General features: G+C 41.7%; 1 long non-coding RNA gene across 1 annotated transcript; it reads right to left on the bottom strand.

The window, feature by feature from the left end:
- Positions 1–37,982: 37,982 nt before the first annotated feature.
- On the bottom strand, positions 37,983–49,432 carry LOC136309460 (uncharacterized). The gene is made up of 3 exons (XR_010726270.1): positions 49,290–49,432; positions 39,415–39,830; positions 37,983–38,224 (listed from the first exon to the last, which is right to left on the bottom strand). It is a non-coding gene; the product is annotated as an uncharacterized lncRNA (long non-coding RNA).
- Positions 49,433–72,089: the final 22,657 nt, after the last annotated feature.

Below are 72,089 nucleotides of genomic sequence, written 5' to 3'. Positions count from 1 at the left end.
ATGGGGTGCACATGAGGGTGCTTTATAGCCCCTACAACACTACACCCACATCAGTGACTGTTAATCTTCAGTACCTATATTTAGGAAGAGCTATATAAATCCTGTAGGCTTTTACAGTCTAACCAAATTAGCACAATTAGAACATGTGCTGAGCAAATGAAATACTCACTTAGATGTTATCCAAGGGTAAATACTTGTGAATGCATCAAGGTAGAAGGAAATGAAGAGCTTGGTGTGTGAATGGCATCTGTGAAGTTTCAGTCTTCTGCCTTCTATCTAAGTATTATTTCAAGACACCACCTTTTAAAGACTCTACCGCACCCTGCTCTGTATGTGCTTTCTGGTAACAACTCTTTTCTCTTTTTAACTATTATACCAAATCATTTTTTCCTTGAAAATAAGTAAGGTATAGATGACTTATTAAAATTATTATTGAAACCCAAAATATATACAATATACATAGAATAATAAAATTTAGACTTTTTGTTTATCTTTATAAACTGAAACATTTACCATGACATGTTAAGTGTTTTAACCAAATTCTGACCACAACTACTTTTGCTTCTTGAGTTCAAAGTTCTAGTGAAACAGCATCTTAAAACTGATCTCCTCTTCTATAGTTAATCTAAGTTTTAATAGCTAATCAGCCTCTTTTAATGACTAGAAAGCATTCTCTCTAGAGTCAGATGTAGACTTATGATTTCTGTGTATTTTGAATAATACCATTTCCAAAATAGTAATACACAGTTAATTTGTTTCCATGTAACTCAAAAAATAAATCACACATATAGAGTAAAATTAGAAATCTTTCCATTTATTCTACTCTGTTCCTATATCTGGCACAAGTTATTAAATATTTCAGATTATATTTCTCATGATATCATAGCTTGTATTAAAGGATACACAAAGTGCATTGTGAGAATACTATCAGTCTAACTGTCCATGAGTTCATTTATTTACTAGTCAACAAGTAAGAGAAATTGATACCTTCAGGTAAAATTGCCCCTAATCTACATCCTATATGAAGCCTGTTCTGGTCATGCTAGCTTACAGAGACCTCTCTTTGGAGTACTTGAACTGCCTGACCTGTGGTGGCGCAGTGGATAAAGCATCGACCTGGAAATGCTGAGGTCACTGGTTCGAAACCCTGGGCTTGCCTGGTCAAGGCACATATGGGAGTTGATGCTTCCAGCTCCTCCCCACATTCTCTGTCTGTCTCTCTCACCTCTCTCTCTCCCTCTTTCCCTTTCTCTCTCCTCTCTAAAATGAATAAATAAAATTAAAACAACAACAACAAAAAAAAAGAAATGCAAATTCTGGAGTACCTGAACTGTCTCTGGGCACTGAGCACGCCTGCCTGTGCCTTCTCTTGTATTTGTAGGAAATTTTCATGTGATTGTGCTGTGATCCACCTAGATCTATGACAAGGAAGCTTGTAAATTTTATGCTGTTGCCTCCTTGAAAGACCTGAAATAGAAATATATTTGCAAGTGTAGACTAGCAGGGTCTCCCTACTGTCCCCGAGATTTAGACACTATCCCTGTGAGCCTGTTCTCCGCAGTCAAGGACCATGAACTGCAGTGGCCTCTCCCCAGTATTTGCAGATTCTCAGGACCTCCAATTTCAGCCAGGGAGGTCTTGCTCCAATTACCTGCTTACACTGAATTTCATTTCTTCATACATTACCTTGTCCCTGTTGTTTTCCTTCTTTTCTCATTTTACTATGAAACTAAACAGGGGCCCCCAATCCTTTCCCCCAATCACATTTCCTACATTTTGTCACTTCTGTGCCTTCTCTAAATGCCCTCTACCCAACACATAATCAAAAGTTGCCATATTGGTGACAGAATAATGATGAACTAGATTATTTTACAGCTTGGCTGATTAGATAATTTCAGCAAAATACAAAAGTTCCCATTTCAAAAAACTCCCCTGACCATTTATGCTAACAAAGACTCCAACTTCTTCTATATTTTTCTGTCCTTTTTCTACCCTTCCCCCAACATCACAACACTCTAGCAGCTTTCCCACAACACATTCCACTTTGCCACGTTCAGCACTGTCCTGCCCTAACCTAGACCCAGTTCCTGGACTACTCATCCAAAAACACATCAACGTGCTCAGCTAAGCAATGGTGAGTTATGCTTTTTCCTCCTTCCCAACCAAGAATAAAGACTAGGGCAAAGGATGATCACCTCCATGATATAAATTATTCTACCCCTCATTCAGTAAAACAAGTTATTTTAGCCAAAGTGGGCAATGGGCGGGTAGTGGGTGTTCCTTTTGGAATGCTATGTTCAGACCAAGACCATATATTTATGAGAATTCTTATTTCATTAGAGTAACACTTCCTGATCTTTGAGTAGCACTTCCTCCACACATAAGTACAAAAAGTGTGTGTGTGTGTGTGTGTGTGTATGCAGGGGTGCGCAAAAGTAGGTTTGTTGTTATAATACAAATAAACAATATAATAATTAATAAATAACTAAATTAATAAATAACAAGAATCAACTCTGTGTTCTGTGTACTCACAACTGCACACCTACTTGTGCTCACCCTGTATTCACTTAGGAAAGCGGAACTGGAGAAGGGAGGAGGCGAAGGCTGTGCTGGTCACGAGAGGTTAGGGGTTATGATAATGGCATTCAGTGACGAGTTTCCTGGCAACCAGGAAACCAGCAGCCAGGAGAAACCGGTAAACTCCATCCACAGAACAGAGGAAATCTACTCATCCCTCAAGAGCACACATTTTCTGGCCTTTCATCACAAAAATAACTTGCAATCAGCTGTGGTTATACTTTTGACAATAGTTTTATGGCAAATTTAGAGCAGTTTTTATACAGCCTGTGCTCTGTTGACCTCTCATAAAAGCCAACAGCATGGCATTAGAGCACGTCTGGATGAAAGCAATTAGGATGTGGCCAAAGTAATTGGTTTAAAAAGCCTCTGGCGACAGAAGAAGGTGAAAATGGATTCAGAATTCAGTTCCACTGAGATGTTGCTCTCTCTTAATTGCTGTTGGGTCCTGGGACCTCATCATCTTCAACAGGACATTTGCTCGACCCTGACGTGTATCCAACTCAAATCTTACAGAATTTAAATCTTTGGGAACTAAAGTGGTTCAGCTCAAGAAGTTTGCTTGCAGAATGTGACAAGTTCTTGATTAGATAGCTGAACTTGTAAAACCCAGTATACACACACAGTTATACACTGCTGTATGTTGTGACCCTGATGTCCTCTTGGGTTCCTGAGCAACACATGCAGACTGGAGGACACTGCAACACATACCCCAGGAGCACCTCAGCGGTGGGATCAAGCCTCGCAGCCCTGTCTGTGTGGCCTGCCAATGGAGGCGTCTTGTTTCTACATAGCTGCAGGCTGAGCTCAGGCCAGCACTGTGGGTGAGCTCGCTGTGCTGTAGGAGCCTCACAGGCCGGGGAACCCCTGGCGGGCGCGGGCTGCCTCCACGCTTACACAGCTGCGAGGCTCCTCGTGTTCCTGTGCTGGCCCATCACATATGTGGCTTCAGAATGTTCAAACCTCAGGCCTCAAATAATCTTTTGTTCCTCTTTCCTGCTTTGTGTGTTTGACTCAGTAGCTTTATTTATTTTCATAAAATATTTCCTTTTGGTTTGTGTTTCTTGGCATGCCCCAGCTCTGGTTTTTCTAAATGCAGTCTCGCACCCCCTTGCCATTTACAGTGCCACACCCTCAGGAGGACGGCAAGCTGTTTAGATGACTTGCACTTCCTGAGGCTCAGAAGGGGCAGGACCATGGTGCCCCCTCCTCTTCACTTGGAGGGGGATGGCTCTTGGGGGCCACTGCTATGTAAGGTCTGGGCAGCTTTCTCTTGCAGTCCAAGTGACGTGCTCAAGCTAAAGAAATTCCATATTCTCATCTACCAACAAAGCTCTCTAACCATCGATATCAGCAGTACTGGTTTTCTGAAATCACAAGTTTCTTGATCTCATCTCTGGGGTTCTGCAACTAGGAAAGCCTTTTTAAAGGAAGCCAGACAGAAGACCAGATTTTCCACAACAACCCTAAGACAGCCTCAGGCTTTTTTTCTACATAGATCTACCAACTTTTTTTTTTCCCTGCGGAAAGACACAAAACCATTTCCCTTGAATTTTCAGCATTCTGAAGCGGCTGGTCCTGCGTGTTACTGTGTGCACATGGCTGGGGCCCTTCCCTCAGCTGGGCTCCAGGCTGGAAGCTCTTGGCTCCCTGAGCATCCTCTTCAAAGGGGAAAATACCAGTGCCTCCTGAACCAACAATGAGACATGTTTGACTAGTGCTGATGAAATGTCTTTTATAAACACTCCCTACCTTACCCACCGCCCCTTTCCAGGACTGATTCACCACTGAAATATTTGTGTCACCCAAGTTCAAGTACATGAAACCAAACCCTTTGGTTCTCAAGTGCCATGGAAAGCCGCATGAACTCCACTAGCTAGGGAGGTAATTGAATAAGCCCAAGCTACTGGTCTCCAGCTGGCTTGCCAGAACTACACATGAGAGCCGGGACTGGACCTTTCTGGGTCAGATCACTAGTGCATGCTGGGAATCCAGGCTGCACAGAGACTTCCCCTCGGCCCCCTGAGTTCCTGGCCTTGCCTAGTCCGATGCATACTTCCAGCCCGAGACCAGATAGGACTCTTCACTGCTTAATGTGTTCTCCCAGCAGTAAAGTATGAAATCCCATTGATTCAGGATCCTCTCTCCGAGCTGGGGACCCTAGCTCAAGTTTACTTTTACATTCTTATGTGGAGACAGGTGTTTTTTGTTGTTTGTTTGTTTTTACATATATTTTCAGATGAAAAGACTGTAGACTAATTAGCTCCTTGTGAAAAGAAGAAAGAAAATAATATTGAAAACCCTAGAGGCAGCCAATATGCCTATATATTGCAGAGAGTATTTTCAGCAGCAGTAGTGCTGGTATAAACAGATTCTCCCCTGCCCATGAGCGAACACTGAACCCAAACTTCTCCGTGAGCAAATTCTCCTGGGGGTGATGCTATCCCAGAAGTCATGATTGATACTCCAGAGATAGAAGCAGGAGAAGTTATGGTACCTTCCCACAGAAACTTACATTTTATTTTTCCCTGAATTCTATGTTAGACATAATCATTACCTTCTCAGGACAGTCTGCAAAAATTCAGTTTACCTATGACATAGCTATATTGCTTTTATTCTCACAGTATTGAATGCAACTGAAAGTGTATGTATTGGGTTATTATTCTACTGTGGGTATTAGACAATATATAAACTATTGAATGGAAATAAGTAGAGTAACATTTTCCAAGCTAGTGTTTCCCTGAACATTGTTCTCAGAATTTTAATTAGGGTTATAGGAAACAAAACCTTGTTATGGATTAAAATTAATTTTAATGACAGCTGATGACAAGAAGTTTGAATGGTGTCTTTACATTAGAACAGCGGTTCTCAACCTGTGGGTTGAGACCTCAGCGGGGGTTGAACGACCAAAACAAATGGGTCGTCTAAAGCCATTGGAAATACATATTTTATTTAATACATTTGATTATACTGCATACCCCTCACCCAAAGTCAAATTGTCTTTCATCACCTTCTACCTGGTTTTCTTTGTGCCCTTCCCCTACCCCCACCCCCTCTCTCTCCTTCCTCGCCCCCTCCCCCCCCACCTCCACCCCTGTTACCATCACATTCTTGTCCATGTCTCCGAGTCTCATTTTTATGTCCCATCTATGTTTGGATTCATATAGTTCTTAGTTTTTTCTGATTTACTTATTTCACTCCATATAATGTTATCAAGGTCCATCCATGTTATTGTAAATGATCCGATGTCATCATTTCTTATGGCTGAGTAATATTCCATAGTATATATGTACCAAAGTTTTTTAATCCACTAGTCCTCTGATGGACACTTGGGCTGTTTCCAAATCTTCACTATTGTGAACAATGCTGCCATAAACATGGGGGTGCATTTCTCCTTTTGGAGCAGGTCTATGGTGTTCTTGGGGTGTATTCCTAAAAGTGGGATGGCTGGGTCAAAAGGCGTTTTGATTTTCAATATTTTGAGGAATCTCCATACTGTTTTCCACAGAGGCTGCACCAGTCTGCATTCCCACCAGCAGTGCAGGAGGGTTCCCTTTTCTCTACATCCTTGCCAGCACTTATTCTGTGTTGTTTTGTTGATGAGCGCCATTCTGACTGGTGTGAGGTGATATCTCATTGTGGTTTTAATTTACATTTCTCTAATGATTAATGCTGTTAAGCATTTTTTTCATATGCCTATTGGCCATCTGTATGTCCTCTTTGGAGAAGTGTCTATTCATTTCTTTAGCCCATTTTTTATTGGATTGTTTGTCTTCCTGTTGTTGAGATTTACAAGTTCTTTATAAATTTTGGTTATTAACCCCTTATCAGATGTATTGTCAAGTATGTTCTCCCATTGTATAGTTTGTCTTTTTATTCTGTTTCTTATTGTCTTTAGCTGTGCAGAAGCTTTTTATTTTGATATAGTCTCATTTGTTTATCCTGTCTTTTATTTCACTTCCCCATGGAGATAAATCAGCAAATATATTGCTGCAAGAGAAGTCGGAGAGCTTACTGCCCATGTTTTCCTCTAAGATACTTACGGTTTCACGGTTTACATTTAAATCTTTTATCCATTTTGAGTTTATTTTTCTGAATGGTGTAAGTTGGTGGTCTAGTTTCATTTTTGTGCAGGTAGCTGTCCAATTTTCACAACACCATTTATTAAAGAGGCTGTCTTTACTCCATTGTATTTCCTTATCTCCTTTGTCAAATATCAGTTGCCCATAGAGCTGTGGGTTTATTTCTGGGTTCTCTGTTCTGTTCCATTGATCTATAATGCCTGTTCTTATGCCAGTACCAGGCTGTTTTGAGTGCAATGGCCTTGTAGTATAATTTGATATCAGAAAGTGTGATACCTCCACTTTATTCTTCTTTTTTAAGATTGCTGAGGCTATTCATGTTCTTTTTTGGTTCCATATAAATTTTTGGAATATGTGATCTATATCTTTGAAATATGTCAATGGTATTTTAATTGGTATTGCATTGAATTTATAGATTGCTTTGGGTAGTATAGACATTTTAATGATGTTTATTCTTCCTAACCATGAGCACAGTATGTGCTTCCACTTGTTTGTATCTTCCTTTATTCCTTTTATGAATGTTTTTATAATTTTCTGAGTAAAAGTCTTTAGTCTTCTTGGTTAAATTTACTCCTAGGTACTTTATTGTTTTTGGTTGTAATAGTGAAGGGGATTGTTTCCTTAATTTCTCTTTCTGACTGTTTATTGTTGGCGTATAAAAATACCTCTGATTTCTGAGTATTAATTTTATATCCTGCCACTTTGCTGAATTCATTTATCAGGTCCAGTAGTTTTTTGACTGAGACTTTAGGATTTTCTATATACAATATCATATCATCTGCAAATAATGATAGTTTTACTTCTTCTTTTCCAACTTGAATGCCTTTTATTTCTTCTTCTTGTCTGATTGCTGTGGCTAGGTCTTCCAGGACTATGTTGAATAAGAGTGGTGAAATGGGGCACACCTGCCTTGTTCCTGATCTTAAGGGATTGCTTTTAATTTTTGCCCATTGAGTATGATGTTGGTTGTGGGTTTGTCATAGATGGCTTTTTATCATGTTGAGATATGTTCCCTGTATTCTCACTTTGCTGAGAGTTTTGATCATGAATGGGTGCTGGATTTTATCAAATGCTTTTTCTGCATCTATTGAAATTATCATGTGGTTTTTCTCCTTCCTTTTGTTTATGTGATAAATCACATTGATTGATTTGTAAATATTGTACCAGCCTTGCCTTCCCAGAACAAATCCCACTTGATCATGGTGTATGGGTTTTTCCATATATTGTTGGATCCGGTTTGCTAGTATTTTCTTTTTCCTGAAGTTGGAAACGGGGAAGCAATCAGACAGACTCTCAGATGTGCCCGACCGGGATCAACCCGGCATGCCCACCAGGAGGCGATGCTCTGCCTATCTTAGGGCATTGCTCTGCCGCAATCCCAGCCATTCTAGCACCTGAGGCAGAGGCCACAGAGCCATCCTCAGTGCCTGGGCCAACTTTGCTCCAATGGAGCCTTGGCTGCGGGAGGGGAAGAGAGAGACAGAGAGGAAGGAGAGGGGGAGGGGTGGAGAAGCATATGGGTGCTTCTCCTGTGTGCCTTGGTCAGGAATGGAACCCGGGACTCCCGCACACCAGGCCAATGCTCTACCACTGAGCCAACTGGCCAGGGCAGTTTGCTAGTATTTTGTTGAGGATTTTAGCATCTCTATTCATCAGGGATATTGGCCTATAATTTTCTTTCTTTGTGTTTTCTTTGCCTGGTTTTGTAATCAGAATTATGCTCGCCTCATAAAAGGAGTTTGGAAATCTTCCTTCTTCTTGAATTTTTTGAAATAGCTTGAGAAGGATAGGAATTAGTTCTTCTATGAATATTTGGTAGAATTCACTGTGAAGCCATCAGGCACTGGACTTTTCTTTGTTGGGAGTTTTTTGATAACTGTTTCAATCTCATTTGGTGTAATCAGTCTGTTTAGATTTTCTCATTCTTCTAGATTGATTTTTGGAAGATTGTATGTTTCAAGGAATTTGTCCATTTCATCTAGGTTGTCTAGTTTTTTGCCGTACAGTTCTTCATAGTATTTTCTTACAATATTTTATATTTCTGTTGTGTCAGTTGTTATTTCTCCACTCTCATTTCTAATTTTATTTATTTGAGTCTTCTCTTTTTTTTTTCTTGGTGAGTCTAGTTAAAGGTTCATCGATATTGTTTACCTTTTCAAAGAACCAGCTCCTAGTTTCATTGATCTTCTGTATTGTTTCTTTAGCCTGTATGTCATTTATTTCTGCTCTGATCTTTATTATTCCCTTTCTTCTACTTAGGCTTTACTTGATGTTATTTTTCTAGTTCTTTTCGATGCAGGGTTAAGTTCTTTATTTGAGCTTTTTCTAGTTTCTTAAAGTGTGACTGTAGTGTTATGAATTCCCTCTCAGTACTGCTTTTGCTGTGTCCCATAAATTTTGAGTTGTTGTATGCTTATTGTCATTCATTTCTAGGAATTTTTTAATTTCTTCTTTGATCTCATTCTTAATTCATTCATTATTTAACAACCTGCTATTTAGTTTCCATGTGTTTGAGAATTTTTGAGCTTTTCTGTTGTGGTTCATTTCTAGTTTCATGCCATTGTGATCAGAGAATGTGCTTGATATGATTTCAATCTTCTTAAATTTGTTGAGACCACTTTTGTGCCCTAACATGTGGTCTATTCTAGAGAATGTACCATGAGCACTTGAAAAGAATGTATATTCTTCTGCTTTAGGGTGAAAGATTCTGAAGATATCTGTTAAATCGAGTTGATCTAGTGTGTCCTTTAAGTCTGCTGTTTCTTTGTTAATTTTATTTCTTGAGGATCTATCTAGTGATGTTAGTGAGGTATTAAAATCCCCTACTATTACAGTATTGCTATTGATCTCACCCTTTATATCCGTCAAAGTCTGCTTTATATATTTGGGTGCTCCTATATTAGGTGCATAGATATTTATAATAGTTATATCTTCCTGTTGGATTACTCCCTTTATCATTATGTAGTGGCCTTCTTTATCCCTTACTATTTCTTTGTTTTAAAGTCCATTTTGTCCTATATAAGTATTGCTACGCCAGCTTTTTTTTTCATTTCCATTTGCATGAAATGTTTTTTTCCATCCTTTTACCTTCAATCTATGTCATCTTTTGTTTTAAGGTGTGTCTCTTGTAGACAACATATGTACGGATCCTGTTTTTTTTTATCCATGCAGCTAACCTATGTGTTTTGATTGAATCATTTAATCCATTTACATTTAAGGTTATTATTGATATGTAGTTGTTTATTGCTATTTTGTTCTTTAAAGCTGTATTCCTTTTTTGCTATATTCTTTTCCCACTTTGATCTGTTTACAACAGGCCCCTTAACATTTCCTGCAGCATTGGTTTGGTTGTAATGAATTCTTTGAGTTTTTTTTCTTTGGGAAGCTTTTTATTTCTCCTTCAATTTTAAATGATAGCCTTGCTGGATAAAGTAGTCTTGGTTGTAGGTTTTTGTTCTGCAATTCTTTGAATATTTTTTGCCATTCCCTTCTGGCCTCAAGTGTTTCTGTTGAGAAGTCAGATGTCATCCTTATGGGGGCTCCTTTGTAGGTGATAGCTTTTTTCTCTCTCTTGCAGCTTTTAATATTTTCTCTTTATCACTTAGCTTTAGTATTTTAATTATGATGTGTTTTGGTGTAGGTTTCTTTGGGTTTCTCTTTGGTGGAGTTCTCTGTGCATCTTGAACTTGTGAGAGTTTCTCCTGCATTAATATTTATGGAAGTTTTCAGCTATGATTTGATTGAACAAAGTCTCTATCCCTTGTTCTTTCTCTTCTTCTTCAGGAACCCCTCTGATGCGGATGTTATTTCTCTTCATGTTGTCACAGAGCTCTCTTAGAGTTTCCTCAGACTTTTTGAGTCTCTTGTCTTTCTTCTTCTCTGCTTTCTTGCCTTCATTCAAGTTGTCCTCCAACTCACTGATTTGATCCTCAGCTCTATTCATTCTGTTTTTAATTTCTTCCATTGTATTCTTCATTTGTGATATTATATTTGTCATCTCTGACTGATTCTTTTTTAATATTTCAATATCCTTCTTTATACTTGCTATTTCTTTATTTAGGTGTTTGTAATGACCATCCATTGTTGTTCTAAGATCCCTAAGCATCCTTACAATCATTATTTTAAACTCCACATCTGAAAGTTTGATTATTTCCATATCACTCAGTTCATCTCCTGAAGATTTCTCCTGTGGTTTCATTTGGATTGCACTTCTCTGTCTTCTTATTATGTCTGTGTTTGGGTGTTTTGTTTGTAGAGCTAGTTGAGTCTAGGCTTGGTGTTGTCTGCCTCCAGTTTTCAATTGTGTTATTTGTAGCTGTTCCCAACTACTTCTTGAAAATTATATGCTGTGTGTGACTCTGTGTCACTAGGAAGTCACTCTCACTGCTGCCAGTAGGTATAGCAATCCAATAGATGGGTTTGGGAGGCCAGCACAGTGAACAGTCTCTACTGCTCCTGAGCCAATGCAACCATTTCTGGAATTATTAACATCTGAAATACTGAGCTGCAGTTTGGTAAATTTTGGGGTTAAGCAGTACTTCCTGTGGTATAATTAAGATAATTCAGCCAGTACAATTTAGATTTGAAGTTGCTAGAAGATTCATAGAAGCATCCTGTGTTATTTCAATAATATTCTTCATGACCATTAAGTACTGTTTTAAAAAGAGTAAAGAATATCTGAAGAGCATTCAATTTTATATGGAATGTCTAAAAAAAGCAAGCAAATAAACAAACAATTGGGTATTACAGAACGCTGCTTTATTGGGCTTAATGTTGTTTGGGTGTGGCCGTTGTCACAACATGCTCTTTGGATTAGAAATACTTGTGTGGCCAACTGGGGAGGCTGGTCCCCTGATCACTCAATATAAGTTTATATGTATAAGAAAATCTGGTCTGAATTATAAAGGGCTAACTTACAATTTCACTTAAAAAAAAAAAAAAACAACGACTTATTTATAAGATGCCACTGCCTGTAATGGAAACCTAACTGTCCTATATCATGGACGGGTAAGCCGGTGTTTTCTCATGCAAACTTTGCGTTCCTTGCCTATGTTGGTCTGAATTAGTGAGGTGAGCCAATCCCTGGAGCTCTGATGTGAATACAGTGTGAAGAGAAAACCTTCCTTCTCAAGCATTTCAGTCCCTTTTGCAGTTCTTGTCACACCTCCTCATGTTACTGCTAAATTAGACAAGCTGCTGGCAGGAGTTCTCTACTCAGAGCAAGGCAACTTGTCCCTTGTTGAGTTAAGGGGCAGCCTCCAGGTTCCTTTTAATCTGATTGTTTTAATTCAATTTAATCTGCCTGGTAAATATTTTTCTTCAGCTGAAGAAATGTGTAAATCAACTAAGTAGTTCGTAATCTCTGTGTAGTTACCAAAGCTCATGCTGACCAATGCCATGGGACGCTGTATGAGTTTGCTTTTGCAGGGCAAGCACCATAGTTACCCAGAAGGAGAAGCTATTCGTGTGTGAGTGGCGACTGAAACCAAACCTCATCCAGTAGCAACAACCATTCTTCTGAGCATTTTCTTTGTGCTGGTAGTTATTTATTGTCATCAGCATACTTGACCAGGTAAGCATTGTTAACCCCTTTTACAGATGAGTTAAATGATGTACAGAAAGGTTCAGTGAGGTGCTCAAGGCCTCCCACCTAATGGTTGGTGAAGCCAGCATTCAGACCCCAAGTATGTTTGCTGCTAATTCTTTTGCTTTTGCTGTTACTCTACCAACATTCTGTCTCTATAAAACTTACCCACGCAGTTTTAACCTTCTCAGTTCTGTTGCTGAAAAACGTAGATTCAATTCATTGAATTTGGTTACAATTTTTTTTTTAAATACCAAGCATCTCAAAATCAAGATCCAATTGGATCTTTCAAATTTCCTCTACAATTCCCATGGAGACACAAGAAAGAATGAAAACTCACTCCTCCACCAACATTTAGGACTAACATCTACACATTATCTGGAACCTGGAGTCAGTCACTTCTACAACTCTAGCACCATGAGTATTTATGGAAAACAACAACAATAAACATCTTCTGAGGCCTGCTCTCATGATGTCGCTAAGAACAGTGAGAAACTGCTCCCACTAAGCAAGAAGAAAGATGATCCCTTCTTCCACTAACTGCCAAGCAATTCAGAATTTTCAGACCTTTAGCAGGACTCCGGGCCCTCTGTGTCCCAGAGGTTAGTGTCTGAGGTAACCAGGACACCGTGGTGGGCTGTGGCATGGAAGAGTATGGATAAGGTGGTGGAGGAAGGCACGGTGAGGGAATAGGAGGGTAAGGAAAAGTGCATTGAACATTTGACATGGGGAAGGGTATCAACGATGACAGTTACAATAATAATTGCAATCTATTGAATGTATACATAAAATGATTATTTTCTCAAAATATGCTTGAAATTGGTATGACTCAGAGCTTATAAAACTTAGCAAAAGTTTGTGTGTGTGTGTGTGTGTATTGCTCTCAAAAATTAGGGGATATTTTATAGCTTCATATTCATTTTGAAATATCCCCTAATTTTTGTGAGCTGTAAATATGTATTATTATGATTATTATTATCAATGGTTAAGAGGATTGATTTGAGGCAAGAAATGATTGGATTAAATCTCATTCTGATCATTGCCAGGCAAACTTGACAAGTCATTTACCTTTCATGAATGTCAGTTTACTGAGCTATACATTGAAGATGATAATGCCTGTTTTGGAGGGATGTTGTAAAAATTAAATGAGGTAATACAAGGAGTACTCATAGCCTAGCACATAGCTAGCATTTAAAATTGGTAGTAATTATACTAATAGTTGAGGCCCTGTCCCTGTGTTACTATAGTACTAGACCACAAAACAATTCTTCAGAGTCAGCCAAAGAAAGAGACATGGAGATGCTGCTTAGCTACCAGCAGGAGGGGCTAGGTTTAGGTTGGCCTCTGATTCACCAAGTTCGTATTCTTGCAGTTATAACTCCATGTTTCTTCTTGAACCCTGTTAGACTGACAGATATATGTTTAAGAATATTTTTTAAAAATCTTAAAAGTAATCATTAACATAATCAAAAACAGATATGTACCCATTAAAGTGCAGGAAGAGATAAAAGCAAAGACCTCAAACTTGAAAAACACAGAACTATATAATATAAATGACAAATGAGACAAATTAATTTTGAAAATAAAGACAAATCGTTTTAGCATTTTTATTAAAGAACTCGACCATCTCTGGGGAACAAAAATAACCTTAATAAAACAAATATGTACTCTTTTATAAGGGACACACTTGAAACAAAATAAAATAGAAAAGATCAGAATGGTAAGATTGGGCAAAGATTGATCTGGTAGATACAAACATAATGACACAGAGAGGGTTAGAGGTTGGTGCTGTGTCTACTTGGTTACTCCAGAATGGTTTCTCAGAATCCTCTTCTCTCTGTTTCCAGGTTAGAGTAGGACAAAAAAGGAATTCACTTGATATTTGCGAGGCAGACCTGAGCCATCACTCTCTGGAGGGTATTGTGGTTAATGGGAGAGCAGAGAGATGTAGAGGCCTTAGAGGGTTCCAGCTGGTTCTCACCCCCCATCCACTGGGTTTGCCCGACTGCCAACCCTGCTGACCAATGGCCCCTCCAGGCTCAGCACCAGAAGCTGGGCTATAGAGTAACAGAATGAGTCCCAGTGAAGCAGAGGACTTAATTTTCCAGAAACTTTTTCACTGCTCCCCTTCGTGGTCCCACCCTGGCAGCTCCGTGTTCCTGGATTTCCCAGCAAACTGCAGCTTCCTGCCCAAGCCCGTAACCCTGGGAGTTGGTCAGTGGCTTTTCTCTGCTCCTCTATTCCTCTTTCCAGACGTTCCCTTCCCCAGGCTCTTTCGAACTTATATAAAGATTTATTCCTATCATGCATTCTTGATTCTGTGATACTCAGAGAAGTTCTATTTCCTTGTTGAATTCTGAAAAATATGAATATAGATAGGAATAATCAATTTTAGGCAAAGTGTAATTTCAGTGAAGCTGTTGACTGGACAGACGTGTTCTGTGCCTGGGTCTTAATTTGTAAAGGTGACTGTGTGATGACACAGAAGTCAGTGCCACTGAAAAAATGTTTCACATTACTCATAGTTCTCTCTAGAGATGAGAGGCTTGGCTTGCCACGCAGGGCCATGGGAGAGATGGACATCAGGTCATAGGAGCAAATGATAGATTTAGGCCCAAACCTTAATTATGGGATAGAGCAGGCAAACAGTTCAGGACTAACTGGTTTTAAATAGTTTGAGCAGGTTCTGAATGGCAGGAGTAACTTCTAGTTGCCTGGCATCCCACTCTGGAATGAATAAAGCAGAAAAACACTGCTTCCTGGGATGAATGGGCCAAACAGAAGATACAGTTATCTGCATCCATCCTGGATTGGTTAGTTTGCATATCAAAGGCATATCCCTGAAGATGCAGTATATATGTGTGTGTATATTGAAATATTATACATTCGACAACATAGATGAGCCTGGAGGATATTATACTAAGTGAAATTAGCAAGCCAGGGACTTCGGGTGAAGAAGTAGGGAGACGTGGGTAAAAGGGTACAAACTTTCTGCTCTAAGACAAATTAAGTGCTGAGAATCTAATGTAAAACATGGTGACTATAATTGATAACACTATTGCATAATTAAAATTTGCTAAGAGAGTAGGACTCACATGTTCTCACCAAGGAGAAAAAATGAAACATGGTAAGGTGATGAATGTGTTAATTAGACGGTGGGAATTCTTTTACAATGTAGCTATATGTCAGATCATCAGAATGCATACTTTAAATATGTTGCAGTTGTATATGTTAATTATAACTCAATAAAGCTAAAATTAGAAATAATATAAAAAAGTCATTCTGGACTGAATTTCACTGTCACCAAGAATTGGTTATCCTTTGAAAGGGATTGCCTCTTCTGGTCGGAAAGATTTTTAAAGATGTTAAAACATTATAATATACAGAAAAAAACAAATGTACAACTAATACAATATTATTCTTAAAGAAATTAAAGCCCAAATCACAATATAGGTAGTAACAGATATTACTCTTTATTCATTTAATATTATATTAGCTATATTAAGGAAAATCAATCAGAGATATATGGAAAAAAAGGGTGCCCAATGGATACTTAAATGATCATAAACTAGATCAAAAATGAAATCTCAATAAATTCTATAGCATACCAATGTAGTTTTATAGGTGTGATTTTCAGCCTGTACAATAAAATGTAATTATTTTTTCTACAGTTATTTGATTGGAAAAATTCAATTAAAACAAAAATAAAACACTTCTTAGATAATAATTTATTCTAAAATAATATTGGAAAATAAAACATCTTAGAATATCACATACCAAAATCTATACTCAGAGACAAATATAGAGGTTTAATTTTCATTATTAGTAAAAAGAATTAAATGTAAATTGAAGAATTTTAATATGTAATAATAAAACAAATCTAAGTGAATTAGAAAATATTTTTTAATTACCCAAAAGAATAAGCAGGCAAAAATACTAAGAAACCATAGAATATTAGAGTAATATCAAGGAAAGCTTTCTCATTATGTATTAAATAATATACATTTCTAGAAATTGACTTGCTGTGTTAAAGATTATGCCATTTTAAATTACAGTAGTTATTAAAATTGTTCATCAATAATTTTTAGAAATTTATTTCTTCATGTATTTGCCAAATAGATATTTTGAAATTTCTCTAGTTTTGGCTAGATTGTATCTTGTAACTTTTAATTTTTATTTCATTAGTTATAGTTGCTTCATTTTAGTTCTTCATTGATTGCTTCTTGTATGTGCCTTTGACCAGGCAAGCCCAGGGTTTCAAACTGGTGACCTAGTAGCATAGCGAGAGGGGGGACAATGGCCTCGGGTGCCACTCGCAGAGAGGCGCCAAATGGTCTCCAAGACAAACAAGGAAAGTGTAGTGGGAGGGGGGCGGGGGCACAAATAAAGTGTTGTGTCCCGGGCGCCGGTTATGTTCACTACGCCACTGTGGTGACCTCAGCATTCTAGGTTCACACTTGATCCACTGCGCCTCCACAAGCCAGGCCATTTCATTAATTATAAATAAAATTGATTATCTTTCATAACTTTGTAATTTGAATTACTTTTCCTATAAACTTTCTATTCATAATTCTTGTTCAGTATTCTATTGTATTTTTTACTTTGTCAATTACTAGAGTTCTCTATATTTTATTAGTCTTTGTGTGTTTCAAATAATTTTTTTCACTTGCCATTTTTCTTAGATGTTCTCACAAGTTTTCAAATTTATATGCATAAGATTGTCTTTTGAAATTTGTTTTGAATAGTAGAAACAAAAAATACTTTTTATATGAATTTTAGAGTCAACTTCCATTTTTCACAAAAACCTTGTTGAAAGTATTAAAGAAATTATATTAACTCAATAGATTAATTTGCAAAAAATTGATATATACTTTACTATACTGTACTATAATACCATGGTTGGGTGTGAATATTGGGGAAGGACATGTATTTTAGTGTTCAGGACAGTTTCTGGTCTCTAGTACCGCTCCAATATTTGTTGACTACGGAAATTGATCAGTGGATAAACATTTATAAATGTCTACTATGAGGCAAGACTTTCATTAAATTTTACTTAAAGTGTCAGTTTATATCTCCATTTTCCCCAACTGGTCTGTCGACTCTCAACTGATGCAGTCTTCCTGATCTACAAGCATCTCTTACCTGGTCTACTGCTATAGCATCCTTAGTGCTTTTTCTGCATCCTGGTCCACTGACCTCCAGTGCATCTCTATACAGCAGTTAGAGTGAGCTAACTTCTGTAGCAGAAATCCCATCATTTCATCACTATACTTAAAATCTTTTTTAAAAATAAAATCTGTATTCTTTAAATTAATTTACAAGGGGGCAACCATTTATCTAAGTTTGCTTAGGACAGTTCTATTTATGTCTATTGTCCCAGCACAAATACCACTCCTGTTGCTGAGGAATCTATGGCCTTGGAGAAGCTGTCCAGTCTTTGAAGTCATCCTGAACAGTGGCTTAAAGACAGCAAGGGCTTGGCCATTTCACATGGGTTTGTTACTAATGTGACTGAGTTATTGAGTTATTGTTGATTAATTGCATGTCCTAGAACTCTTTCTGCATATCTTGGTCATTTTTCAACCTTACATCTACAAGAACCTTTGTATCTAAGTAACTGAATGATGGCATCCTCCTGATTCTTTGAGATGAGCCCAGAATAGTCTTTGTTGACACACAAGATGGGAATCACTTATTGCATTGAGCCATTCAGTCTAGCCCTGACAGTGTTCCTAAAATTTCCACTATGTGGCATTCTAAAAATTTATGTTATTTCTGAAAATACTCCTAATCATATTGATCATTGAAACACTCATGGCCATCACTCATAGAACATTGGTATAAATGAAAAATACATTTTACACATTGTTTTATTTAATACCCACATTAAAAGTGTGAGTGTGTATTTACAGACTGAGAAACTGAGACACTAACTTTTCCCAAGTACACATCATAAAGGATACATTGTTTTCTACATTCAAGGCTAATACTGGGGAGCATGACCATTTAGGCTTACTATGGCTTCATTTCTAGTAGATAGGGTAACAATTATCAGGTAGGCAATGGTTAGTTTGGGTTGAATTTATAGAGTACAAGGCATCAATTTGTTTTTGTAAATATTATTTTGGAGCCTTGGGCACTTGGGATATTAAGATATAAGTGATAAAGCTCCTGACTTCATAATATCTATAGTTTTGTCAAACAGATAACTTTCATAGACAAACATCGCAATATTTTAAGAAAAGTAGCTTCATGGTGTTTAGCATACAGATGTCTTTAAAATATGTACTATTTTGCTTTGGCTCAGATGGTTAGAGGCATTGACCTGATATGCCAAGGTGGTGTATTCGATCCCCCATTGGGGCGCATACAAGAATCAACCAATGAATGCATAAATAAGTGGGACAACAAATTGATCTCTCCCCCCCTTTCAAATCAATCAATAAATAAATTTAGAAAATATGTACTATTTGAACAAATGAAATAAGGCATGCATGGGAAAAAGAAAAAGAAATACACAGATTAAGTAGGTATAGAGAACAGGACTTTCTTCCTGGGAAGCTGGCAACAGCATTACAGAAGGTGTTGCATTAAAATTAGCTACCAGAGGGCATGCAGGTTGGGAAGGGAACTCTGGGAAGGTAGAATAGCTTGGCGATTCTGTGGAGCTGTCCTAAAAGCAAAAGCCATAGCATGTTCAGGAAGTGGATAGTGCAGTGATCTGAAAATGGTCTTCAGAATTTCACGGGCAGGGTTTTATTTGTGTGAGGGAAATAACAGCCTCGATAGCGCTGCTGTTCACGACCCAAGTTGATTCATTTTGCAGAAAAATGCAGCCTTAATATCTCAGACCAACTCCTGAGTGCTTGTGGGTTGGGAGTTGGAAGGGACCAGAGCTGAGATGGATGGATGTAGTCTGATGCTATAAGCCCTATTCTTTGGAGACTTCCACAAGATGTCAGGCATCAAAGCTACTTGTCTTTGAGTGAGAACAGCCTTCCCTCTAGGGAGCATTCTATTTGCCCGCTATGTTCCAGCAAACAATATAAAACCCAGACCATGGGGGCCACTTTTCCCTGAACACATAGGTCAGAGTCTGGTAACTACCGTGTTCTCAGAGATTAATACCAATACTTCACGGCCTGTGCTGGCCCCGGGAGCTGCAGCATTCTTTGAGGGAAAGAGAAGGGGCCACGGGGCTGCTGCAGCCCCACATCTACTAGGTGCAGTGCTGTGGAGGAGGGCTTATTTCTGTGGAGGAATCTTATGAAAAGACAAACAGAACAAACAAACAAAAACAACAGACATTAATGCACTTTTCTCCTCTGAAAGATGGAGATTGATTTTGAGAACACAAAAAATATGACAATATAACTCTCTATAACAGTGATGGTGAGACAAACCATTGAAGTGTGAGTGTGTGTGTGCACGCAAGTGCATGGTATCTGGCTACTGTACTTCGACAATAATTCCTCTTGACATTGTACAAGGTCAGCAAGTCACCTCCAGACCACCCTGCTCGAGGGCTTGCTCTCCACACAGGGCTGTATGGACTCTCTCAGCTGAGAAATGTCACCCAGCACCTTTCATATTTATGGTGACTCATAAACAGGAAACCAGTCCTGTCCATGACATTGTAACGTTTTCATATCTCAAATCCTTTTATAAAAATGAAAAAAAAAATACACCAAACCAAACAAAAGAACTTAGCTGCCTTATGCTCTCTGGGCCAAAATAAATACTGCCAAATTAGTAAGGCATACCGAACAAATTAAGCGCTAAATGCAAATTTATCGACTGCAATCCTATGGCAGAGTCGCTGAGGAGCTCCCAGTGGTGGAGGGCGGCCCTGTGAGTAGGTGTTTGTGTTGGCGAGTCTCTGCAGAGAGGCATGGGAACAGTCATGTAAAAAGAGAGCATTTCTGTTACACCCAAGATGAACAGTTTGTTTTAGAAAGTTCAAGTAAACAGTGTCTAACATATATTCACTGAATTCAAAATCTCAGTTGCTACCAAGAGGGAGGTGAAAAAAAAAGCTGGCAAAATTTCTTTAAAAAAAAATATCTCCTTTGGCAATGTTCAAGGCAGCCTCGTAAATCACTGGAGGGGATGGAGACATCTTCCTCATCTCCAAGTGTGAATAAGCCCCAGCGAGCTTCAGCAGGGCCAACAGGCATAGAGTATCCCTTAAGGATACTCAAAACCTTCCAAAATAAGGAGAAGATTTATCTCAATATATTATAATGTCCCACATGGAACATAGATGATGTAGCTTTTTAAGTTTGGGGCATCATTTATGATGTCTAAGTTTTAAAAGTTGCATGGATATTGCTTTCATGCAGTGATTAATTTAGGAGGGGTTGGGGCAGAGACCAGGTATGTGCGTAACTATGAGCTTTTTCCTCCTTACCATGGACTCAGTGACTTCCTTCCCATTTCGGTCAGGTGTCCTCATCCCCTCTACCGTGAAAGATCTGAAGACGCAGGCCTCCGGTCACATTGGGTGTCACTTCTCCTTTAGAAAAGGGTCCCCGTACGCTTTTTGGGGCTTCCCCCAATGCTCATCTCTTCTTTGACACTAGACAGTTGAAGAAACTAGGAGAAAGAAAAGCCATTTATCATAATCTACAAATTGGGAATAGAACGAGAACTCCATAGTGTGCCAAGCCTGGATGGATGTTTAGAAAGCTTTATTTTATAGAGGAAAAATTAGAGGCCCAGAGAGAGGTTGTAACCTGCCCAAAGTTACACAGTGAGTCAGTGCCAGAGAAATTATTGGGAGATCAGATTTTCTTTATCTGCTGACTCCCAGCCAAAGTTCTTTCTACATACCACTCTTCCTCCCACACAGCTATTATGTAGAGGTCTCTCCTATTGATAGTCCTCTCTTTCCATACCCAGCAATGTAGAATAACACAGTTAAGTACCTCCCTCTGCAAGCCACTCGCTTGCTCCAGAAAATCCAGTGTCTTTCCATGGCAGAGGAGATCAAGTTTAAACCCCTCAAGAAATTTGGGTTTTGACACTGTAGCAAATTTTGGCCTTGTGCCAGGCAAGATGGTGAGCAAGTCCAAAGCAGAGATAGGCCCGACTCTGACCCTGAAGACGGGGAGGCATGTACTATTAAGTGGTGGAAATAAAAATTGCTTTTGAATTATCTTTCCCTAAAGCAAATTTCCTAAGAAATAAGCCAGTATTACATTTTTTAAAAGTATCTAGATCAGGGGTCCCCAAACTACGGCCCGCGGGCCGCATGCAGCCCCCTGAGGCCATTTATCCGGCCCCCGCCACACTTCCGGAAGGGGCACCTCTTTCATTGGTGGTCAGTGAGAGGAGCATAGTTCCCATTGAAATACGGGTCAGTTTGTTGATTTAAATTTACTTGTTCTTTATTTTAAATATTGTATTTGTTCCCGTTTTGTTTTTTTACTTTAAAATAAGATATGTGCATTGTGCACAGGGATTTGTTCATAGTATTTTTATAGTCCGGCCCTCCAGCGGTCTGAGGCACAGTGAACTGGCCCCCTGTGTAAAAAGTTTGGGGCCCCCTGTGTAAAAAGTTTGGGGACTATTTCTAGATAGTCAAAGAAATGAGCATCACTTGATTTAATTTATTTGCATATCACAATTTCAATTAGTTACAAATCAACTAGCCATTTTGCCAATAATCATCTGGCAACACCTTGGGTTTGGAGGCTCACACTATATCGCCAACAACCTCATAAATGCACCTTAATTTACCTGGGACATTCCGGATTCATTTTACATTCCTTTCTAGGTCAAAAGTTTAGGTCAATGAGCATTCACACTCAATTTCAGAAACTTATCCTTAGAATACAAGAAAAAATTGATTTTTTTAAAAAAATACTTTTTTGAACTCATTTTAATCAGAAATGATATAAAAATAAGTATAATCATTTCAGAACATGAATAATATGTAAATTCCTTGATGAGAGTAACCAAAGTTTACTGTTATTACAGTTTGGTCCTCAGTGATCTCTCCCGTGGCTAATATTCAAACAGACCCTCCTATGGCCTTGCTTCTTTGTGCAGGAAAAGCCTCACTTAGCTGCTCTCCACCTGAGCAGGACGTTTCCATGCGCTGGTCTGTGCCAGGAGCACCATGTTCTATCATCAGGCAACTGGGGGTCCCTGTCATGTAGTAGGATATGTCATAATGTGTTGATTATTGCATAGTTTCAAACAGTGGATACCTTATAATATGTAGATGGTTTTGGCAATTAACAGTAATTTCACACTTTTCACATTGGATGATCTTTCTATTCTTGGCCAATTTTATCTACCTCAGAGGGTGATTATTGTTCAGATTAATCAAACTGTGAATGGGAAAGTACTACAAGTAACTACAGAAACAACACGGATATTATTATGGATGCTCATGGCGATGCTCTGGGCAGCTTAAAACCTGTGCTGAGTTTGAAAGCCTCCTGTTATGATAGCATATATAAGACACAGGGGAGTTTGTGTTTCAGGATAGGTTTATCTAAAGCAGTAAGTTGGGACCAGCATGTCTGGAGATAGAATGGGCTGGGCATTGAGTAACTATGTTGTCCCCAAGGATGACCACCATACATACACTAGTCATCCCTATGGAGTGACCTCTCTTTAGTTTTACACAATTAGGAACAAGGTGCTTAGGCTCAAGGCAAAGCTTCGAGTCTCTGAAGGACCTGTTGGAAAGCAAACACCTGTGGAAAAGAGCCAGGTCCCCACACCCACCACGTTCTCTGCCAGCGGGTCCCCATTCAGAGATCCTCCCCACTGCACACAGAGCCACACTCAGCATGTAAAATATGCAAATTAGTCTAGCGCTCAGATATGTAAGGACTTCAGTATCTATTACTGATGTTGTCTTAACATCATTATCATCATCAATTATCATTATTTATTTAATGCTTATAACATCCTTGTCAGTTCCTTAATGAGGAAAGCCCAAAAGTCATTCTCACACTTATAACTAGTAATTATATTACAGTTTGTCTTAGAAGACAAAGTCTAAGTTGACTGTACATAAAAGAAAAAATCAGTTATATTTTGGATAATTCACTCAGCATGTGGAAAATACTCCTTTTTGCATAAATGTTAGAGTTGCAGAGAGGGGGCAGCCGGCATCTCAGCACTGCGATCAGACACTGCTGCTGAACCAGGCCCTGTCCGCATGGGGGCGCTCCACCCGGCAAACCTATACCCCTCGTCTTTCATGCTTTACACACAGTGACCTCTCTGAGAACATAAATCTCATCTCCTCTTTTATTTTTCTACCATTTTGACAGTGTCTGACAGAGTTCTGCACAGAGTGGGCATTTAGGATAACTTCTGCAGTGGATGGACGAGTCTGAGAGCTGGCTTTGGGTCGGACCAGTGGTCTTTTCACTGAGCCAGGCGTGAAGACTGATAATTCTGTGGGCTTGTCCACAGTCACACATTTCTCTCAAACCCGCTGTCCCTCCCACAGAAACACACTTGACACAGGTGAGCATGCGCATGTATACCTCCTAGGACCCTCAAGTGCTGACCTTCACTTCCTCTGCACTCCCCCAAATCCAGGCCAACAGCCAATCACACACCAGCACAGATGCATGTGACCCACTACGAACAGGCCAGCTCCTGTGCACACACGTGCTGTGTGCACTTGCACACCGGACCTACATGTGCTCCAGGCGTGTATGAAGCTGAAAGGAAGGGCCGGGAAGCACTCTCAACACATCACATGAAAAAATAATTCCCTCTGTCCTTTGAAGACTGCAGGTCTATTTTAATGTTTTAAAGGACCTCCAATACTGCTTCTTCCCCGACTTTGCTTGGGGCTGGTTCCTGAACAATACATACATTGTCAGGATCAGTGTAGGTGTACACTGAATTTTCTAAGTGCCTATAGGAGCAGTGTCTCAAACCCCCAACACAATATCACTATTGTCTCCAATACTCAAACTTGTTGCTTTATCTTTGAGGAAGTTTATTCCGAGATAGAGATCTTCATAACACTGACCCAAAAAGGAAGCATTGGCCAGGCTGGGTCGCCTTTATTGCTGCTGTATACGAGACTCATTTAGAAGCTGGGTGAGTGAGTTTTCTCCTCAGCAAACAGAGTTGCTTGCTCTGGTCCGGCTACCTGCCTTTCTAGAAAACTCAGGCCTCAGGAATCACCCCATTACTGGTGGAATCCACAGAGCTGTAAAGGCCAAGAGGAATGGGGAGAGTTTAAACTTTAACTTCTTCAGACATCATGGGACCATCACAAAAATGAATCAGAAACACCCACGGAGAGTATTTTTCACAGTCACTGGCAGATGACAGAAGATAAGAAATGTTGGTAAAGGTGGAAAGTTCTGTACTGATAACATCTTAAGCCTGTGTGGATGGAGACACTGTTTCTCAGGAGCTCGCTGGAGGGTTCAACTCACAGATTTCCTCTGACCTACAAAAACAGAGAGACACACTTATCTAAAAATCACTGTTAAAAGACATGGTCTCCCCTCTCCTCTTGGTTCTGGAATGCAGGGCCCCAACCCAATGCCTCTGTTTTTTATTGTTTTTTTTCTTAACAGAAGAAGACCCAGGACCAGGAAAAGAGAGGGCTCCCTCTCAGTGACCTTTAATGCAGAGACCAAATAAATCTTGTACTAAAATCTCAGACTCTCATTTTAGGGCTGTTATCTCCATTTTATAGATAGGGAAACTGAGGCCAAGAAGAGTTAAGGAATCTATCCAGAGTCATATGACCTGCAGGCAGCAGACAGAGAAACGAAATCCAGTTTCTTTGCTTTCCAGTCTTTGGTTATGTCCACTGTCATCCTTGCCTCAGATCACTCTGAAAGTTCAGAACAAGGTTGCTGAAGAAATCTTTGCTCTGACTCTAATGGAAATTGTCGTCCTTCCTCATCTCCCGCCCTTTGTCCTCCCTGCTTCCGTCTCTGAAGCAGGGCAGTGGGTTGGTGACATCACCCTAAGTAGAGGGCCCCCAGACCTGGGCAATGAAATCATGGCCACACAGAACCCCGTTGTCTTTGTGTTTGGTTATCACAAAGATAGTGTGGACAGATTGCTCAAGTCAAGACCCTTGGGTCCCCCTGCACTTGGCTGCTTCGTAGGAGAGTCTCTCCCAGACACAGAGGTTTGGGACAATCATTGTAACGGGTGCCCAGGCACAGTGGGTGGGGTGAGAGGCCTTCAGGCTCCAAGTTTCCTGTGCTGTGGTCTAAAACCTGTTCGGTCAAGTAGACTTGTCCTGGAATTCTGGGCTGTGCTTAGGGAGCCCACGGCCAGCTGTTTATTATTTTAAGAACTCTAAGTTGCTGCCCTTAGACGTGGGGGTGGAGGGGACCAGCCTACTGTGCAAGGCGGCTGCCACGGTCTTCTGGGAATGACAGTGTTGCACTCCACGAGGCCCCTCGGGCAGAGCTACTACATTCCAGAGCTCTACCCCTCCAGATGAACGGAAACTGTTTCAGGCCATCAGTTACAGGGACAAGGAGTTGTGGCTCCAGCCATTGCGTTTCTCCTCGTCTTGAAACCTTTAAGTGGAGAAGACCCCCGCTAAGCACTTGAGATCACAATACCCAAGGCTTTACCTGAGTAATGCATCAGCAAACTCACTCTAGGCTTTGCAAAACACACTCTGGTCTTCCTAGCCTTCCAAATCATGTCCCTGCCGGGTGCTCCTCACAGTAAGAATGCCTGTGTCCCCACTGGAACATTTGTTATTGCCCAATCCAGCTCAAGGCCCCTTCCAGCCATGTCCCAAAAAGCCAGGGCTGAGTACTTTCAATAAAACAGAGCAATGTCCTGGGGCTGTAAATGCCTCCCAAAGACAATGGGACAGAACTTCATTGTTTCAGGGAAGAAGGAGCCTCACAGAGTGGTCACATTGTGGTTTCAGGGCCTGGTGATTAATCCACAGAGAGGATGTGCGGGAGAGGGGAGCTGGCATTGTTCCTGGGGACCAGGATTCTTTCAAGTTGCATGTGTCTGACTGAGCATGTGCACCAGAGACACAGCGTTTCCATTGTGAAGCCTTCTTTGGGGATCTCATTTTCCCAGTTGTGAGTTGGCATGTAGGTAATTGCCTTTTCTCTCTGCACAGAAATACTATTTTCTGAAATGTAAGTGTTTCACGCTTTGAAATATACATTGTGCTGCATCCAGCTAGTCTTCTGAAGGGACACTCCTTCTGTGCTTTATGAAACTTCTCTATTAGAAACGGGAGCCGAACAGCTGGTGCGTGGGGAAGTTGACGCATGCCGACACTGGTCAGTATGTACGTATTTGGTATAAATAATTATTTTTAGAATCCATTCCTCAAAAGCTTGGTGCTGAGTAAGATCTTTGAAGGCACTGCGGGGATATGTACCAAGGCCACCATGGTTCCTGACATCCATGACCACCATGGGGGCAACAGTGCAGGCGACCCTGTGTGTGAGGGGCTGTCGGGGCGGGGTGGCGGACGGTGCCGAGGGACAGTCATGAACTTTGCGCTCGCCAGGGCTGGGCCTTAGAGGGCCTCTCTGAGCCTGCTCCCTCCTCGGTTAAGTTTGCTCTGAGGAATCATTGTCAGATGTATAGAGGATGCTCTTCTCATCCAGCTTGTTGGCATCACTTGTCAAATACAAGTTCAGGTCTGGGTGACATGGTGACTTTGGTCTGCTCCGAAAGTTTTCCAGTCTTGGTCTCGATGATTGTGCCTCTTAGGTCACTTCAGAAGCCAGTAATGTGGGACTCCGGCAGGGACCACGATCAGAATACTAAACGGGCGGAGTCTCAGAGAGTTCACAGTTCTGCACCGCACAGCAGGTCTTTAATCCGGAACCCTCTCTGTCCACTGAAATGTATGCTGAGGTCCAGGGGACCAGGTCAGAGAGTGCTGCCATCAGGTCTTTGTTGAGAAGCAAGCTTTCCGCCATGGGAGTGTGGGATAAGCTGTCACCTGTTTTCATAACCTGCCACCATGCAGGACAGGCCTTAAAGCTCAGAAGACAAAGCAGAAAAAGTTATGTCCCTTTGTTTTGTGCTCAAGGCCTTTTAATGCCATCAAATGTCTCCTTGTTCTCGTGTTGGGCAACAGCATGTGCGGCTCTGAATGGGGCCTTTTATACTTGGAAATTTCATGTTTCCAGTTGCCCCTGACTCTCTTCCATGCCAAACAACAAACTCACAGGCTTTCAAGTTGCATGTCTGAGGGAAGCACAGCCCCGCCCACACTCTCACCCATGTGCCGGCCCCGTGTCAGCCCAGACTCCGGAACAGCAGTGGGACCAGCTTCTGGAGAAAGGGACTGGAGTCAGGGGCCCAGCACTGTCCCACCCTTCAGTCCTCCTGATGCTCAGGACAGTGCTTCCTGAAGCTCCATGTGCAAAGAGGGCCTGGGCTCATCTTGCAGGGCATCCACCCTACTCCCCTCTGCATCCTGGTTCTAGAAAGGCCTTTATGAGAGAGGCCATCTTACCTAGTGTAGACTCCAGCAGCCCAAGCCACATCCTGCCCAGAGTGCTCGGCCTGCCAGCCACTCTTCCCCTGATGTGTACGTGAACAGGTTTCTGAACGAATACACGTGGATTCTTTGACACCTACAGAGCCATGTGAATTAGACATGCATCCAAATGCAGGGATTGGCCCTGGCCGGCTGGCTCAGTGGAAGAGCATCGGCCTGGCATGTGGAAGTCCCAGGTTTGATTCCAGGGCACACAGTAGAAGCGCCCATCTGCTTCTCCACCCCTCCCCCTCTCCTTTCTCTCTATCTCTCTCTTCCCCTCCTGCAGCCAAGGCTCCATGGGAGCAAAGTTGGCCTGGGCACTGAGGATGGCTCCATGGCCTCCACCTCAGGCGCTAGAATAGCTCTGGTTGCAGCAGAGCAAAGCCCTAGATGGGCAGAGCATCACCCCCTAGTGGGCATGCTGGGAGGATCCTGGTCAGGCGCAGTGTGGGAATCTGTCTCTCTGTTTCCCTGCCCACTTCAGAAAAATACAAAAAATAATAATAATAATAAAATAAAAAGTAAACAAATGCAGGGATTGCTTTGTATATAAGTAGGAAAGCCAAAAATAGTGACAAAGTTAATCGAGCACATACGCTTTAACTGCTTATTTGATGTTATGTTTTATTTAACCATCATAGACAATACTGTAAAGCTATCTCCATTGTACAGATGAAGAAATTGAACGTCAGAAGCTTTGGGGCTTTGCCCACATTGTTATGGCTACTAAGTGGAGAGACAAATGTCAAACCCAGGTCTGTTTAACTCCAAGATAAGCTGGGCTCTTTCCTTTAGATCAGGGGTCGGGAAACTTTTTGTCTGAGAGAGCCATGAGCTCCACATATTTTAAAATGAGAGCCATGCAACGACCCGTGTACGTTATGCATTATCCAATAAAAATTTGGTGTTGTCCTGGAGGACAGCTGTGATTGGCTCCAGCCACAGCAACCATGAACATGAGCAGTAGGAAATGAATGGATTGTAATATATGAGAATGTTTTATATTTTTAACATTATTATTTTTTTATTAAAGATTTGTCTGCGAGCCAGATACAGCCACAAAAGAGCCACATCAGGCTCATGAGCCATAGGTCCCGAACCCTGCTTTAGATTATGCTTGTTTTCAGATCCATTTCCCACTAAGTCCGATCTTTATGCCTCATCCTGTGGCCGCCCCTCTCAGAGATGCGTCTTGGGCAGACTCATTCTGACTTGACCTCTTCAGCTGTTCTCTATCCTCCTTGCTGTCCTCATCCTTTTCCTGGCCCCCACAGATGCCCAGCACCCTCAGGCGCTCCTCTGTTCTTCCTCAACATCCCAGCCAAACATATCTGAGGTTCTTTATTCATGTTACAAAGCCATAAAAAATGTTAGAGGATGACCTCCGGTGTACACACGGGCCAGCCTCAATAAGGACGTAAAATCATTATCCCAGAGGAGGAATGTAGAGTCAGAGACAGCTCTGATCACGTTTTGCAGGCCTGGCACCCAGCACAGTGCCAGGCCCATGCATGGAAAGATGAATGAATGGGAATGTAAGAAATCAGCTCCCCAGCGGAAGAGTATGTGAAGATATTAGGCATTTTCTCTTACATCTGTGCAATCACATCATGTTGCAGCCACCTCATGAGCCTGTGCACAATGCCAGTATCCCAATATATTAAATTTACTTGTTCATTTATCATCTAATTCAATACCTACTGAGCACCATCTCTCAGTTAGATTAGGGAGACAACAAAATGCAGGAACTTAGACCCTGTTCTCAAGGAGCTCACAACCTAGTTGGGAGACAGACATGCAAGAAGTAAGAGAGAAAGGACTGGATCCTGTGTCATCCTGAGGGATGTCTATGAGGACTTCCTGGGTGAGATGGCCTTCAGTTGATACTTGAAGGACCTTACAAGAAGAAAAACTTGGTAAAGGCCTTAAAACACACACACACACACACACACACACACACACACACACACACACACCATTTCCTTTCTGTATACTCACACCAAATTTCTGATACTAGATATGTGAGTTTTTCCACATCAAGCCATTTTCCAGTTCTTAGCAGACACCAACTGGGGGCATATCCTACAATTTTACAATTTTACTCAATTCCGACACTAACTGCCGAGTTAGCACAGACCCCATAGGTGAAGTTCTCAGTCCCCTAAGATGACCTCTCCCTTCAGATGCCAAGTTCAAGTCCCAAATTGTCACCAGTACATCTGACTGACCAGTGGCTATAAATGAAGGGTTCCCACAAACCCTTTTTGAAAAGGGTTCAATAATTTGCTAAACAGGTCCCAGAACTCAGGAAAATGAGTTAACTTGCTAAATCACCAGTTTATTATAAAAGGGTACAATTTAGGAACAGCAGTATCAAAGAGATGCGCTGTGCGAGGTGGGAGGGACTTCCAGGTCCTCTCTGTTCATGCTGCCCTCCCAGCGGCTGGGTCAGTTCACTGACCCACCCAGGAACCTCCACACTCTGTGGTTAGGGGTTTCATGGCAACTTCATTACTGAGGCATAATTAATTAAGTCCTTGGTAATTGATGATACAACTCAATATCTAGCCCCTCTAGTCTTTCCAAGAAAGGGAAGTTCCAACCCTCCAATCTATGTTTGGTTGTCTTGGAAACTAGAGCCCCCCTCCTTTGGGGCTTTCCAAATATTACCTTATTTGTGTAAATTCGGGTTGAATGGGACTTATTTTGAATAACAAAAGACATCCCTTTCATTCCTGTTAGGAAATTCCAAGGGTTTGGAGAGCTCTGTGCCAAGAACTGGGGACAGAAGGCCTGCTATATACTTTATATTCTATCATAACATTAAAGTATTCTATGCAGAGAGAGCAGAACAACTATAGCTGAGCAGGTATGGAAAAACAAGTGTTAGCTGTGGCTATAACAGCGAATTTTTGTGAGAGAGTGGGAAGGAACCTGGCCAATCAGTAGTATTCTTGCAATGTCAACAAATCTGAGACTATATTATTCTTACGTGGGGACATGGACAATGATTGCACTCTCCACATGCATGCAGAGTGCTTCTATGAGCAGTAGCTGAGTTCTTTACACGAATGATCTCATTAAGAGTTAGGTACGCTTATTATTCCCATCTGATACATGAGGAAACTGAAGCCCAAAGCCACACAGACAGTCCATGTCAGAGCTGGGATTCTAGCCCAGCCCTGAAACCACTGTGTCCTGCTTCTCAGAGATGTGATGCAGTGACCTCGGAGACCAGGGCAGCTCCTTCTGGGGACAGGCAACTCATGGACGTGGAGGGGAAAGTGTAACCTCAAGTTCAAGCATGATGCTCAGACTCAATAAGAACCCCAGCTCTGAATGACAGTCCCAGGATGGTGAGCAGCGTGGCTCTGGTCTGGACAGCTCATCATGAGTTCAGATTTTGTGTGTTCAACATTAAAGAGACATTGAATCTAGTGGAAACAGAGAATACATGGAAAATGACCTCATTGACTGAAGTTGAAATGCCTGGCTTGGAGTTTGGCCTCGCCCACCCTTTCCTCTGTTCTGGCCACTCCTGTGGCCACGTGGCTCAGTGCCAAGGCTTCGTTAGAGTGGCCTTCTGTGCACAGGGTGGCAGCTGCTTGGCAGCCCTGTGTATCTGCTCAGCTCCATGGAGGAACTCACCAATTTCAGTAGCAATTTGCAAGATTATCCAAGGACACCAAGGTAGACACATTTATAACGTGAGGCCATGTTTCTCTGCTATGAAAAAAAAAACTGGAAGAAAATGGTGTGACTCACTGAAAATCTTCACTGAAAGGTCCAAATCATCACATGGGGTGCGGCTTTCTACATTAATACAGTAATGTATTTTCTGCAGAAAACCCATGTGCCTTCTTTTCTCCACCAGCCCTGTGCGGTGGGCAAGTATTCTTTTCTTTTTTTGCTTATGATAAATTTGAAACTCAGAGAATGAGTAGGAGGCAGAGCCAAGATTTCCAACTTAGATCTTTTTTGACTTTGGGGCAGTTCTTTTCCTGGTTGATGCTATCTCTCCTGGTCTCGAGTCCAAGTTGAATGCTGTCCCTTCTACCTGACACTATGCTATTGATTTATTGTCAAGGATGGTGTTCTGCCTATAAGCGCCAGTTTGACATTTTTGTTCTTAACAGATAGTGTCTTTCTGATTGGTCAATGACCATGCCATAGTAGTTATTACATATTTTGATTATTGCTTCTGTTTTTACATAAACATTAAATTTTTTTCTACGATATCACTTTAAAAAGGATTAATGGCAGTTTATACAAATGCCATATGCTAGTAAGATAACATCTATTAGAAGTAGGCAAAACAGCAAAAGAAATTCGAGGGTAGAAAGATACATTTGGGCAGGAAAGAGACCAACACAAAAGGGTCAACAGCAACTCTGAAACACTTGATCCAGATGAGCCGCTTGTTGGATTCTAAACCTGCCAAGCCAGTGGCCGAAGAAAAGTAGGTTGTTTATGTGATTTACTGAATCTTTAAGAAAAACCAAATCAAAAGCGTGTCTGATGCAAAAATCCCCTTCCTGAGACCCCCTCCAAGAAAGGAGCACTGTAATGTAATTACTACTCTTCCTATGACATCTATCAAGTGGTCAGGATGATAATGAGTTTCAAAGGGGCTTTTGCCCGGGCTGCTTGAACCAAGAGAAACAATGCTCAGCAAGTGACCTTCAGAGGGTATTTGCCTTGTGTCCCTAGTTAAATGACCCACAGCAGAGCAGTGTGAACACAGGGTCCCGCTCCAAGATCTTCCATGTTTCCCGACTGAGCTCCAACTCCGTCCGATGCTCCTTTCTCCATGACACAAAGGTGTGTGTCGTGGTCCGCTCGGATTCAAGGTGGAGCACTTCACAGCCGTCCCTGGAATTCTGGTGAACGTCGGACAGAAAGTTGTCAGTGTGATTCCTATGTTCTTTGCTTTTGTTGCTCATTCATTCACCTTTTTATAGAACATCTAGACACAGAGATGGGTAAGACACAGTGCTCAGGGGTCAAAGAAGGAGACAGAAATGCTCACAGATAACCAGAGCACGACATGGGAAGAAATGTCACAGAGACATGTCCAGGGTGGTGGGGAAGAGGGAGAGAGGAACAATTACCACTGCCTGGGAGACTGGGGTGAATTTCAGAGCAGGTGATGCCCGATCGCGGTCCTGACACAATTCCCGCAGGGAGTTGAGGGTGGGGGATTACTGGTGGAGAGAAAAGCACATTAGTGGCACATCAGTGGACAAGCATGGAAGATGTGTTGGGGCAACAGGGAAATTTGAGGAGCAGAGAGCAGATCTTCTCAGACTACCTCACCACAAACCAGATAACAAGTCAGGACTTTGGTTATTACATTTTTAAAGAAAAAAACTGCCCTAAACACATGACTTATTTAAATTTTGAGAGGGGGTCTTATGGACTAAACCTTTCATTTGCATTAACACTGTGACAGGGTAGTTGAAGGAGAGAGGAACAGTGCCCAGTGCAGGGTCTGTGCAGAACTGTCAGATGGCCAAGCCTTAAAGACTTGAGCTGGCTGCCCGTTTCTGCTCAGACATAACACGTTTCTCTTTTTTTTTAATTCAAGCAACAGCATATGATGTTACGTCTTCCATGATGTACTTCTCTCCTTGGTAGGAAGCACTGGGCTTTGGTTTTATGTTTTAGTCTTGCATAAACTGCACTCTGTATGATTAATATGTACCTCACATGGCCAGGCAAGAATGTGCAGCCTCCAACTCAGTTGCATAATCCCAAAACCATAGATTAGCAAAAATCATGCCATGAGATTTTGTTTTTGTTTTTGTTTTTTTAGCAGGAAGATCATATTGCCAGGAAAATAAAGAGCCTTTGGAGTTGTCAAGTGCCTGGTTAAAGCTTTGCTTTGTGATTCTATGAGCTGTGCTCCAAGTGGGGGAAAAGAAATCAGTCTTTACAAATATTAGTAAGTGTTATATACTCTTGCGGTTGAATTTTTAAAAAAGTAAATTTATATTGAAAGTTAATAACCTCTAAAGATTTAGGAAACGTCATTCTACATTTTTAATTTTATTGGTAGCAATGGAATCAATATGGTATCGAGGTTTGCTATACAAGTTTAATAGACTTGAAAATTTTAAAAGCCGAAATAAATAGATTATAGATATTTTATCAACACAACTAATTGGCCAAATGTATAAATCTAATTCACCTTAAAATTTTGGGGGCCAAGTCCTTTTTATTTTTATTAGAAGACAATTTAATTTTAGGGGGAAGAAAAAGAAGGTAGAATCTTGGGTCTTAATATCACACGATTGTCTAGACCCGAAGATCGCTGTTCACATTTCTTGTTTGCTGTGAGTGGAATCCGGCAAGCCAATCGGTGGACCTAATATTGAATTTCAGTAGGTTGCCCAAGTTTGCCAAATCCCTGAAATGACTCCACCACAAGCTAGCGATCATTGGTCAGCTCCCTTACTGCAAGAGTCATTTTCTCTCACTCTATTTAAAGCAACCTCCCCTGTGCCATTGTAAATGATTTTATGCTGCGCAAAATGTGCTGAAGCATTCACATTGTGGCTGATTACAAACCACACAGGAATAGGGCTTTGCTCTTAAAGCCTAGTTTGTGCCTGCCCTGGGTCTTTGTTGCTCACTTTCGACACTCTTTGCCAACTCAACATTCTCCAAGAAAGTGTAAATCCTACTACGGGAAAACGAGGTGTGGAATATGTGCCTCGGTTGATGACATCACCTTCTGGTTAGGGCTGTAAATTGTGTGAGACCAGGCATACAGACACTGGCTCCTGAGTGCTGGATTTTGTAGCTGTGTGTTCTAACATTGAAAATCCATCATTTGAGGAATGGAGAGCATCCCTTCTGCCTAGTTGAGAGTCATTCTAGGATCTTTAGGGAGGGCATTGGCTCTGAAGTTCAATAAATAGGAGGTTTTACACCTGAAACTGATACTGCTCTAGGTCAAATGCTTGGGGTTGGTTTAATACAGGTCTCAATTATATCATTCTGATAAACCAGCTAATAACTGAGATTGTCTGAGCTAGCTTATTCTGAGGAAAGGACTGCCTTCATTAAGTGACATCAGAGTCCCCAAGAAGATCATTAGCGGTGAATGCTTGAAATTCTATCATTCTAACACAGTCGCTTTCTATTGACAGTTCTTTGGGGAAAGGATCACTGCTAAAGGCCCTTTTAGTGTGATAGTGATCAGCCTGGGTGAGGTGTCCCCAAGGGCAAATTTGTCAGTCTGAAGAAAATGTTAGTTGTTATAACTGGAGAGAGACGGTGTTACTAGCAACTGACGAGTGAGGGTCAGGGATGCTGCCCAGGACAAGAGAATTATCCAATAGAGAATTAACCAGCCCCAGTATCAGTGGTGTCAAGGTGGAGAATCCCGTTCTTAGTCTAATGAGAGACCAGAGAGGCTTACCAAAGGGGGCATTGGAAGCAACGGGCAGTTTGGCCCAGTGTGGGAATCTGGATGCCACAGTGCAGAGAGGGACACAAAATGAAAAACATCTCATTTTGCTGTGGGTTAGCCCTGAATCTGTGTTGGAAAAACATGGGTTCATGATTTCATTTTTTGTTAAAACCTCAGAGAGAATGAATAAAAGTGCCCCAAAGCTTTACTCAAGTCCGTGGATAGAGTAACAGGAAAAGAGGAGGCTCCCTTGGGCAGTACAGAGAGTAAGCCCCAGGTGAATGGCCCACAGCAACCCAAGCGGGCTCTGCAGGTCCCCTGAGGAGGGGGACATACGACACTGCTTCCCCTGATTAGCTGGGTTTTCTGTCTTTGTAGCAAACACAAATGTCAGTATTATCCAATCAACTGTACGTGAAATGCCAGACCTTCAGGAAGTAGTTGGTAACCCTCCTTCCTCGTTTATGGAGGAGTCCGGACCCTCTGGTGCTAACAATGGGCAAATCATGGAGGGAAGCCATTTCCCCAGGCACATTCTCCAAAAGTGGTGCATAGTCACAGCTTTCAGCAAAGGCTTGACATGACAGTTGTTTATTAGACTTTCATAAAAAAGACATTAGGGGAAGCTCTGGGACACAAGACTGTGTAACATACAGAGGAGGCGTTGAAAGAGCGGATGTTACTCTCCAGGCTTGCTTTCCCCCATCCACCAGCAACACAGGCCCCCTCCCAGATGCGTGTCATTGATATTTCAACTTGTGTGCATCTCTCTCATCTCTGCACATGATGTCAGCAAGGTGTCTCTAGCAACCCACCAATTTATCAAGCTAGACCATACCATGGCTCTCTTTCTGCTTCCTGTTTGCTCATAAGGTAACTAACTACCCAGACTTGCTTGGTCTTTTCTCTGCTCACACGTGAGCTACATGCAGTCATGTCCTTGCCACAAGGAAAACCTTTTGCTTGTGTTTCTGCCTAGTATTAGTGCTAAATGCTGCCTAGTGTGAAGAACGCTAGTCATTGTGGCCAAATTTCTGAGATGTGCAAGAGGCCAAATGTCAGACTGCCAATTAAGCAGCAAGGTGGAAAATGCTTGCCTTTCTTTTGGCTCAAGTTAACTGGTGGGGGGAAAATATTAAAAGTGAACAGGCAATAAGAAGAAAAATTTCATTTTTTAATGGACTTGAGCAGTGCAAGAAATTGTGCTAACATTATTTTCCCATGGATAACAACTCCACGTCACCTAACACGTTCAGACACAGGCACACAGAGACAGCACAGAAACTCCAAGAAGTTCTTTCTTTGACTTCAATGGCTGGAGTTTCTACTTGGCAGATCTGCATGGGAGGAAAAATTACTTGCACCCCAAGTTAACAGTTCAACCTCAGCCCCCGTGGCCCTATGAGAATGATAACTCCATTTTCAAGGATTCAGAATGAGTTGTAGAATACTTATTACCAGTAACAGTAGTAATCATGCATCTGTGTAGTGCGTTAAGTGTCAGAGAATATGCACAAGTGCTATCTTGTGTGATCTGCACAACTCTCCTCGTCCTCTCCTTCATTGACGGCTTACTGTGTGTCAGGCACTGGGGTTGTGTGATTAATGGAGAAGTGAGATTAAGTAATTTGACCAGGATCATGCAGCTTCTCAGTGGCACAGCCTGGACTTCAACCTGGTCCTTCTGAGAAAGTCACAGACTTTCAATGAGCAACGTGTTACGCTTTCCACCCCCCTCGATGACTGACATTCATCTCATGTAGGATAATGAGTGAGGCCCCTGATTTAATGACGAGCTAGTCATGTCTTGTGTCTCATTAAAATATTCCTTCAAGGAGGGATGGACTCAGCCTACCCACTGGTATAGCTGGACCATGTCCATTTAGAAAGCTCCTTATTTTACCAGGGACCAGTGTAGCCTTGTGGCTGTTCTGCATGTCACTCCTAGGGAACACTATCTTCAGAGCTACTACCGCTGGTTCTCAACATTTTATGGAAAAAATTAGCATTTGCTTTTCAGCATTTCAAGTGTAAGGAGTGCACGCCGATGATTTTATTGTATTTAACAGATGGCCAAATTGTGTCATAGCAACATAAAGTGACCTGCCTAAAACCACACACTACATTCTTTCCCTCGCAGCCAGATGTTTTGGGGAATATTTGTTACATCTAGGTTTTACAAAAGAGAGTTTTTTTCTTCTTTTTTATTTTTTAAGGAAAATTGAATGCATCACATGGATTCTGTAGCCTTGGTGGCTCTGTGGCGCTTGGGTTTCCTTGGACTCACTTGTGTGAGGTGTGCTGTCTCCAGGTTGCTCTTTCACATACACACATCACCCTTCACCCAAAGAATCAAAGAGATTCCTCCTTTTTTAATGCTTATTTATTGATTTTGGAGAGAGAGAGAGACGGGAACATCGATCTGTTCCTGTAGATGCCCTGACCGGGAACCAAACAGGCAATCTCTGTGCTTTAGGATGATTTCTAACCAACCGAGCTATTCGGTCAGAGTGATCCTTTTTAAAAAAAAATATTTTTATTGAATTTATTGGGGCTACATTAGTTAAAACATTATATGAGTTTCAAGTGTACAATTCTTTTTTTTAAATAACTTTATTTTTTAATGGGGCAACATCAATAAATCAGGATACATATATTCAAAGATAACATGTCCAGGTTATCTTGTCTTTCAATTATGTTGCATACCCATCACCCAAAGTCAGATTGTCCTCTGTCACCTTCTATCTAGTTTTCTTTGTGCCCCTCCTCCTCTCCCTTCCCCTCTCCCTCTCTCCCCTCCCCCCATAACCACCACACTCTTATCAATGTCTCTTAGTCTCACTTTTATGTCCCACCTACGTATGGAATAATGTAGTTCCTGGTTTTTTCTGATTTACTTATTTCACTTCGTATAATGTTATCAAGATCCCACCATTTTGCTGTAAATGATCCGATGTCATTATTTCTTATGGCTGAGTAGTATTCCATAGTGTATATGTGCCACATCTTCTTTATCCAGTCATCTATTGATGGGCTTTTTGGTTGTTTCCATGTCCTGGCCTCAGTGTACAATTCTATAATACATTATTGAAGAGTTTCCTGTTAATGATACTGGAGACCCGTTGAGTAGGAAGCTTGGTTCACGTCTGTACCTCTGAACCTAGTTCTGGAATCAGTGATTAACATTTCTGTCATCCATCCATCCATCAACTTATTCCATGAGTAATCTATGAGTATATATTCTTTTGAGTGTAATCTGTGGCAAGCACTATAGTAAGCAGTCTTTTGAGAATTCATCAGTAAACCAGTGACTTGATGCTTGCGTATGTAAGGTATAATATCAGAGGGTGGGTATGTTCGGGTGTTATATGTGAGTGCATCTGTGTGAACTAAGTCACTGTATCATTATTGTAATTCATATAAAAAATCCTCAGTTTTGATACTTCTTAGACAAAGGTGTAAGAGAAAACCATTTGTTAATGGTATCTTTGGTTCCAGATTTCTCTACAATGTTCCCATAATCTATCCTCTATGCACTTTAATGAAAGGATGGATTTTACTTTTGGACTCACTTCTTCTGTCTTTTAACTTGGATGTAATCAATGGAGGTGATAAATACTTGCCTTGCTACTGGAACCCTCATGTAGATTAAACAACTAACTTCCTATGTTGTAAGTATTTAAACATCAGAGTTCCTTGCTGCTTCAAAATCCCCACAAATAGGCCATGAGCATCCTGCCCAGCTGACCAGGTGCACCAGTGTGGTCTTGTTCATCCCTACCTCTAGTTCCCCTTCTTGCCCTCCCTTGATTGTGACATAGTGTCACTCATACACACCAATGAAATTCCCTTATGCTTCTTCCTGTGTACTTCACCCTGATTCCTGATGAAGGCACCTGCCCAGAGGTCTTCACTCTCTCTTGGCTCCCACTGGCTTGGTTGAGCCCTCTCCCCTGAGGCTCCCTCCTTGTGAGGACCCCCTCATGACATGCAGTAACACTGTCTGGCACCTGTTAGTATAATAAACTTTGTTTTTCTACACCTCTCCTGAGTCTCCTCTTGTGGCCACATCTGACTGACCATCTCTGAAAGAATACAAAACTCTCCTAAGCACCCGACACCTCTTACTTCTCTCCTTCCAAGGGCATACTTTTCCCTCCCTAGAGATGAGCATATGCTTATATTTTAAGACAAAGAAACAAAAAACTTTCCTGCAAAACACAAAACCAACCCACGGCAGGCTGTCATTTGCCACGTGACTAACCTGTGTGTTGGCGCAACAGCAGGGTTTAATGGAGCTCCCCTCTTGTGCTGAGCCTTGCAGTGGCCCCCAGAGGTCAGGACAAGGTGGCACAATGGGCGGTGGATGCAGAGGGCTGCGTGGACCAGGGCCTGCCTCTTTGATTGGATCAGCCTCCTGCTGTGTGACTCTTTCAAGTCGCTTTCCCTCTCTCTGCCTCTGTCTTCTGGTTGCCGGGGGTTTTCCAGCTCTTCTGCTCAATCTCATTAGGAAATGTGTGGCCATATTTTTCTACACCAGCGTTGAAGGACTTACTCAGGGATCTGTAGGCACGTGTTCCTGGAAAGACTTCGCATGGATTTTCCACTCCCTGCTGCCCTCACCAGCACTTGGAAGACTGCTGGGGTTTTTCTTCCTGGTTGCATGTGCCACTTACCCTACTGAAAACAGGAATTAAGACTTTAGACAGCTGCTTACCACATAAAACTTTCAAATAAAATATTCCTATTACATTTTCTTAGGGAAAAAGTTCACTCGACCAGATTAGCGAAACTAATGTAAATATGAAGTCTTGCCAGCGCGGCCTGGCCTGCGGGAGGTGTTTCTGACTTTCCATTCGGACTTCAGGGCCCCGCGCAGTGAGGTGTCTGTGACACTCGGCTCTGTGTCACATTTGTGAGTAGGATGATGTTGTAATGCACCCGTAATGGCTAATATTATGTTAATGGGATTGATGCCAACGTGTACTAATATATATTTAGTCAGGTGGGGACATTCCCAACTGGTCATGTAGTCCATGTGGTTAAATAATTTACACATATAAATAGAACCAGGAGGATTCAGCTCTCATTCTGGACGCTGCCTTTCCCCTTGCATAAATACTTGGTGTTATTTTCTAACATCTAACATGTATTTTACTTTGTTCTATAACATTTAAAGTCTATTTTGACTCTTATGGAGAGAATACGAAAATATCCCAACCAACTTATTCACTGAATGGAGCCCGAGTTTAATCTCTCAAAAGTCCTGGAGGATGGAGCTGGGGCAATGGAAGCACCTTAGAGGAGAGACAGCAGGTCCCCGCCTCCGGGATGTGGTCTTCTTGGTCACAGCCATGTGACGTTGAGCAAAAGGTGTAAATGGGACAATTGCCAGGAAAAGTCAGGAGGTTAAACTGCCCCCCCCCCCCCATTCACCTGTCTCAGCAACAATAGAAAGGACAAGAGCTCAGAGTAAAAGTCTTCTCTCTACCACTAACCTCCTTCATGGGAGAGACCACTTATTCTCTCATCTGTCAAACAGCTTAAGACCGCTTCATACAAATTTCTTGTGAGTCGTGCATGTAAAATGACTCTGTGGAGGGGTAAGGAGGCAACGGAACGCTTTGCAGAGGAACGGGGTTATGTCAAACAATGGTGGTGTGGTGGGCAGCCAGGGCTCTGCAGGGCTTTCTCAGACTCTGGGCCAGCCATCGATGTCGCCTCTCACGGGGTCAGCAGACCTGGCCAGCAGGTCTCCGGGAGCTGGTGTCACTGCCTTTGCCGCATTGCCCACCCCATTCCCTCTTTCTTAGAATGTTCTAGGAACATAAGTTTAAATAATAGAAAACAGAACATAATACTTTTTATAGTCACAAGAGGAAGCAGAAATGTCCCTGATGCATCAATGCCAGTCTCCAATGGCCTGTTTCTCTATGCTGGGGCTGCCGCAGGGGTCACGCTCCCTTGTTCTGTGTGGCCTGCCTGCCTTTCTGCCCGCCTCAGCTCTGTCTCTCCCGGCCTCGCACGGGGGCACCGACTCTAGAACTGCTGGGATCCACATGTCATCTTTATACTTTGCATCATGAGATGATAGACTTCTGTTTCCTCTGTCTCTGCCATTCACGGCCACGTGACTTGGGAGAAGCTGCCCAGCCCCGCCCCGCCCTGTGCCACCCTTCTGGGAAGTCAACAAGAGGAAGTTTCCTCATCTGGAGAGTAGAGGAGCTGGAATCCTGCCCCAAATTATCTAGATGTTTCAGGGTCCTTTGACCAATGTGGCCACTGGCATGCAAGAAAAGAATCAGGAATGTTCTATCTCTGATCGCTGAGATTGAAGAGAGTGTTGGCCCTCTATTTCGCTTGGTTGTAAAGCCATGCTCATGTTAGTGATGGTGTCCCGGAAAAGACGTGCATGGAACGGAGCCAAGAAAGAAGATTTATCTTGAGAAGCGAGAGAACTTCCAGCAGTGAGTGAGCACTCTGCACTTTTATGAGCTGTATGAATGCCAGAGATCATTTTAATGACGGAAGAGGTCCACTAGGGCTATATGACTGGTCGACAAAGATGTAGAGCGCGTTTTCCCTGGGATGCAGGTGGGAGAGTACGGGTGAATCAGACATTTCAGAAGGTTGCTTGCAGTGCTAAGATATTTGGATTCTATAACTAGTGACCAGTGAAGTCGCTTTCCCTAAAGAACACACACATGCACAGTCACACACACTATATAGTCACGACACAGAACAGTCACACCCACAGGCATTCATGGGCATCCTAAAACTAAAAACTTTCCCGTGGAGATCAAGTCTGTGCCCAGGGGAGTACAGAACAAGGGTGGGTTCTCAAGAGCGTTTTGCCTGCAGGGAAGTAGCTGACTTGTTAGTTAGAAGAGCAGGACCCCCTGGAAGACAGGAGGCACCTTGGCAGGAGGAGGAGGGGCGGGGAAGAAGAAAGGAGAAAATAACCAGAAGGCAAACGTTACCTTTTGGCCTCGTTAAAGTCCTGTGCAATGGGCCCCAGGAATCAAGTTCTGGAGCAGGTCCATAAAGTAAACCTTCAAAACGTTTGCACAAAAGATTCTTAAGTAAGCTCATAAATGTGACACCAAGCAAATACTTGGCAATATTCGGCCAAGTCATAAAAGGAGTTGCTGGGACCATGTAGCGGCGTTACCTGTGTTGGCACAAGCACCATGCAGGGTTTTCTTGCTCCTAATTAGGGGTCAGGTTAAGTGACAGAGATTTCAGGGTATATTTACATTTGGTCCTGAGCCAGTTCTTTCTGGTCTCTGGACTCTTGTCATAAAGGGGAACCAGTATAAAGTAGGACAAGACCAAAGAAAACATGTGAACTTTTTATTGTAGAAATGAGAACATTTTTATGGTAGAATCAGGTCTGATGTGACCACATCCTTGCTGGGGAAGTAGAGTACTGGGAAAAGGCTTCCAATCATGGACAGTTCTTAGAATCATCCCGACTCTGTTCTTCTCTTCATTATTTTGTTGTTAATTGAAGCACTGCGAACGTCTCTTCAGGCCCCGTTCACAGCTGAACAAAGCTGAATTGAAGGATCCCTTGGCCTCAAAACACAGAATGGCACAAATGTTAGTTTCCCGGGGCTGCCGTCATGAAGTTCCGCAACCTGAGTGGCTTGAAAATTAGAAATTCCTCATTTCATGGGTCTGGGCACTGGAAGCCTGAGATCAGGGTGTCAGCAGGGTTGGTTCCTTCTGAGGTACAGCAGGGAGACTTTGTCCCCTGCCTCTAACCAGGCTCATGGTGGTTTGCTGGCGACCTTTGGCATTCTCTGGCTCATAGAATCATCAGCCTCATCTCTGGTTTCATTTTCACACGTCACTGTCCCTGAGTGTGTGTCTATATCCACATTTCTCCTTTTCATAACCACACCCTCTGTTGGATGAAGGTCCACACTAATGGCCTTATTTTAACTCAATTAACTCTGTAAAAAGCCCTGTCTCCAAATAAGGTCACATTATGAGGTCCCAAGGATTAGCACTTCAATATATGAATTCCAAGGGGGTGAGGGGTGTGGCACAATCCAACCCACAGCAACCTGCCTTCCGAACCAGGAGGGAAAGAAGCTATTGCAAATTCAATTTTCTGAGGAAACTCAAGAAAGACTCTGCAAAGCTCTGGTGCGGACTGCAAATTCTGCTCTCCAGAGTGTTACTGTCAAGTTATTTCTACAGGGTGATTAGTGCTGACTGTCCACTGTACCCCTTAGAAGGGCTCACTTGAGAAATGTAGTTTGTAGTTAAGTACCAGGAAGAACATAGCTCCACTTGTTCCTTTCTGGTCATAAGAACCACGTTAAGTCACCATGTTCCACTTTTCACTTGGGTTGGCAGACATCACGGGGCCAAATGTGACACGGAGTCTTGGTCCCTCACTTCTGTCTTGGTCTGTAGTTGGACTGGGCTTTCTGTTTCAGTTGCTCTGCTCTCCTCCCGTGGACTTCGTGTGCCTCTGCCCAGCTTTTTTTTTTTTGTATTTTTCTGAAGCTAGAAACGGGAGAGACAGTCAGACAGACTCCCACATGCACCTGACCAGGATCCACCCGGCATGCCCACCAGGGGGCGATGCTCTGCCCCTCCGGAGCGTCACTCTGCTACGACCAGAGCCACTCTAGCACCTGGGGCAGAGGCCAAGGAGCCATCCTCAGCACCCGGGCCACTTTGCTCCATTGGAGCCTCGGCTGCTGGAGGAGAAGAGAGAGACAGAGAGGAAGGAGAGGGGGAGGGGTGGAGAAGCAGATGGGCGCTTCTCCTGTGTGCCCTGGCTGGGAATCGAACCCGGGACTTCCGCACGCCAGGCCGATGCTCTACCACTGAGCCAACCGGCCAGGGCGCCTCTGCCCAGCTTTACACAGACTTTCACAGAGAGGTGGATGGATGTGGTCATGGTAAAAAGACAACTGCCAATGTCACGGCTGCCTCTTCTGCCCCTCCTCCCAGAGCCACCGCCCATCTTTACCTTCTCAGTGGGGTAGCCCATACATTCCTAGATCATCTCTTTAGACTCACCTCCAAGTACCCATGCCTCTTGCCAGAGCTTTTGTGAACAGTGTCGTAACCCTGCTTACAGCGTGGAAGTGGTTCACTCCAGTGAATCATATTTGAAAGGAAACTCAGCCTGAAAGATCCAATTGCATAAAATACCAAAGCTTCTCCTTTGTATGACAAACAACAAAGAAGTGACAGGAAGTCCTATGGTGCTTAAACAGTTGTTAGGAAAGACATTTTCATTTCTCAGAAGTAGGAGGAACCGAGAACAGGGAAACACACACTCCCCCACACAAAGCACCGCCAACAAGCCACTCACTTCAATTCCGTGTTCATTTTTGGTTGCTTGGTATCACATAGAGCAGTGGTCCCCAAACCTCGGGCCGTGGATCGGTACCGGTCTGTGGGCCATTTGGTACCGGTCCGCAGAGAAAGAATAAATAACTTACATTATTTCCGTTTTATTTATATGATATTTAAGTATGAACGATGTTTTATTTTTTAAAAATGACCAGATTCCCTCTGTTACATTGTCTAAGACTCACTCTTGACGCTTGCCTCAGTCAAGTGATACATTTATCTGTCCCACCCCAAAGGCCGTCTGTGAAAATATTTTCTGACATTAAACCGGTCTGTGGCCCAAAAAAGATTGGGGACCACTGACATAGAGGGATTTTAAAATAATGTATTTGACTAGAGCAATTTATTTGTGAATACTGCGCTAGGCATCTGAAGCTGAGATATTACTCAGGGATTTGACTGGGTGTGCCCTCCTTGGTGCAGTCACATGGGGCCGGATATTTCAGTCCCAGCTGCTCCATTTTTACGAGCAGCAGTAAACTGCGAGGACTGCACAGCGAGTTGGGGACTTCAGTCTCCTGTGTGTTTACTCGGAGTTGTGAACTCATTCTTCCATTGGCTCTCTCAGATCTGAATGTGTACTCAACTCTGCCTACACCCTTTTCAGTTTAGCTAGTGAAAACTTTAAATCATATTTCTTTTTCAGTTCCAGGAAGCCTTTTATTGGTCTCCAAATGACTTTTATAGTATTCACTTTTTTAAAGTTCTCTCTGAACTCGACCTCCTCAATACCAATAGTGGCTGTCTCTCTAGATGCATCTCCTCCCTGTACATCTGTCAGTGAATTGTCATAGCTATTTTGCCTTCGACGCTGTTCTGTAATTGCAGGAAAGATGGCTGTCAGACAATGGGTCTGGGGAACAGTGAGAAGCAAGGATGTGTTTTCAAGATGCAGCAGAGATAAATGTGAATTTGTTGTTTTGTTTTTCATTTGGGCTGAAAGCCTAGATTTTGTTTCAAGTGATCATTCTGGTAGCACTTCCAGTGGCTCTCACTGTGGGGACAGAGCTCATATGAACATAGATGACCCCGCGGGGACGGGACGAGCGTTCCCGAGTTGGACTGACCTGGAGGACTGAGAGGGGCTGGAAAATGGCATCACACCAGGACAAGGCCTGTCAAGGACAAACCAGAGCTGAAGCTGGAGCTGGGAATATGTTTCGTTTTCCCAGACCTGCATGGAAAAGGAGAGGTGTCCTCCAGCCCCAGTCCTGGGCTTGTGCGAGAGACACAGACTTTTCTCCACCAGCAGAGGATCTTGGGGGCTCTTCCTAGTATAGAAATGATGATGGAGAGAAAATGTTATTTTAGAATAAAGCCTGGGTATGTTTTGCTGTCATCACTTACATAGCATGAGAGATAATCATTTTTTATAAATATGTGACATACTTTACTGAGAAATCCATGTAAGCTTAGAGTTAGTTGGTTGTTATTGTTTATTTATATGTCTTAGGGCAGTTTAAAATTGTTTTCTTGCTTATTTTATATTTACATTTTCTCTCCCAAGTTGAGTTTATTTGGTTAATGAATAACTTTGGTGTTAGTTGATTTCAGCAGGATTTCACATAGAGAAAATATACAGAGTCAATCTGCTTTATAAATTAGTCTTTTGTTTTCTCATCTTAGTTCTAGTTGATTATATTTGCCCAATTTTCTAAAAATTTATTCAATTTATTGGTTACTTTCAGAGACCCATTCATTATATTACTATGTATTCATTTTGTTTGAGTTGTCATAGTTTTATGATTAACTTTATCCATCTCACTGTTTTCAGCAGAACAGTTTTCATGGTTTCTAAGTTATTGAATTTATTTATTTGAGATAATGAATGGACCCAGTGCTACTCATTGATCCTGAATGTAACTCTGTATAGTGCCAAGAGGACACTTTTGTGTCTCACCTTTGCTGCTAGTGTCTCATTGCTTCGCCATGGGCTCAGTTTGCTTCTTGTATAAGTATAAATAAGAGCTGGGGTCTCTCAGCCATGGCCCATGGGCAGTACTCTGAAAATATCTTTATTTTGATGTCAGTATTGAGTGAGAGTTTAGCTGGTTTAGAATTCTAGGTTGAGTTACATTCCCTCAGCACTTTGAGGGAATTTTTCTATTGTTTTTCAACACCTATGCTACAGATGTGGTCTGCTGTTAGTTGGGTTGTCATTCGTTTGTAAGTAATGTCTTTTTCTCTTTCTTTTATGTTTATTATTATTATTTGGCATTGTGCAATTTAGATTTGTTACCATGTTAGGAAAATTAGAAATCAAAGATTAATCAATAATAGATGACTTTCAACATTCCATGTGTGGAATGCAGAAACTAAAAGGAGAAAAGCTAAATAAAATTGAGAGCATCAATGTCAAGATTACAGCTTTTTTCTTCATCTCATTTTCTCTTCTTATTTCTTGAATAGTTATTAGATGTATATTAGCATTTGCTTTGTATTATACAATTTCTTTTTCTTTCTCTAGCATTTTAATATCTCTATACTTCATGCTGGGAGATTTTCTCAGATATAGATTTAAATTCAAATGCAGTGTCAAATTCAGTTTTTCCTAGCACACCATCACACCTATCAATTGAGATATTTTTTCTTTTTTAATTCAGTGACTGGGCATAATTTTCGAATTTAGAATTTATATTGATTCCTTTTCAGTTTTGCCTATTTGCCTTCCATTCCACCAATTATTGGAAGTTAACCCTAGATTAGTCACACGTGGAATTCTTTTCCGCATATCACTATCTTCTTCAATATCTTGATTTCCAATAATCAAAGACGCTTCCGCTTCTGAGTAGCTGAGAATATTAAAAATTTAATCGTGGGCCATATGTTGGCCATGCCTGGTATAACCACTACTGCTCTGCAAACATCACCACCTCTGTCACTCACTGTCACCAACAACTCCAACACCATTATCTACATTTACCAACCCCTCCACCACTACCACCATCGCCTGCACCATCACTAACGCCACCTGCTACCCACAGCATCTCCTGCTCCACTACTTCCACCCATCCCCACCATTACCAATAACACCGACAACTCCATCAGCACGCCATCTCCATCCAACTCCACGACAGTAACTCCTACAGCTGTGACTATAGCCGCACCTGCAGTGAACAAGGCACCTGGTGTTCATATCCCTAATCTTCACTAAAACCCTGTAAAGACATTTTGTCTTGTTTTGCTTATGGAAAACCAAAGTCTTAGAAAAGTTAAATAACCTCTCCAAAGTCTCACAACTTCTAAATAGTTCAGCAAGGATTTGACACCAAGACTTCTTGGATAGGAAAGTGAGATCATCTTACGTTAGTCCTCTCCTCCCATGCACTTGTCTCTGCTCTGAAAGGCCAGACCCCATGTTGATTCTCTGGAACAGACAATGGGCTCTCAGCCTTTGTCGACTGCCTAATAGTGAAGTAATCTTGCCTGCGAGTGACAGAGTTTACAAAGTGATAACAGGAAGTCAGTCACTACAGAAAGGAAGAGAAGGGTTGGTAAAATATGTAAGAATCACGTGTGACATTCCAAATGTCACAACCGTGGCCTCTGAGTGCTGTCTGAAAGGCAATAGTCTTTCCAGCTGGTTGGGAAAGTCCAGCTGAGGTGAGGAGGAAGAGGGACCCGGCAGTGAGGGTGCTTCCTGTCAAGATGGGGGTGTTGAGTTGCTGTCACATCAGAAATGAGGGCAGCCTGAAGGTGGGGCTAGCATTCAATGGGAGGACTGAGAGGGCACTTTGAAGTCCAGATAGCATTTCTGAAGAACGCCTGACAAGAATTCCAGACTTTTATAGAGGGATATGGAGATTGGATATGTTTTGCTTTTGAACACTTTTTATTTGCAACTTTATAGTTCTTTCTGCCATAAATTTGAACTCAGATGGATATTAAATTGCAAAAAAACACAGTTCATGCCTATTTTTCACACACACACACACACACACACATGATTCTTAGAGTAAACTTTGTCTTGACGAGCATGTAGAATGGAGTTTGGATATGCCGTCACTCAGTGTTACTCGTCCACCAAAACTAGTACCTCTTCTGTCCCACTAAAGAGAAAATTGACTAAGTAACTGTTGATATTTGCACTTGGGAAATTCTGATCGCAGAACTAGGAAACCTGAACCATATTCCTGTAACTTAAAGAAAAGATACAGATAAGATACAGGTGACATATGTGGGTGTTTTTAAGCTTGAAATGTTAACATCTCTACCTTCCTTGCTCAACATCTTATTTTCTAAACCAAGCACGACCAGACTCTATCTCTCTGAAGGCTCTAAGCTAGAGATTGATGCTTTTGTGATGGCTTTTCTTTTTCATAAGTGCCCTGCGAAGGCACTGTCAGGAGGAAGACAGGCAGCAAATGGAGATTACCACGTGTTGTTTGTGCACAATGGTACACAGAAAGGGGCTCATTCCCGTACGAGGATGGGTGGGAGTCCTGATTGGCCACCTCATTTGGTCCACTAAGATAAACTCTGGGAAGGATGAGATCTGCACACATCTGAAACCCTTCCAGGCATTTTTGTTCTCCTTTATACTTATTCAAGTAAACAAATAGATGGCCCTGTCAGAGAGTTTACAGATGCCTTCGGAACTGTCATACAAATGTGTCCTCTACAAGAGCTTACATAGGAGTATATTTAGCTAGGGCTCACAAGTAAATCCCCATAAAATAGTCCTCAGAGCACTCATAGCTTTTAAGATTGATGGTTTAGAAACCACGTTCTACTGGTGAATGAGATAAATTGTCTTACGTGAATACTGGGAACTCCATGCAGCACAGCTAGGAAGCCTCCAGGCTGGGTGAGGGCCCAGGGACGGGAGGAGGACCTGGGGCTCCTGCAGCAACCCAGGCTACACAGCCGGCACTGTGGCTGTTCTGGCTGCCTTTCGTCCCTCCGGGTAATAACCTGAAGGGTGCATTCATGGTAGTGATGATTAGTAACTACAGTGCCCGGCTGGCACTAAAAGTGGCATAGCAATAATTACCTTTGGTCTTAAAGAAGAAGTAGCACAGGATGCCTGTGTCCTGCTCTATAGGAGGCCCTCTCTCCCCTGCAGAGTGAGCTGGCATCTCTCTTTGGCTCGCTGCAGAGAAAGCATTTCCAAGCTGGCTGTGAGCAGCCTCGGGAGCCTTTTCTGAGCCAGCTTCTGGTGGGGTATTGGGCTCTGGTGGACTCTGAAGAGAGCAGTTGGCATTTGCAGAGAATGAGTGTACTTGTAAACCATAATCACATAAATGTGAAGGAAAACACAGTGTCTGCCAGCCACGACTCCGTCCTATGTGTGGAATAGACCAGTGCCACGGGTGTCAGAGCAGGCAGGGGCTCGAGCATCCTGAGGACTAGGTCCACAATGGTGGACCTAGAGAATAAGCAACTCTGCCAAGGCCACCAGCTAGCAAGTGGCAGATGGGGAAACAGGGACCTGGACTCCGCACTCCAGCCCAGGGGTCCGTTCTCACACTGCAGCCCTTTGGTCTCCTTCTTTATAAAAGAGGAACAGCCATGTTGGTCTGGCGGAACACAGGGGATGACTAAACGGGTTAACATGCAGGTAAGTTCCTCACACAGAGGCCGGCCCCCAATAAACATTTAACAGCTTTCTTTTATTACCAGCTTATTACTCCTCAGTGCCTACCTCTCTCAGACATTTTACTTCTTGATTTATCTTTCCTAGAATTCCAAACATCCTATACGAACGTCTCTTTCTGAGCACTTCGCTGGCCACAGGTTGTTGGGTGTGCAGTCCCCCTCTGCATTGTCTGCTGACTTTCTCTTGGATGCTGATAAAGAACGAAGTCTCAGAAACTGGAAGAACTCCTGATTCCACTGTTCACAAGTATGAAAGATAAATAAGCCATTACCTTGGTGTGCTGAGTCAAGTGGCATTGTAGCATAGACAATAGCTGCAGTTGATAACTGAAAACATGTCTAGGCTGTTTGTAAAACAAAATAATTGCTTTATTTGCAATATAACCCCTTCAAACTCATCCTATTAACTAAATATTGTTTTGATTGATTATGATACAGTTTGGATATTTATATGGTATGCAATTATATTTTTATTAAAAATATTTTTATTAAATTATATTTTTATTAAAATAATATTGTATATTAAAATTTTTTCACTCACATTTATTCATAAACAAATTACATAATAAAATTTTGTTTACTTAAATGAATTGTTTTTGTATTTAACATTTATTAATTTTAATGTTTCGTTCAGCCCGTGAAAAAAGTTTTCTTTCTAATTTGGCCTGGGGGCAAAAACTGTTGGCCATTCCTGGTTTATACAGTTCTTAAGTCACACGTGTAAAATTATCCTTCCTATTGTTTAACCCTTTGATCCTGGACGAAGCTAAAGAAAAGTGCCAGGAAAGAGTGTTTGCCTTGTGTTACAAATAATGGGATCTGGCAAGATCTCTTATCAAAAATTGTCTTCCCTGCTTCCTGCCATATCGTGTAGAATTCTGCCATCTGAAATTCATTCCTTGAGATTTATAAAAAATTTTATGTTTAAGAGCCCTGTTACAATTTAAAAACCTCAGGGGTTCTGTCTTTATCTTCCCACACTTTCTTAGTAGACCTTATAATTTATGTACAGTAACGCAAGATAAAATTAAGAAGGTAGTTGTAAGGACTAAATGAGATTAAAGTTTAATACAGTTTCTTGACGTTGAAAAGCACTCAATAAATAACAGTTATTTTTGTCATTAATATTGTTACGTTATACGGAATCTTACACGATTTACAAAGAACCTGTGCATAGATTTGCCAGTTTCATAGCTGAGAAAAACACTGAGGCTCACCGGGTCTTAGGAGAACGTCCCAATGTCGCACATGTACTTGGCAATGAAGACAAGAGTTATTTCTAGGCTGCTGGAAGTCCAGGCTTTTGTTATTGTGGCTGTTTTACTATTGTGACTTGTAGACGCCCCAAGCCAACCTTTGGTTCCCAGGATGGAGGCCCAGGCTGAGTCTTCTCTTGTCGCCAGTGCCCGGCACAGTGTCAGCCACATGGCAAGTGGCCTATAGGTGCTTCTGTTTGGACCTCTGTGAAAATGGCTCATACCGTCAATGAGTAATCTGTTCGGGCCAAAGTGCGGATTTCTGAGGGTGTTAGCAGAGTTACAGAGGGGAAGCCAATCTTTTTGCTGAGGGGACACAGGGTCCCAGAGTAACCATCACCTAAAATGTCCCCTGAGCACCCACTTAGGAGCAAGCAGCCCTTGCTCCCTGGAGTGAAGTAGGTGGAGCCCAGCCTGCGGGGAGGGGAGGGGGCTGGAAGAGCTCTGATGCTTCTTCCCAGAGCCTCTGGCCAAGGCAGGGACATTGAGGCCCCTTCTCTGAAGCCCAGGGAAGCTGGATGCTTGCTCCTTTTGGTGGGGGCCACCGGTATGTTTGGGCCGAGGCTGGAATGAACACCACACATCTGGCCAGAGGGAGATGGGGAGGGCTGGTGCGGCCCACGGGGCTGCAAGGCCATCTCAGGGCGGTTAGCTGGAGTAATTCGAGCACAGCAGGGCCTGACTCACCCTGGGCTGGGAGCTCCCGCGCGGGCGGGGACTGACACCTGAGCCCATCTGCGGTTTTGCCCGGCTGCCCTGCCCTGCCCTGCTCACCCCAGCCAGGCCAGCCGGCCCCGCTGGGTTCTGGCCCAAAGGATTTAAGCCCTGAAGGCAGAGCCAGCAGCTCTGAGCCACAGCAGTGATGTCAGTGCGGGTGGGGTGTGGGTGCTGTGTGCACAGCCCAGAGGCGTCTGCTCCTGTCCCTGCCTCTGAGTGTGGGTCTCCTCCCCATGTATCCCGTGTCTGAGTGTGCGTCCTGCGCATCTGGGTGTATGTCTGAGCTCATGCCAGTGTGTGCTGTTGGCTCTTGTGTCTGGGTTTATGTTCCCCGGGACATAAAATCATAATTGACTTTGTTGTAAAATTTAGTTGGTCAAAGAGCAGAAATCCTTAGGGTTTTAAAAAAATTCTCCTGTGCAAGGAGCCTGCTGCTCTGGGCTGAGGGATTCAGGACACTGGCAAGGACCAGCCCTGAGAGTCGGGGAGAGGAGGGTCAGCCTGGGCCTTGACTTTTCTGAGCGACAGTGACAGAGCTCGGGCTGCCCAGGAAAGCCTGAGCAGGGCTCAGGACTGCGCGGGCGGGACAGGGCGCAGGGGGCGGGGTCTGCGACAGCGACCAGGCAGGTTGCTCAGTTGGGAGAATGCCCCGCAGGTTTTGGAACTTCTTCAACTAGTAACCTTTCGTAACCATAGAAACGGTGTCATCATTTCATTATATCAAAATTCAAAATATTTTTATAAATGTGTCAAAGTGATAAGGGGAAAATGCCACTTTGGGGTGTTTTATTTTGTTGTTGTTGTTGTTCCCAAACTCTACAGACTCCCTGAACAGGAGGGAGGCACTGGTCATCGTGGCCCACCTTGGGTCGCCTGCCGCCCACGTGGCCAAGCCTGCTGGGGTCTGACCAGGCTGCTCAGCTAGGGTGCGGCCCAGCTATCCCACGTGGCTCACCCAGCCCTGCTCTGTAGAGAGGGGCTACTGTTTATGAGACCACAGCTCAGCTGCAAGTGAGAAACCCAGGGTTAACAGGAGGCAGAGGACCAAATGACATGTTTGTGAGGACCTGTTAAAGAGAAGGAGAAAGAGAGACAGGAAGAGAGGGAAGGACGGAGGAAAGGGGGGGGAGAGAGAGCCGAACCCCAGAGAGTACTCGGATGACCAGCCCTGAGACGGAGCTCAGTGCTGCTTCCCACGCTCCCCGCGGCTCTGCCTGCCGCTCAGCAGATGCGCTGCCCAGTCTGTGTCTCCCGCTCTGTGCGTGCAGCTCAGCCCACTAACGGGAGATGCAAGGATGGAGCGACCTCAGCCCCCACCCCAGTACACCCTCTGCTTTCCTCTGACAATGCCAAGGACAAAGCGAGGACCTGCACAGATTAGCTGCTACTCCCAGGGTACTCGAGTAATCCCCTCTAGTCTACTACTTAGCATTTTGATGGCATTTGACATCTCCACTGCAGAGGAGACTTCCGGAGAGGCATTTCCAAAGCATTCCTGTGGAGCCAGATAGACACATAGACTTGCGTATGGAGTGCACTCAATAAACACTAACTAAATACACGATGAGTTCAGTCATCCCACATAAGGCATTTTCATGGGAATTCCCCAAAAGAATTCAGAATCTCCTGACACAAGATTGACTTTGGCACTGCGGGGGCTCACTCTGGCATCCTTCCGACCCCCCCCCCCCATGCTCACGATGTAAACCTCTGGGTGTGTGTTTAGGGAATGGGCACTGAAACAGCGGGGGGTCTCCACTCACCCCTTTCCCATACTGTAGCCAGCATCGTCCAGTGGCCGTGCTACTCTCCCACTGGTTTGGTTAAGTAGATATGAAAGGAATACAACTAAGCTCATGGTCCTCACCACAGTCCTCTCTATGATACCCAATGCTGCTTTTGATTTGTGTGGATAGGCCATTAAAAATTTCAGGAAGGCCGAATCGCAATCAAGCTCCTTAGTTTAGTGGCTTAGAGATATTCACAGGAGATCCAGGGAACACCTGTCATTCTGGTGGCCCGCCATAGCACAGCAACCAGCTATCTTGACCAATCTTATCTACTGGGTGAGGAGACAGCCTTGGGGTCTCTGGCTGCAATGCTTTAAGTGAGGAACCTCCCTATAGATTTGGACCAAACTTGAAAGAACAAGGCAGTGCCAAGAACTTACCAAAGACAGATGCCTCAAGCACGGCAGCTTCTTAGAAAGCAAAATGGCACACCTCCCTCTCTCACCGTAAACAGCCTGCCTGGACTGCTGGTGTCTTCAGTCTGCGTCATAATACTTCATCCAACTACCCATTCGTTACACACATCCTGAAAACAAATAATGTTAATGTAAATAATTTGGGAAGCATTGTTCCATCTGTTGAAAATGTGCAGTAGTTGCTTTGCCCCTTGTTTAAACTGGGGCGGCTACTTTCAGGCAAGTTTGGGAGGTAAATGAACTGTCTGGATGCTTTTCTTGGCAGTCTCTCTTATTAGTGGGAGGTGGCAGGAACGAGAACATGAGGAAGACAGAAAATGTTTACTTAAAGTTGTGGCCAAATGGGGAGGGAGAGTTAAGATAAATCACGAGCTGTCAATGATGACAACTTCAGACTGCTACTAGTTCACTCCTGTTTATGGAGTTTCAGATGCTACATTGAGAATGTGAAGGAGTTTATTAAAGTGTTATTGGTAGAAGCTGCTGATTGTTTAGATGTCAATGTTTGAGGCAAGGCAAGAGGTAGCAGCCACTCAGACAGGGAACGGGGAAGGCACAAAGCCTTTGTCCAGCCATTCCAGATCAATCTGTGCGATGTGAATGGGCACCATTAACTCCCCTTCCCCTTCAAAATTCAGAGGATGGATCAGCTGAGGCTTCCTGCATGTCTGTCACAGGACAGGGAATAATAGAGCATTATGGTGAAGGGCTAGATGAATAAATTAGGTGTGTGCTTTGCTTTGCTGAGTGCTATTCTTGTCTAAGGTAACTTCGCTTTAATGTTGACTTTTGAATTGCAGCTAAGAGCTTGGTTCATGTGAACAAAAGGCCAGAATCTTTTGAGGTTAGCCATTGTCCTCAACTGTTTTTCCCCCAGCAGCTCTCTGAATGTTAACCCCTGAAAAAAAATTAGCTCTTGTGAGCCTTTAGTATTTATTTTACTGAGCTGTAATGTCTTCTACCTCACTTCTGTTGAGACTGAACTTTTTGGTGGCAAGTTACAGAGAGTGAATACATTCTGTTCTTGCACACAAAGTCTATGAAGAGCTGGAAAGAGCTCTTCTGTGACTTGTATATCCCTTCTCCCTACATGTCTCTCAAACATTTAGGAGGTGCCAGTCAGGGCCCAGATACAATGGAAGGGGGCAGGTCATACCATCAGACTGCGTTGTCAACAAACCGTAGTGGAAAATGGCCAGTAGCTTCTATGATGATGGAGGCTTGTATAAGTCATTGGGAAGGGGTAAGGCAGGTTGAGTTCAAATCCCTGCAGAAGTTAGAGGAGATGACAGTCTACGTGGTGGAAGCTGTGAGGAGTCTTTTGGATGAACAAGTGAAGCTGTTACTCCAGAGACAGGAAACAGCAGGTGCAAAGACAACCGCAGCGAGCCAGGGTTGGAGAATTACTGAGTAACTCCACAAGGCTGGGATGCATTTTATGGGGGCTGAAGGTGAAGGAGAGAACTGATTGTAAAACTTACAAAGATGGGAAGGAGCAGTAAAAGGAAAAACAAAGGAACAACATGAAGAACAAACTATCTTCCTACCTCATTATTTTCATGTTAACACTGCCGCCCTTCTTTGAAATGTTTTGAATTAAATAAAATCACCCAGAATTTTTAATGGTGGAATTATTTATTGAGAGATTACTTTCTTTTTCAAAAGAAAATCAAAGTAAGTTGGGGTGTTTTATCAGCAGGGTTCAAATTGTGGGTTCTGAAATGAGAGGAACAGAGTTTGGAAAAGAGTGGCAGGGTCTCAGACACAACCCGAGACATTCACTTGGGAAACCATTATGAGAGTTAGAGGGACAAGGGCCTTCGGGCACAGCCTTCTACTCAAACCCCTCTCCACTCACTCCGTCATGGTTTGAATTGTATCCCCCCAAAAGATGCTATAGTCTTAACTTCTAATACCTGTGGATGTGACTGTATTTGGAAAGAAAGTCTTTGAAGATGATCAAAATGAGCTCACTAGCTGGGCCTCAATCCAGGATGACCATGTGGGAAAATTTGGAAACAGGTGTGCACACAGGGAGAACGCCATGTGAACATGAAGGCAGAGATTGGGGGGTGCACTACACACCAAGGAATGCCAGAGCTCGCTGGTAAGCGCTGGAAGTAAGAGGAGAAGCATGGGATAGTCTTCGCGTTCTCAGAAGGAACCAACCTGCTGGCACCTTGATTTCAGACCTCTAGCTTCTGGAACTGTGAGGAAATAGACTTCTGTGGTTTAAGCCACCCAGTGCATCACAGCAGTCCCTGAAAACAGATACAGCCCCAGACTGCAGAGTCAGCTTTGAAACAGTCTGGGACAGGTGGGGAGGACAGATGCTGTGTGAATGTGGGGTGCCTGGCTGATAGGGAGGAAATGTAAGATGGAAGGGAAATAGCCCCAAGCATCCTAAAGAAACAGTGTTCTAGGAGGGTGTGCTGTGGAGAGAACTGATAGGCGTCGCCCCAAGAATAGGTAACTACGTAACAGACCTGATTGGGTCATTCAGAAAATACTTATTAAATGCCATCAACAATGAACATGCCAGACAAACTCTCTGCTCTTGCGGAGCTTGTGTTCTATGGGAGAAAGAAAACCATGAGGAAACAAAGGAAAACGTTAGGGAATATGATTAGCGCAGTATAGAAAATTCAGAGTATTATGAGTAAAGGTATAGGAGCCGAGCACGTGACAAGAAGGGGCAAGAGGGACAATGTTCTCTGAATGAACAAAGTGATCATATTATACAGCAGAATAGTGTATCACAAGGAAGGTACCAACCGGGATGTAGAGGAGGGAGACTATCTGTCCCCCATTTTATTTCATGGGTTGGAGGCTGTGAGTCCACGCTGGCTTGTCCCCATTGGCCTTTCTCAGTCACTCATGTAATTCTGTGCTCATTTAACAGATGAGATTGTGTTCCATGAGCCAGAATGCCTGACTGAAGCGTTAACTTAAAAGGACAGCTTCTTGCCTGACCAGGCGGTGGCGAAGTGGATAGAGTGTCGGACTGGGATGTAGAGGACATAGATTCAAGACCCCGAGGTTGCCAGCTTGAGCACGGGCTCATCCAGTTTGAGTAAAGCTCACCAGCTTGGACCCAGGGTCACTGGCTCGAGCAAGGGGTTACTTGGTCTGCTGTAGCCCCATGGTCAAGGTACATATGAGAAAGCAATCAATGAACAACTAAGGTGTCGCAACAAAAAACTGATGATTGATGCTTCTCATCTCTCTCCTTTTCTGTCTGTGTGTCCCTATCTATCCCTCTCTCTGACTCTCTCTCTCTCTGTCTCTGTAAAAAAAAAAAAAAAAGACAGCTTCTCAAATTCAGGAACTTTCTAAAGTTCAAATATCTTGTCACAGATGGAAGCTGCTAGTGAGACTAGGTATTCCTAACTTCCTATTTTGTAGTGCTTACTTAGACCCAATTTGGTACTCTAAAATTACAACAGAAGAGGCAAGGGAGTAAGATGACCATCCATAGAAACCATCTCAATATGAAACATCTGTCCATGGAGATTTGTTTACAATCAGTATAAACTCAGCTGTGGCCCACTGGGCACTAACTTGAACAAGCTGTTAAAAGTCAGTTGTGTTCATTAACTATATATGCTTCTGCAATGCTATTAAAACTTTTGGTGTCCAGTTTTCTAAAATATAAAATGATTTTTAAAATACTTAAAACATTATTATGGGAAATGCATAATCCATGGGAAAATTATGGAATAGTTCCTGACAATATTGAATGTTGGCAAAATACTGTTTGTTCACTTGATAACATAGGCATTCACTCATTTATTGCCCTGGAGACTGGTTTACTCAATGGATGAGTGAATGACCCAAATCTATGCTTAACTAGAATTATAAAGTAGAATAGATGATGACTCAGGAACTAAACTCTACGTCAAATTAAAATCAGCAATCAAAATGAAAACTAAATTTGAACAGACAGTGCTGGTTTTCACCTTGTACTTGTCTCAGATATGGAAGTAATTTCATCAGAAGACATCTGTGGATCTAGCTGCACACTTCTTTGTGTGCAAATGATGCTATGGAGAGAATGTCCTACTACACATAACTAAATGGAATGAAGGCTGATGAGCAGATGGCCAAGAAAGACCATCAGGTGATGCTATGAAGCCAAGAAGATCTTGGTATATGATATAACTAAATATAATCTTGAGGTACAAAAGGGTTTAGAGTGTGGTGGGATCTAACAGATAACTGTGTTAATGTTAAGAAGACAGTTTGGAGTGATGTCAGAGAAATGGCGCCGTGAGGAGCGTGACTGACAAATCTCCCCAGAATTTCAACAAGTTCATCAACCAGAGACAGAAAAATCTATCCATGGAGTATCTTGGAGTCCCACTTACTGAAAACGAAGTGCTATCAACAAGACAACCCTCAGATGCCATTAAGAAAAAGGAAATCGAATATCATGGATACAAAAGATAGAGAAGTAGCACAGATAGATGGAGAAAAAATTTAATATATTGGAAAACTTGGAGGTAAATGACAGAGAATTTAAAATAGAAATTCTAAAAATACTCAGAGATATAGAAGACAACACAGAAAGGCAATTTAGGGAGCTCAGAAAACAACTCAATGAACACAAAGAATATATTACCAAGGAAATTGAAACTATAAAAACAAATCAAACAGACATGAAAAACTCAATTCATGAACTGAAAAATGAAGTAACAAGCTTAGCTAATAAAATAGGCCAGATAGAAGGTAGGATTAGTGACATAGAAAACAAGCAACTTCAGGAACAACAGAGAGAAAAAGAGACAGACTCAAAAATTAAAAAAAAAAAAATGAGAAAGCCCTACAGGAATTGTCTGACTCCATCAAAAAGAATAACATAAGAATAATAGGTATATCAGAGGGAGAAGAGAGAGAAAATGGAATGGAGAATATATTCAAACAAATAATAGATGAGAACTTCCCAAGCCTGTGGAAAGAACTAAAGCCTCAAATTCAAGAAGCAAACAGAACACTGAGTTTTCTTAACCACAACAAACCTACTTCAAGGCACATCATAATGAAATTGGCACAAACCAACGACAAAGAAAAAATTCTTAAGGCAGCCAGGGAAAAGAAGAATACAACATATAAAGGAAGGCCTATTAGAATATCATCAGATTTCTCAGCAGAAACTCTACAAGATAGAAGAGAGTGGACCCCAATATTTAAAGTCCTGAAAGAGAGGAACTTTCAGCCAAGAATACTATACCCATCAAAGCTATCCTTCAAATATGAAGGAGAAATAAAAACATTCACAGAAACAGAAAAGATGAGGGAATTTATCATCAGAAAACCCCCACTCCAGGAAATACTAAAGGGGGTTTTCCAACCAGATCCAAAGAACAAAACAAAACAAAACCACAAGTAAAAACTCCACCAAGAACACAATAAAACCAAATTTAAACTGTGACAACACAAACAACAAATAAAAGGGGAGAGGACGGAGATTAACAGTAGGAAAAAATGATGGAGTGCAGAAACACTCATAAGATAGGGTACTACAATGAATATGGTAGGTACCCTTTTCATTACTTAATGGTAACCACCCTTGAAAAAACCACCACAGAAGCACATGACTTAAAAAACGTAGCAACAGAGGAAAGAAGTATGGAATACAAACAAATAAAAACGAATGATAGAAAAACAAGAGAAAATAATCAAACAAGGTACAAAACTAACAGAAAGCAATTTATAAAATGGCAATAGGGAACCCACAAGGGTCAATAATTACACTCAATGTAAATGGATTAAACTGACCAATAAAAAGACACAGGGTAGCAGAATGGATTAAAAAAGAAAATCCAACTGTATGCTGCCTACAAGAAACTCATCTGAGCAACAAGGATAAAAACAAATTCAAAGTGAAAGGCTGGAAAACAATACTCCAAGCAAATAACATCCAAAAAAAAGCAGGTGTAGCAATAATCATATCTAATAATGCTGAGTACAAGACAGCAAAAGTACTCAGAGACAAAAATGGTCATTTCATAATGATTAAGGGGACACTGAATCAAGAAGACATAACAATCCTTAATATATATGCACCAAACCAAGGAGCACCGAAATATATAAGACAACTACTTATTGACCTAAAAACAAAAACTGACAAAAATACAATCATACTTGGAGACCTCAATACACCACATCCAAACAGAAAATCAATAAAGATATATTGGCCTTAAATGAAACACTAGAGCACCTGGATATGATAGACATCTACAGGAAGCTTCATCCCAAAGCAATAGAGTATACATTTTTCTCTAGTGTACATGGAACATTCTCAAGAATTGACCATATGTTGGGCCACAAAAATAACATCAGCAAATTCAGAAAAATTGAAATTGTACCAAGCATATTTTTGGATCATAAAGCCTTAAAACTAGAATTCAACTGCAAAAAAAGAGGGAAAAAAACCCACAAAAATTTGGAAACTAAACAATATACTCTTAAAAAATGAATGGGTCAACAAAGAAATAAGTGCAGAGATCAAAAGATATATACAGACAAATGAAAATGAAAATACGACATATCAGAATCTCTGGGATGCAGCAAAAGCAGTGATAAGAGGGAAGTTCATATCACTTCTGGCATATATGAACAAACAAGAGAGAGCCCAAGTAAACCACTTAACTTCACACCTTAAGGAACTAGAGAAAGAAGAACAAAGACAACCCAAAACCAGCCGAGGAAAGGAAATAATAAAAATCAGAGCAGAAATAAATGAAATAGAGAACAGAAAAACTATAGAAAAAATTAATAAAACAAGGAGTTGGTTCTTTGAAAAGATCAACAAAATTGACAAACCCTTGGCAAGACTCACCAAGAAAAAAAGAGAAAGGACTCATATAAACAAAATCCAAAATGAAAGAGGAGAAATCACCACAGACATCATAGATATACAAAGAATTATTGTAGAATACTAGAAAAAGTATATGCCACCAAATTCAACAATCTAAAAGAAATGGATAAATTCCTAGAACAACACAACCTTCCTAGACTGAGTCATGAAGAACCAGAAAGCCTAAACAACCAATTAGCAGGGAGAAAATAGAAAAAAACTATTAAAAATCTTCCCAAAAATAAAAGTCCAGGCCCAGATGGCTATACTAGTGAATTCTATCAAACATTCAAAGAAAACTTGGTTCCTATTCTACTGAAAGTCTTCCAAAATATTGAAGAAGAAGCAATACTTCCAAACACATTTTATTAGTCCAACATTACCCTCATACCGAAACCTGGCAAGGATGGCACAAAAAAAGAAAACTACAGACCAATATCTCTAATGAATACAGATGCTAAAATACTAAAAAAAATACTAGCAAATCAAATACACAACATATTAAAAACATAATACATCATGATCAAGTGGGATTCATCCCAGAATCTGAAGGATGGTTCAACATATGTAAAACGGTTAACATAATACACCATTTCAACAAAAGAAAGAACAAAAACCACATGATCTTATCAACAAATGCAGAAAAGGCATTTGATAAATATAACACAACTTTATGTTTAAGACACTCAACAAAATGTGTATAGAAGGAAAATATCTCAACATGATAAAGGCCATATATGATAAACCATCAGCCAACATCATATTAAATGGCATAAAACTGAGGACTTTCCCCCTTAAATCAGGAACAAGACAGGGTTGTCCACTCTCTCCACTCTTATTTAATGTGGTGCTAGATGTTCTGGCCAGAGCAATCAGACAAGAGAAAGAAATAAAAGGCATCCATATTGGAAAAGAAGAAGTAAAGGTATCACTGTTTGCAGATGATATGATCTTATACATCGAAAACCCCAAAGACTCCACAAAAAGATTACTAGAAACAATAAACCAATACAGTAAGGTCATAAGATACAATATTAATATACAAAAGTCCATAGGCTTTCTATATGCCAACAATAAAACATTAGAAAACTAACTAAAAAAAGAATAATAATTCAGCTAATAATAATTCAGCTCTGGCTGGTTAGCTCAGTGGTAGAGTATCGGCCTGGCATTCAGGAGTCCCAGGTTCAATTCCCAGCCAGGGCACACAGGAGAAGCGCCCATCTGCTTCTCCACCCGTCCCCTTCTCTTTCCTCTCTGTCTCTCTCTTCCCCTCCTGCAGCCAAGGCTCCATTGGAGCAATGTTGGCCTGGACGCTGAGGATGGCTCTATGGCCTCTGCCTCAGGTGCTGGAATGGCTCTGGTTGCAAAGGAGCAATGCCCCAGATGGGCAGAGCATCGCCCCCTAGTGGGTATGCTGGGTAAATCCTGGTTGGGCGTATGCGGGAGTCTGTCTGAAGGCCTCCCCGTTTCCAACTTCAGAAAAATACAAAAAATAAAAAAATAATCCCCTTCACGATCGCAACAACAACAAAAAATACCTAGGAATAAAAATAACAAAGAATGGAAAGGACCTATATAACAAAAACTACAAAACATTGTTAAGGGAAATCGAAAAAGGTACAATGAGATGGAAAAATATTTCTTGTTCTTGGATAGGAAGAATAAATATAATCAAAATGGCCATATTACCCAAAGCAATTTATAAATTCAATGCAATTCCCATCAAAATTCCGATGACATTTTTTAAAGAAATGGAACAAAAAATCATCAGATTTACATGGAAGTATAAAAAACCCTGAATAGCCATGCAATCCTAAAGAAAAAGAATGAAGCTGGGGGCATTACAATACCTGACTTCAAACTATATTATAGGGCCACGACAATCAAAACAGCATGATATTGGCAGAAAAAATAGACACTCAGACCAATGGAACAGAATAGAATGTCCAGAAATAAAACCACATATATATGGTCAAATAATTTTTGATAAAGGGGCCAACAATACACAATGGGGAAATGAAAGCCTCTTCAACAAATGGTGCTGGGAAAACTGGAAAGCCACATGCAAAAGAATGAAACTTGACTACAGCTTGTCCCCTTGTACTAAAATTAATTCAAAATGGATCAAAGACCTAAATATAAGACTGGAAACAATAAAGTACATAGAAGAAGACATAGGTACTAAACTCATGGATCTGGGTTTTAAAGAGCATTTTATGAATTTGATTCCAAAGGCAATAGAAGTGAAGGCAAAGATAAATGAATGGGACTACATCAGACTAAGAAGTTTTTGCTCAGCAAGAGAAACTGATAACAAAATAAAGAGACAGCCAACTAAATGGGAAATGATATTTTCAAACAACAGCTCAGATAAGGGCCTAATATCCAAAATGTACAAAGAACTCATAAAACTCAACAAGAAACAAACAAACATTCCAATAAAAAAATGGGAAGAGGACATGAACAAACACTTCTCCCAGGAAGAAATACAAATGGCCAACAGATATATGAAAAGATGCTCATCTTCATTAGTTATTAGAGAAATGCAAATCAAAACTACAATGAGATACCACCTCATACCTGTTAGATTAGCTATTATCAACAAGACAGGTAATAGCAAATGTTGGAGAGGCTGTGGAGAAAAAGGAACCCTCATTCACTGTTGGTGGGAATGTAAAGTAGTATAACTATTATGGAAAAAAGTATGGTGGTTCCTCAAAAAACTGAAAATAGAACTACTTTATGACCCAGCAATCCCTCTACTGGGTATATACCTCAAAAACTCAGAGACATTGATACGTAAGTCACATGTAGCCTCATGTTCATTGCAGCATTGTTCACAGTGGCCAAGACATGGAAACAACCAAAAAGCCCTTCAATAGAAGACTGGATAAAGAAGATGTGGCACATATACACTATGGAATACTACTCAGCCATAAGAAATGATGACATCGGATCATTTACAACAAAATGGTGGGATCTTGATAACATTATACAAAGTGAAATAAGTAAATCAGAAAAAAACAAGAACTGCATGATTCCATACATTGGTGGGACATAAAAACGAGACTCGCCTGACCAGGTGGTGGCACAGTGGATAGAGCGTTGGACTGGGATGCAGAGGACCCAGGTTCGAGACCCCGAGGTTGCCAGCTTGAGCACGGGCTCATCTGGTTTGAGCAAAAAGCCCACCAGCTTGAACCCAGGGTCACTGGCTCCAACAAGGGGCTACTCAGTCTGCTGAAGGCCCGCGGTCAAGACACAGATGAGAAAGCAATCAATGAACAACTAAGGTGTTGCAACGCGCAATGAAAAACTAATGATTGATGCTTCTCATCTCTCTCCGTTCCTGTCTGTCTATCCCTGTCTATTCCTCTCTCTGACTCACTCTCTGTCTCTGTAAAACAAAAACCAAAAAACAAACAAACAAAAAAAACACAAAAAAACCAAGACTAAGAGACATGGACAAGAGTGTGGTGGTTGGGGGGTGGGTAAATCAAGGAGGGTGAGGGGAAGGGGGAGGGGGAGGGGCACAGAGAAAACTAGATAGAAGGTGACGGAGGACAATCTGACTTTGGGTGATGGGTATGCAACATAATTGAATGACAAGATAACCTGGACATGTTTTCTTTGAATATATGTACCCTGACTTATTGATGTCACCCCATTATCATTAATAAAAATTTATTTATATATATAAAAAAGAAACTTGACCTGTGGTGGCGCAGTGGATAAAGCATCGACCTGGAATGCTAAGGTCACCGGTTCAAAACCCTGGGATTACCTGGTCAAGGCACATATGGGAGTTGATGCTTCCTGCTCCTTCCCCTTCTCTCTCTCTCTCTCTCTCTCTCTCTCTCCTCCTTCTCTCCTTTCTAAAATGAATAAATAATGTCTTGAAAAAAAAAAAAGAAGACAGTTTCTGTCTTTAAGAAAAAGCCTGGGATTGAGGTCTACATTCAGTAAATATGTGTGAAATGAATGGATAATGGTTTTCTTAGAAGACCCATAACTGTCTTTAGAAATCAACTTCATTGAGTAAAGGATGCTTTAGTTTGGCATGGAGTTTCCTATTTTTATTGACTACAGTGTCCTATAGACACCTCAGAGTTTGGCAGCTTGGAATTCATCAATAGTGACCTCTTATTTTTTTTAATTTCCTTTTAGAGAAATGTGTTATATCAGAGTCTGCTTCTGTTGATTGATTTAGCTCTTGGCATTAGGTTGTATCCCCTTACATTTTTAAATACTTTGTAAATTTTTGTCTAAAGCAAAACATCTTGTGCAGGACAGTAGGGACTAAGGTAAGTTATTCTTTGTGCATAGAAATAGACATGCACTTCTTTCTGCTATGTTTTTACTATGATGTTTGAGTTAACCTGGTTAGCAGTACAGCTGGGTCTGAGGCTTAATGTTGCTATGGTTGCTGTCAGTGGGCCACAGGCTTTGAATTCCTTCAGTCATACTTGCATGTCAGTGCTCCTGCCCTGCCCTCAGCTGCAGTTCTGGGCCCTAAAAGTATTTCTGCTGCTGCCCCAAGAGTAGAGGCTCCTTTCCTGTTTCTTTTGCCCAGATGCAATGGGATTTGCCCAGTGCCTTAAGGGTGATACTATTTGTTGCACATTGACTCTTTCCTGTCCCCAAACACAGATTACGGATTGTGTTCCTTTTGGGGGGAGAAGGGAAGAAGAGAGAAACGTACAGGACTCAACAATGAAGGACATTTTCTCAAGATGCTGATCAGTTGTTTTGTCAGTGCCCTGTGGGGTCTGTGGAGCAAGGAGCTACAACCCCACCCCACCCCCCCACCCCCGTATTTGCAGGTCCTGTTCTGCAGGTCTACGGAGCTGTGTACTCATTTGCCTTCTCCTTCTTGGCTGCCACTGACCCCCTGCCTATACTAGATGACATTTTCTACTTGGTGTCTGTGTCTGCCTCAGGAAGACATGGCTTCTGTCCCATCTCACCCTTTGATCTCAGCTCTCTGATACAGTCATGAAAAGTTGTGATCTTATAGTTTCCTGGCCTTTTTGTGATACTCCTTCCGGCTCTTTAGATCCCATGCAGAAACCAGATGTCTCCCTGTTTCTCAAAAACAATAACAGTAGTATTCATATAGTGTGTACATTATATGAATCAATTCATATTAATAATGTTCATATTCATAATATTCATATAATTTGTGCATTATATCCATTCACAAATTAATGTGTAAATTCAAATGCATTTATATGCATCTATCCATATATGTGAATATTTAGATGGTGAAATTATGTAAAATAGAGAAAATACATTCATATACAGTTATGCACACATCAGAAAATCCTCAACTCTCTGGAACCTGTTAATGACATCAGTCATATCTCCCCCTTAACAGGAAGTGAGTATATTGTATATTTAATGCAAAATAAACATACATAGTCTTACAATTGTTTCCATTAAATAGTTGTTTAAACTCTGGTACCTAGCTACTTGTGGAGAATAAGCAGATGAATAAAGATGATTATGAATACATATAAGAAAGAATGTTTCCTTTGGAAGGGTGTAGAAGTTTTCAGTGTGAAGAAGCTTCTGTTCTTGACAGTATCAAGACACCTTTCAGAAAAGTCTGCAAAGGGCATGGCAAACAATGCCTGCTTTGTGCCACTTGTGTACAGAAAATATAACTCAGTATCTTTGCTGAATATTACTCTACAGGCAAAATTACAGTGACTAAGAAGAAAAAAAGTAATTTTCAAACCTGTTCTAATTGCATGCAATTCTAGTAGAATAACAGGTTTAAAAAAAATAGATAGGTGCTGGATTCAGATACCTTAACATTACATTTAAAAATTAATACTCAGAAATAAGAGGCATTTTTATACACCAACAAAGAACTGTCAGAAAGATAAATTAAGGAAACAATCTCCTTCACTATTGCAACCAAAAAAATAAAGTATCTAGGAGTATATTTAACCAAGGAGATAAAAGACTTACACTCGGAAAATTATAAAACATTGATAAAAGAAATCAAGAAAGATAAAGACAAGTGGAAGCATATACTGTGCTCATGGTTAGGAAGAATAAACATCATTAAAATGTCTATATTACCCAAAGCAATTTATAAATTCAATGCAATACCAATTAAAATACCAATGACATACTTCAAAGATATAGAACACATATTCCAAAAATTTATATGGAACCAAAAAAGAACACGAATAGCCTCAACAATCCTAAAAAGGAAGAATAAAGTGGGAGGTATCACACTTCCTGATACCAAGTTATATTACAAGGCCATTGCACTCAAAACAGCCTGGTACTGGCATAAGAACAGGCATATAGATCAATGGAACAGACAGAGAACCCAGAAATAAACCCACAGCTCTATGGACAACTGATATTTGACAAAGGAGGTAAGAGCATACAATGGAGTAAAGACAGCCTCTTTAATAAATGGTGTTGGGAAAATTGGACATCTACCTGAAAAAAATTGAAACTAGACCACCAACTTACACCATTCATAAAAATGAACTCAAAATGGATAAAAGACTTAAATGTAAGCTGTGAAACCCTAGGCATCTTAGAAGAAAACATAGGCAGTAAGCTCTCCGACATTTCTCGGAGCAATATATTTGCTGATTTATCTCCATGGGGAAGTGAAATAAAAGACAGGACAAACAAATGAGATTATATCAAACTAAAAAGCTTTTGCACAGCTAAAGACAATAAGAACAGAATAAAAAGACAAACTACACAATGGGAGAATATATTTGACAATACATCTGATAAGGGGTTAATAACCAAAATTTATAAAAAACTTGTAAAACTCAACACCAGGAAGACAAACAATCCAATCAAAAAATGGGCAAAAGAAATGAATAGACACTTCTCTAAAGAGAACATACAGATGGCCAACAGGCATATGAAAAAATGCTCAATATCACTAATCATTAGAGAAATGCAAATTAAAACCACAATGAGATATCACCTCACACCAGTCAGAATGGCCCTCATCAACAAAACAACACAGAATAAGTGCTGGCAAGGATGTGGAATAAAAGGAACCCTCCTGCACTGCTGGTGGGAATGCAGACTGGTGCAGCCACTGTGGAAAACAGTATGGAGATTCCTCAAAAAATTAAAAATCGAACTGGCTTTTGACCCAGCTATCCCAGTTTTAGGAATATACCCCCAAGAACACCATAGTACTGTTCCAAAAGGAGAAATGCACCCCCATGTTTATGGCAGCATTGTTCACTATAGAGAAGATCTGGAAACAGCCCAAGTGTCTGTCAGAGGACGAGTGGATTAAAAAGCTTTGGTTCATATATACTATGGAATACTACTCAGCCATAAGAAATGATGACATCAGATCATTTACAACAACATGGATGGACCTTGAGTGAATTATACTGAGTGAAATAAATAAATCAGAAAATACTAAGAACTATATGATTCCATACATAGGTGGGACAGAAAAATGAGACTCAGAGACATGGACAAGAGTATGATGGTTACTGGAGGAGGGAGGAAGGAGAGGGAGGGGGTGGGGGGAGGGGAGGGGCACAAACAAAACCAGATAGAAGGTGACAGAACACAATTTGACTTTGGATGATGGGTATGCTACATAATCAAATGTCAAAATAATCTGGAGATGTTTTCTCTGAACATATGTACTCTGATTTATCAATGTCACCCCATTAAAATAAAAAAAAATTACATTTAACAGCTATGAGACCTGGGTCAAAATAACCCTTCTGCGGCATACTTTCTTGATCTACATAGTGAGGATGAAATACCTGGTCCAGCAGGAACAGCGAGGTCTGCAGAGCTTCCTACAAAATGCCCTTGTGCAGTGCAAGAGCATGCACAATGGTATGTTGGGCGTGGCCACAAAACAAGGACCTCAAAATAAATAATAGCTTAATTATTTTTCTTTCCCAACCAATTCCCAACATGTGGGGCTTGGCAAGCCTGTCACTTCATCCTCTTGTCCCTAAGAGGATGGGTGCTGAGCGAACCATGCCAGGTGGCCTGCTGCTGTTTGGGAGGTAGTCGCCATCAGGCAGTGCGTAGTGTGCTAAAATTTTCTTTCTCCTCCAGTCAAATGGCTGATAAGTGAGAGGGCCTGAGGCCACCCATCTGTCTCTTCTCGTTTTCTTATTCTCAGGGTTGATTTGGAACCCACAGTCCCTCTGTGTCTATCACTTAGGAACGAGGTCCAAGACCCCTATCTGCCTGCTGATGAGAGATGACTTTTTATGGTCAAGTTGTTTTATGGTAGAGTCCTTTTCATTTGTTTGTTGTTTGATTTAATAAAAGATTCTTCTTGTCTCTGAAGTGACTCCAGGTTAACTTATTTCTTTTTCCACGCAGTACATTCTTTAGTTATAGCTTGCTTCCCCTGTGCCATCCGAGCGGCTGGAGGATGTTAAGATTTCAAGATAAGATATTCAGTTTAGAGTTTGGGGACCTGGGTTGGGATCTGATAATGCCCATGTCCCCCAGATACATCACCAGAAAGTTCTGTAGCTGTGTCTTTGGCATTGACCAGGCCAATAATAAAGTGTACTTTAATGTTCCATTTTGCTGTGGGCCCTTGTTTTTATAATGCCGTTAGGGACTTTATAAAAAGGGACTGTGAGATTAGGGAAGGATTCAAATGTTCTCGGCCTCTGCCCCCAGGACAGTACCATCTAACGTTACCAAAATCTCAGCCCTTTTTCTAAAACATCATGTTGCCTTTGAGAATACAGCGCTTAACTGCTTTCTTTATTTGAAGGATACATATAGTTCTTTCCTGAACATTTTCTACGTTTACTTTCTAATCCAGATAAAAGCTGAATGATAAGATAACATAGTTAAGGTTAGGAAACTCTTGTTTGTGGAATGATATCCCAGGACCAAGAGGTTCACACTGCAAAAAGGTGACATCAGGATCAGGCTTTCTGGGTGCTGACGTGGTTAGGGATGTGTCTCCTGTGGCCTATTTGGAGTGGCACTGCAGGTTTCTGGCTCTACAGGCTTGAATTCGTGCAGAAAGGTCATTTCTACCATATTGGAAAGAAAAGAGCTATTCCCAGGCAATGAGGAGAGAAAGATCTGTTGGTAAATCAGTACTCATTCTTGGTAACTTGTATGGTAACCATGGCTCCCCTAGTTCAGGCAGGTGGGCCTGATGTTTTTGTGTCTGTGACACAGCAGAGTGGAGAGTGTCTTCAGTCCAGTCTTTCCCTCAGCATTGGCCCCCAATTGTCTCTGGACCACATACACTAGCCCCGCTCAGCAGCACAGGGAGGTGAACTGAGGCATGTCAAGAAACACAAGACCTGAAGCTTCTGCGATTAAAATCACAATTTTCTCCAAATCCTAAGGAATCTCTTTTGAATTAAATACAGTTAGCCAAGATAACTCAAATAAGGGTATGGATTTTCCGATCACTGTTTTATCTGAGCTCTTTGTCCTGTTTCCTTACTATTCTGATAACTTTGATCATTTTTACAGATTTTAGTGTTTTTTTAGGAGCTAGAAGTAAAAAGATGGCAAAAATTTAAGGACAATTCACTTCAAATCTTAGTAATTTATCAAGGAAAGAAAGAAACAACTGCGTAGTCTAGAATGAAATGTGAGACTATTAAAGTTCTTCGTTTAAGTCTTTTCCCCCAAGGGGTCTGTAGTGAGAACAGCTCTTTTTGCTCACAGTTATAAAGAAGCTGATCTTTCTCCTCATCATCCATAAACATCCTGTAAGAAGGGACCACATTAATCCTCACTGAATCTCTGGTGGCTCTCCTCTGGTCTCACACCTTTCAGACAAGTAACAGATACTTTTTAGAACAATGCATGATTGAAATGACTGACTTGATTTCTCAATCCTTGGTTAATTATTTAAAATATATCTGGATCTAAAGCTCTCAGAAAATGAGTTGCCTACTTAGCACAGGTGTGTTAGTGGTTCCTTCTTACTTAATCACACCCTATTGTTTTCTCCTTCACCCTCCATTCCTCCATTCAGAGTTGTAAGCAGCCGTCAGCTTTCATCCGAAATAACTGCACTAGTTTACACACACACACACACACACACACACACACACACACACTTTGGAAGACTGTCTCTCCATCTCTATCTCTCTGTATATACATATGCACATGTAGACAGAGAGACAGAGAGAGACAGCACTGTAGGAAGACACACAGAAAAGACATGAATGAGGGAATAACTGGAGAAACATGTTAAAAGGCGGACAGTGATTAATTATGGATGCTGGAATTATAGGTAGCTTTTCTTATTTCTGTTTTTTTTTTTTTTTTGCATTTCCAAATTTTCTAAAACAATGATATTTAAAGAAAATAAAATGAAGTTTACATCTTTAAAATAAAGAGATACTAACAAGGAAATGTATCACAGAGGAGGCTGGGATGACTTGGTGGGCAGACAGACCAGCGGGAAACCCAGCGAGCATGGGGAAGTGACTAGCCAATGAAGGAAAAGCAATGGAAAGGAAAAAAAAGAAGCAAGGCAGTAACAGGGACGCAATTTCCTTGCCTTCTGAGAACGTTGGTAAGTGTTTTGACAGCACTTGTGTCTCTGGCTAAGAGTATCATAAGTGGGCAATACACTCTGTGATTTCATAGGAAATGGGAAGTCAAGTGATTGTAGCTCCAGTGGCCACTGAAGGGCCAGTGGGGGTGGGGAGGCCAGATGACAGGTCAACTGAGGTGGGGTGCAGTCTTAGTCACTTCTGCATCTCATGGCATACAGGGCATCCTGAAAGGTCATGATGTTTGTGGGTGAGAGGAAAGTGTTTCTGACACCAAAAACATCTCAGCTATGGCATCTAAAGTTCAACATGTAAGTTTATGGTTGATATACATACCCCAAAATAGAATCTGCTATTTAATTTTCTCACTGTAATTTCATTCGAAGAGTGATTACC

Source organism: Saccopteryx bilineata, chromosome 6 (assembly GCF_036850765.1).
Source record: "Saccopteryx bilineata isolate mSacBil1 chromosome 6, mSacBil1_pri_phased_curated, whole genome shotgun sequence".
NCBI lineage: Eukaryota > Metazoa > Chordata > Mammalia > Chiroptera > Emballonuridae > Saccopteryx > Saccopteryx bilineata.
The sequence above is the reverse complement of the archived record's forward strand: the minus strand, read 5'-3'. Positions and strand labels throughout refer to the sequence as shown.